The sequence below is a fragment of the Ictidomys tridecemlineatus genome, chromosome 3, assembly GCF_052094955.1.
Source record: "Ictidomys tridecemlineatus isolate mIctTri1 chromosome 3, mIctTri1.hap1, whole genome shotgun sequence".
NCBI lineage: Eukaryota > Metazoa > Chordata > Mammalia > Rodentia > Sciuridae > Ictidomys > Ictidomys tridecemlineatus.
Genome location: NC_135479.1, coordinates 69,219,574 through 69,291,662, shown reverse-complemented (window position 1 = coordinate 69,291,662; position 72,089 = coordinate 69,219,574). Strand labels below are relative to the sequence as shown.

The 72,089-nt window shown below is 43.5% G+C and overlaps 2 protein-coding genes and 1 pseudogene across 2 annotated transcripts; all 3 read left to right on the top strand.

Annotated features, from left to right (window-relative positions):
• The first annotated feature begins 33,477 nt into the window (after nucleotides 1-33,477).
• Nucleotides 33,478-34,192, top strand: LOC144375665 (phosphatidylinositol 4,5-bisphosphate 3-kinase catalytic subunit delta isoform-like). The gene is made up of 2 exons (XM_078041113.1): nucleotides 33,478-33,551; nucleotides 34,021-34,192. Exons 1-2 carry the CDS (start codon nucleotides 33,487-33,489, stop codon nucleotides 34,190-34,192), a joined length of 237 nt encoding a protein of 78 aa, XP_077897239.1. The 5' UTR covers nucleotides 33,478-33,486.
• Nucleotides 34,193-34,850: 658 nt separating this feature from the next.
• On the top strand, nucleotides 34,851-36,830 carry LOC144375664 (phosphatidylinositol 4,5-bisphosphate 3-kinase catalytic subunit delta isoform-like). The gene is made up of 4 exons (XM_078041112.1): nucleotides 34,851-34,858; nucleotides 34,981-35,175; nucleotides 35,444-35,576; nucleotides 36,399-36,830. The coding sequence occupies exons 1-4, from the start codon at nucleotides 34,851-34,853 to the stop codon at nucleotides 36,534-36,536; spliced, it is 474 nt and encodes a 157-aa protein (XP_077897238.1). The 3' UTR covers nucleotides 36,537-36,830.
• Nucleotides 36,831-58,479: 21,649 nt separating this feature from the next.
• Nucleotides 58,480-58,588, top strand: LOC144376574 (small nucleolar RNA U13; annotated as a pseudogene).
• The last annotated feature ends 13,501 nt before the right edge of the window (nucleotides 58,589-72,089 follow it).

Here is a 72,089-nt window from a genome sequence, read left to right as displayed (position 1 = left end):
TTTCAAATAACTTTTACAAACATATTAACCTAATTCAGTATTCCTTCACTCACTTTTATTTTTCTTTTAAATGTTTTTTTTTTGTGAACTATGGAAATATCAATTGACAAGAGATCTGAAAGATTACTTTTAGTACACCATTATCACTAAACCCCTGACTAAAAATGAAAAGAAGAAAAGAAAAACTGTTTTGGAAAAAAAGTGAGGTGGGGCAGATGCAGAAGAGCTTAAATTCCACTTAAAAGGTCTAGAATACCTGAAGTTTTTAATTTCTTCTTCTGCAGCTAAATGGGCTTTGCTCTGTCCTATTAAATCACTGTCTAAAAAGTGACCTAGAATTGTAAAGGTGATTGAACTCTAAAAAATTCTTAAGTTGTTGGAGGTAAATCACCTCAGTATTACCAGGCATTACACTTCTTAGAAAGAAAGGGTTTAGGGATGTTAGGAGGAAAGTCACTTGATTCAAGTCCCCCTGGGGTAGATTTTTAACCTACTGGGGTTGCCTGCCTTTTTTTTAACACTCTTTCTGTGCTGGGAAATTCTCCAACTTTTGATTCCAGGCCTTCCTGTGACAGAGTCAGACAACTTCTCCTACCTCCCACTTAAGTTGGAACCAGTGAGTGACACAGGATAGTCTAATAAGACACACTCACGCAACACCTCAGAACAAAGACAAGCTTCCAAAAAACTTTCTGGGTCAGCTGTGAGCTGCAGTGATAATGCCATTTGGTGACTCCACTGGGACCCATCTTCTGGTAGCATTTGCACATATCTCTGGGCCTTATGACCTTCAAAACTGATGTTCTGCTCCTCCTGAAGACTCTTGTGCTAGCAATAATATTTGATACATTTAATTACTGCTTAAAATATTTAGAATTAATTTCCCTTACTAGGAACTATAACTATAACTTTCATTTGTTCTGTTATATATAAAACACTTTTGTTGTGGATAAAGCATCTCTGAAAGTTATAGTCTCAATGAAATCCTAATCTCAAAATTGTATGTCTAAGACAGGAAGATTTTTCCCTGTATTCCTTGGTTAAATTTTGTACCATTTTACTGGAAGTTTAAAAGTAAGGGAGGGTGCTGTGGTTGTGACTCAGTGATAGAGCACTCTCCTAGCACACTTGAGGCCCTGGGTTCAATCCTCAGCACCATATAATTAATAAGTAAATAAATAAATAAACAAATAAATAAATGTATTTTAAAGAGTTTAGAAAAAGCAAGGGGGACTTTTTCTTTTGTTGTATTTGGAGAAACCCATTATTTGCCCAGAAGCAAGTGAATTAACACTCTCTAAAATTTCCAATAACTTTGTAAATTGAACATAAATTATTTTTATATCATATATTTACAATTTTCATTTGTACATTTTTAATCAGTATGATTTTGGTTCCAGTAATGTTAGAACTGTTATTTTTTAAATTACAAATTAAATACTAATTTTAAGGACACAGAGTTGACTTTTCAAATACTGACACTAAATTCTCACTTTACCTCAAAATTTTGGTAATATTAAGATACTAGGACAATGAACTTAAGGATCCCTGAATTCAATCTCTCCTACAAAAACAAATAAGGCAATACTTAGGACATTGTTTTTGAATATACTGAAAACAAGACTAGTTATTGAAAACATATTCTGTAACAGGCTACATTTGGCTGTGGCCTTGATCATTGTTACCCTACTTCAAAATTAGAAGTGAAAAGGAAAATCCCTAATTCCAAGTATTGAGAAAGCAGTCAAGGTATCACCTCTGCATCTCCCCAGCATCTCCTCAGTTCACATCAACATTCCATTATGTGGCTCTGTAGATAATTGGGAAACCTATATAGTCTTTCCTAACTTCTTTAGGAGATTGTGATTTTCCACCCTCCTTATCCAACAGATGTGACTTGTTCATCCATTGATAATTCTCTAAGATCCAACCCCCAAATTTCCAGGACAATTACCCTACATCTTACACTCATATCTTTTTCACATGGGGAAAAATGAAGTTGACCATGGAAAAACCTTAATATTTTTGCTGTAAAAGACCTGCATTTTAATTATGGCAATTTACATGAGTCTCATGTTTAATGGTGAACAATTTGAATTGAAATGTTTGCTAATGTGACATGACACTTTGGGAAGGAACAACCCTTCAAAGGCAACATGTGCCAGTGAGTTAATTCGCTGTGGTAGTAACTTACCAGAGACTGAGACATCACTTCCCTTTATGAATAATTTTACATAAAAACTTATGGGTGTCTGACATTTTATTTACATGTGCCATGGGGGAAAATACAAAACAAAACTAACATTATTTGGTTTGCTGTCAAATGTTGTCTCTATTTTTGTTGTCATCAGTGCTCTGATTCAATGCATTCTAATAAGTTTTTAAGAATGCATGAATTACAGTCAGAGAAAGGCTGGGATGACACACACTCATTATAGAATATAATGGAATGAAACATTATCTATTGTTTGGCATGCCAGAAACTCTTAATACCCTTTCTCTTTAAGAACTGAAACATTCTCAGTGCAACTGGGCATATACCACTTGGCATAATTTGAAGTGCTTCTTTAAGAGGCTTTAAATCTTAAGTCATGCTTGAGGTATTCTGAAAATTTGATCTCCTCCAGATTTTATCAGGCTACATTAGTATCTGGGCTTTGGAAAGTCTCTTCCCTCCATGGCTATTAGAGGTTCATAGTTCATTGGGTGTATCTTGAACCAAGCAAAGGTAAATGTGAAATACAGTGTTGTTTCTGTGAAGGCATGAAGGATGCATGCTCATCCTCTTGATCTTTGGCATGTTATATCCAGTCAATGATGAAAAAAATTTAAAAGTTATAGCACTAATTATATCAATTGTTTTAGGTGAAAAAATAATTTGAACTCTTATTTGTGCTTCAGTCATCCCTATACAATGGCAAATCAGTATATTCAAGTTGCCTGCTTATTGCTGGAAGTAGAGCTTGTATTTTAAGTGACCAGAACTAAGAAACTTCCCCCTGGATCCATAGCCAATTTATGCATGCTAAAGCCTTCAGCAAGAAATTTCCTAATGCCAAGAACAATCCTAGTATATTCTAACACTGGCTGATATTCCCAGCAGCTGCAAGTAAAATGTGTAGCCTTTAGGAGAGGATTCTGTACAGGATACCACAGTATCTAGAATGACTATGTAATGTGCTCATGAATACAGAAATAGTAAAATGCTGAAATCTAATCCAAGTCTGTCCAACCTTAGTCTGCCCTCTTAGCTTTGATGCTATATCAGTTCCCATTGCCATACCTATCTGGCCAAATTGCTACTATCTGATAGAAAATTTATATTTATAATACATTTTTTATGGTTTAGAAATGTCTAGTACACTTTGTCCTTCAAATTACCATCTGCTGAGGTTCCAGTTCATTGCCTTGTGTTCTCCCTGGGTCAGAGACAGGGTCAGCCACTCTAAAATTGAAACAAAGCCAGATGTTAGTTTAGGAGTAATGATAGATCTTAATAAATAATACACTGTTGCAATGGAGAAGAGTACAGTATGTACTGAACTAAACTTCCATTTATACACTGGTGACTCAATATTTTATTTTATTTTTGCTAATTTTTGTGTTTTGGTACCACGGATTGAACCCAGGGGTACTTAACCACTGAGCCATATCCCCAGACATGCTACCCCCATTTTTTGAGACAGTATTTATAAAACACATTTGTTGATAGTCATTTTTCCCCATAATTAAAGGTCTTTGGGTGTGGTTGGTATCAAAATAACATTGGTTTTCCAGGGCACGTGGGTATATGCCTGTAGTCTCAGCTCATTGAGAGTCTCAGGAAGGAGGATCACAAACTTGAGGCCAGTCTGGTCTCAAGTAATACCTGGTCTCAAAATACCGAAGTGAAGGGGTACCCTTCACCCTCAGTGGTAGAGTGCTTCTGTAACATTGGTCATGAGTCATTCTAAACTTAGTAATTTAAATCTTCTCATTTTTATTTATCTCAGTGTTTTTCCAGTGATTTCATCTTAGATATATTGATTACTTAGATACTCATTGTCCCTCTCAAAAGGTTTTTAAAATGTTTGGTTTTATCTATATTTTTTTGAAGTTCTATTTTATTAATGTCTGTTCTCACTTTATTATTTCCTTCCTTTGTTTTCCTTAGATTTCTGGTTTGCCTTTCCCTTTTTTGTAAGTTAGAAGGGTAGATTATTGGGTTGAGAGTGCTTTTCTTTTATAATGTAGGTTTCCATGTTCAACGAGGAAATTCAACTAAAAAATTGCAAAGAACTTGGAAATAAATGAAAGTGAAAATGAAAGGTCGCAGACTTATGGAGTAAAGCAGAAACAGTTCTTAGAGGAAAACTAGTAGCTTATATCAAAACTAGTAGCCATAAAAACCTACATTATCCCAAATCTGGGAATTCCAGCAACAGCTATCAAGGACACCCAATAGATGCCCACTAATTATATCTACCCATCATATTTGAATGCTAGCCTCCGTTTTCCTCTTAACATTCCTGTATTCCCCAAGGCAGAGAAATTCACACCCTCTGAGACAGGAGTCCACCATGTTTCTCCTTAGCTAGCAAAACAATAAAACTCTTTTCCCCATTTTTCTCAAACCCTGACATCTTTATTGGATAGGCAATGGGGACAAAGACCACCCTTTAGGTAGCAGAAAGGGTACTCCATAATGTTCCTTCTGCACCTTCTCATTTTATTATCCCTCAGAAGGGTCAATCAGTATTATCAGTGCTATCAACATCTGCTCCCTTTAATTACAACAAAATCAATGAAACAGGGCTGGTGTTGTGGCTCGGTGGTAAAGGGCTTACCCTGCATGCTTGAGGCACTGGGTTCGATCCTCAGCACCACATAAAAATAAATTAAAAAACAAATGAACACATTGTGTCTATCTACAACTAAAACATATATTTTTAAAAAATCAATGAAACGTGAAAACAAAGAGGGACATTTGGGAAATGTAAGGAATTGAAGAACAGGGCACAGAGACTTATTGCAAGAATCATCTTAACAATCAGCTTGAGCGATTGTTAAATGCCAACCATCTGGCGATAAAATCCTGGTGCCAGCCATTTTTCAGCGAAGGCGGGTCCCACTGCGCCTCACGGCCAGCTTTGGACTTTTCCGGGGTTGGAGCAGCTACACACGGGCGGGGTAAAGCAGCGCCCCAAGCCCAGTTTCTGACTTTTCCTGTGTCAGACCAGCTGCACCTCAGGAGGGTTAAGGCACCGCCCCGCCAAGGTTGGGACTTTTGGCGAGGTGGACCAAAGCAGAGCAGGCGGGGTAGGGCACCGCCACTGCCCAGGTTGGTAGTTTTCGGGGGGTAGACTGGCCGCACCAAGGAGGGGTAAGGCAGGGCTCCACGCCCAGGTTGGGACATTTCACGGGTTGGGTGAGAGGTACCGCCCCACGCCCATTTTCAGACTTTCCCCGCACCAGAGGTGGGGTAAGGCACCGCTCAACGCCCAGGTTAGGACTTTTCACAGGGTGGACCAGCCTCACGCAGGCGGGGGTAAAGCACCGCCCATCCACGCGGAGTTGCGTGTTGGACCAGCCGCAAGCAGGCGGGGTTAAGGCAGCGCCCCACGCCCACTTTCGGACTTTTGGCAGGGTGGACCAGCCGCAAGCAGTAGGGTAAGGCAGTGCTGGATGCCCAGTTTCGGACTTTTCGGTGGATTGGACGAACCACACCGCAGGCAGGGTAAGGCACTGCCTTTCTGTCCTGTGCACGGGGTTAGTGCTCTACCTCATTCCCTCCTGGCTCCGACCTGTATCCTGCACTCGCTGCACTCCTGTGCGCTTGAGCAGAAGGCAGGTCGCAGCTCTGTCCCATGAGGCGGTCCAAGCGCACTCTAGAGGTTTCCGTGACGGTGTGGGTGCTGTTGCTTGGCGGGTTCCGTGGACCCACGGGGTGGAGCAACTGAGGAGAACTGGAGGGTGCTGCAGGAAGGAGCGGGGATGGCAGAATTGTGAGTGTACGGTGTTTGTCTCTCGACGCCTGCCGGAGTCCCTATGAGCCCGCACACCCGACCTCCTCCCTTTCCCCAGGACGTTGCCTCCCTGTCACGGAGCTGCGCCCAACTCCTCCCGACACCCAGCTCCCCAGGGGGCTGCAGCCAGTTGGGTGCCTCCTCCTGTTTTCCCACCTGGGTATAGTAAGCTGCTTCTGCATTGTGTTCCCCCACTTCTTTGCTAGTGCTCTGGTGTGCCACAGGATCTGTGCTGTGTCTGATTCTCTCTCAACTTTTTGTCAGGGCTTTGAGATTGGGATTCGGGAATAATGGATGGGGTGGCGTCTGACTAGTTCCCATGGCGTTTGTTTGAGAATGATTCTTTACAGACATCCAGACTTACTTTCGTTAAGCTTTCCGCACAATCTCTAGCCTTTTGTTTTCCTTAGGAAACATCTGTTTGTGCTGCTGGATTTAGGATTTATTTTGTTGTTGTTGCACATGCTAAGTGGAAATAGGGTTATTTTAAAATATGTGTGCCCCCTCCTCACATTCTCTTTCTGCATCTCATTTTTCCATTGTGTATTCACAATGTAGAGGATCCTTGATTTTGTGACTCCTCGGACTTTGTAAGTGATATTGCATTGAAAGATAAAATGAATTATTACGGTGGTTATTACAAACTCCTAATAGAGCTGAGTTGCAGTAGTTCAAACAGACTCGTGTGTCTTGTGTGGTGTTTCGATTTAAAGTCCTTCTGCTGAAGTAGGAAATAGCTGACTCTGATTTAGATGCTAAATGGTTGTTGTGGTGGTAGTATCACTGATAGGAGTGGGATAACCAGTATTGGCCAATAGCACCATTATTCTCTATTGTGTGTGCATTGCACACTTTAAATACATTATCATAGTTAATTCGCTAATGATAGCATTATCCCATGAGACAGATGAGAAACAAATGCCTAAATACCTTAATTGACCCATGTGGCTATTGCTATACTAGCTTTCTTTGGGCTTCCAGAATAAGCATTGATTGTTAAAACACCTGTCATCTTTAACACTCAGGCAAATACTCATGGATCCTGGATGAAGTAAATTGGCAGTTAAGGAGGCAAGTGGGAGTGGACAATGCCAAAAAGACAACCCAGAAGACAGGTTCAGTACTTTTGAGTCATCAAAAATAAGAACAAAAATAAGATAGGGAAAAATATTTAGTATGCATATAATCTGCAACTTGGTGGAAGGAGTCTTCAGGCACTGTTGAAGCTGCGGAGGAGAGGAAGTATAACCATTGGCAGCATTTGTTTTTTCCACCAGTAGATTGTTTTAGATGGGGACCTGTAAAATAGCTAATATTATAAACAATATGTTATGCACTAGTGATTGTAAATTTATAAAATACACTCAAATATTCAGGATATTTTTAAACTCATTTGGTCAAATTGTCAGTATAACATCAGAAGAGGTATTAAGGAGAATATAACATACTACACTGATGATGAGCTAAATCCAAATTAAAGCATCAATCAGAAACCATAGGAGAGTGTTTTCCTTCATTGTCCTTGGCTAAGGATTCTAAAGGTTCAAGAATTCTTTTAAAAATACAAGGTACAATGGTTTGTAAAAAGCAAGAATTGCTGCACAGGGTGGCACACACCTGTAATCCCAGCTGCTCAAGAGGCTGAATTGAGAGGATCACAATTTAAATGGTAGCCTCTGCAACTTAGCAAGGCACTGTCTCAAAATTTATAAATGGGGGTGGGGGGGGGTTGGGGATGTGACCCAGTGGTTGAGCACTTTGGATTCAATCCCTGATACCAGAAAAAAAATGAAAAGAAAAGAAATAAAGAAAAATATTTACTAGCCTTAACAGTCTGCTTTTCATTACAAGTGAGTTATTTTCAGTTAATGTATTTCTGATCAGAAGTTGTTATAGAAATATTTTAATTGAAATAAAACTTATTGTTAAGGAGTTTGAGTTTTATGTATAGTACTAATTTGATTACTCTCCAGTGCCTGTTTTGGAATTTCTCCTAAATCAGGTCAAGAAAATGAAAATACAGAAAGTGTATTTTTTTTAGCATTTTTATGCTTCATTTGTTCTGATTCCATAAGCTGAGGCAAATTTCAGAAAGCAAAATTGTAGGGAAAAATTAGGACCTGAGAAGATTATGAATGCCATTAAAATGCTAGTGTGGTTGGACATAGAATTTGTAAACTCAGGGTCTTGGAAAATGGCTTGCCAAGAGTTTTTTTTTTTAACCTGCTTAATATTTATGTGAGGGTTAGGTTTTGAAATAATACTTTTAAATAAAAATGCAGGTCTCTAGCTTCTTTTAATATTAGTAGGCTTCCTTCTTGGGCCAGCCATCCCTGTGGCAGTTCTACAGCATAATAGTAATAGCTGCCTTAAGTTGGAACTTGGGTTTCCTCATTCACCGTAGACCAAGGTAATTTTTTTCCATTTTTATAACAACTTACATTTGATTCTGCTGTATATAATTCTTAAAATGATAAATTAAAAATTGAGGCTTCTTGTGGCCACATTATAGTAGAAAAATCCAGGGGATTTTAAGGTGCAATTATTATTCATGTGAAAATGCTCTTCTAACTTTAAAAATTTATTCTAAGTATTTCTGTTATGGAGGGTTATCATCCTTAATGAATAGTTCTTTTTGTTTCAAGATGCAGCATGAATCTTTATTGTGAAGATAAATAGCCATCTTTGGTGGGGAAAACTCACAGAATGATTAGTCATTTATAAGGGTATGTTATCTGAATATCCTTTTTCCACATTATGTGCTCCAAAACTTTCATTACATTTTGAAGACATAATGTTCTCCATCTAGTTAAATTAGCCACAGCTACTTAATTTCACTTCACTTACCATCTCTCTGATGGAAGCTCAGCATACAGTGACTGTCAAATCAGATTCCCTGGTTATGTATACAACTCATTCCTGGTTTCTGTTGTTTGTGTTGCTCTAAGGGACCTTGAGTACATCATCCTCTCCCTATTTCTCTTATCTATTTTTGTGCTCTGGCCTCCAGACTAGTATTTAATTTGTTTTTGAGAAGTCTGATAACACTCTGGTCATAGAAGATATTGGCCATGCCATCATTTGCAACTTACCAAGCTTCAGAATAAGGGCATAGTAGTAATAGCTACCTCAAGTTGGAACTTGGGTTTCCTCATTCACCATAGCCCAAGGTACTTTCTATTTTTCTTTCAAAGTCAAGTTTACATTTTTATTTTACTCTAAAATTGAATTTCATATCTAATACCTATGATTTAAGAATATGGGCTCTTAATAACAAAGCCCTAAGGTCATAAAGTCAGATACACTCTTGTGCTTGTTCCCTGCACAACTAGTGGGTCTTGTCCTTGAAGCTTCTCTCTCTACCAGCATCAATCTTATTCGTGGTGGTCACAATAAACCTGGGTACCTGATTGCACTGTCCCAAATGGTAACAATAGTAACCATTTATTGATCACTTAGCTATTGCAATTCCTGAAGTTTTGCATTTCTGGTTTAATCCTCACACAACCTTATGAGATATATAATATATCATATTGCAGATAAGAAAACAGGTTAATTCTCAGTCAATAGTGCTTGACACATGGTTAATAACAAGTGTAAGCTGGGATTGTCACCACCTTTATTATTAAAGATTCATAGTTTTCCCATTTTAGCAGCAACATAAACTGTCTTTTTCTTGTATGTCAGGTATTCTTTGATTTGAAACCGAAGAGCCTGTTTTTGTTTTCTGTTAACTCATCCCTAGTATTTTTAATAATTATCGATCAGTGTAATTGATCAAGTGCTTACATATATACACAAATGTCTTCAGTAATCAAAGTTGACAAATTTTAAATTGAGCTAATATACAGTAATGTGTTTTCTAAAGTTGTTTTAATTACATAATTTGAATATTCTTCATTTATAACAAAACTCAATTATTTTAGGCACAATTTCCACAATCTTAATATCATTGAAATAATTCAGAATCACCTTATATTAGTGACTGTCCCATTTAAAACCTGCTCTATGTCCTTTATCACTTGTAGGACTGAATGAATGGTTTATCATAACTGCTGTTCCTACTCTTAGTCAATAAGTATTTGAAGATTCTCAGTTATGGAGAAGGATGCATCATAGTGTAATCATATCAGTAGGCCTCTACCTAGGATTAGGTTTGAAGAGTTGAGGTAATCTCATTTAGCAAGTATTTTAGAGAGCTCATTTTGCTTTACTAGTACCCTAACTTCCTTTAGAGAGACAAATGACACATGAAGCAGTCATGGTTGTCAGAGATTTGCAGTTATTTGGAAAGTGATGCTCTTGTGAAAAGGTGTGATCATGTTCAGCATAGGAGATGATTGAGTTTAGAGTGCTGGTGAGTCCTTTGGGAAATAGGGTGAGGGGGGGAAACCTGCTGTTTACTGGAGCAATTCTTGGAGCCAAGCCTTGGGGAGGAAGTAGTGGGTGATAGGGTATTGTTAAGTCTGAATGAACAAAGGACTCTTTCATCTGCAATATCAGGTCTTTTAGTTTTATTGATATTCTAATCTGGAGTTGGAAAATCTCAAGTCTGCCTACTGGCTTTGCACCTTGATGTCATTATCTGGTAAGCTAAACATTAAGGAGTACTTCTTCTCATTTAAAATTTTGCCAACATGGTGGCAATTCTATTGGGTATGGGGGTGCATGCTTCTTATCACAGTGATTCAGGAAACTAAGACAGGAGAATCGATAGTTTGAGGCCAGCCTCTGCAATTTAGCAAGACCCTGTCTCAATGTAAAACAACAATAACAACAACAACAAAGGTTGGAGATGTAGCTAAGTGGTGGAGCACTCCTTGATTCAATCACCATTTCTGCAAAAAGAACAACATAAAAACAATTGGGAAGATCCTTGTTTATGTATGTATCTTGTTTTTATTGTCCACTTTTCTAATTTCATTTTGGCATTTTTAGTCACCCATCCTCCCTTTGTATCTATTTAAATTTCTTTTTTCTGTATCCTGTAAGTGTTTCTCTCCCTCTCTTTTCACTCATTCCTTTTTCCACATTCCCTTTAGTTGGCTATAATCATTATTCCTATTTCTTTTTCACTTGTCAATACCTGTGAAGTGATGTGGAATACACTGCCCTTTTTCTCATGGCATTTACTTTGCCTTTTTCTCTTAATTTCTGCTTGTTGCATTTTTACCTTTCCCTTAAAGAACAGGTTAAGCTCCATCTTCTCCTTCAAACTTTGTGGCTTTGGTGGGATCTTCCTTGTGGCCATTTCTCTGGATGGAAAAGGATCCCCTAATACTGTGGTAGGTAGGTAGTAGGGAACTATTGAGATTTTGCACTTGAAGATGCACAATACTGGAGAACATTTAGGACAGTTGGAGAGAATCCCATACATTGAGAATGGGAAGCTGAAGGTGGTAGAAGGAAGAGTGCAAAGTTGACTCTACATAGAATCATTGAAGTCCCTGGAAGGAAAGCACTGCCCGGATGCTGCCTGTAATTTAAAACAGGATAGCAGAGTATGATGGAAAGTACCATGGGGGTGGAATTTAAACTTATAATTTAAAAATAACTATTTTTTTATGCTTCAGGCACTATTTTAGTAAATTTTCTTATGGAAAATTTATATATATAAAATTTTTATTATGTATTTTATTATATAGTTTATAATTTATAAAATATATAATAAAAATATATATTTTAAAAATATTATATTTTTTTATATATTTTAATTTATATATATATATTATCCATAAGGTTTGAACCTAAAAGAGGGGCTTGGCAGATCACCAGCCTTCACACACTTTGCAAATGGCACCTTCTGTCCACTGGTTTTAAGGCACCAAGATCAGGATCATTGTGCATTGAGTCCCAAGTCCTGCTCCTGCTATGGGTATTGGGATTTAAATAAAGAACTCCAAAGGCCTGGCCTTGAGCAACTGGGGTCTTGGAAGACTGAGTTACTTTGTTTGGTCAGCACTTTGCTTAGTTGAGGGTGTGAGCATTTGCTGGTGACACCAGAAGTGGGTGGGCTCTGGTCCCACACCTGCCCCAGGGCACTGCTCTGGGCCACATATCCTGGGCCTTGTCCTTCCTCCAAAGCCCTCTTATTGCTTGCACCTCTGCCCTGCAGGCCTGCCCCAGGCCCTATGGTTTCCATCCCAATACTATTGTTGGCAACCTCTGGTCTCTCCAGGATCCAACTACTGTGTGTAAACATATCCAAGGTGACCAAACCCAGCCTCAGGCTCCGACACTTGGTAGAAATCACAACTGTGAGGATCTCTGTGGGTTCCCAGCACCCTCTTCCACATAATGCCCACTGTTGGGCTTTTTCAGCCCAGGGTGTGTGGAACAGGAGAATGTGGACATCTGCTGTATGGAGGCTAGGGGAGGTTGAGGCATCCCCTAGAGTGGACACGACCCCACTGAGGATACCAACAGGTGCAGGAGGTCACAACTGGAGGCAGGAGGTTGCAACCACACTGTGATTCTCTGGACAAGTGCAATGTTCTCCTCTCCTACTCTGATCACATCCTTTTTGCCTACGAGGTGATGGAATCCCCAGAGTTTTGACCACTGCCCTCGAAGGGATAAGCCAGGTCCTCAGCAGTCTCCAGACAAGGATGCCTTGTTTGGGACAAGAGGGACCAAGCAGTTCTGCATGGGTCGTCCCCTCCTCTACCTCAATTCTGGACCTAGCCTTTTCTGCTCAGTACCTCACTAGCATTTCCTACTAAACTTTGCCCTTGAACCTGGCGGGGTTAGAGGAGGGCAGACCTGTTCCAGAGACTGGGGCCAGCTCCCTGCCAGGAGATGTCTTTCCCCTGACCACCCTCGTATGATTTCTTTCCTGGATCCTCATTTCCTGATCTGAATTATTGAGGATGAATTCTTTTCTTGCCTTCTTTGTCTCTTCCTTTTCTTGGTTCCATCACATATTTTGCCATGTCCTTCCTGTTCTAAAAGCACATTCCTGTGATCCCTCTCATGTCCCTGTGACCATTCTTATGTGTTTTGGTGCCATGGCCAATGTGCTATTCTTGCAGGTTCTGACCAGAGGCAGTGTGGAATAGAAAATAAAATACTTACACATGCAGATTTTGAAGATTAATTGCTAGGATCAGTTGGAGTGCTTCTCTCTGATGGAGAAGCAGATTTAAAGAGTTACCCAGCAGTCTTTATTTATATATGTCTAATTTTCAAGTTAAAGACTACACAAGCCTTATTCTTTGTACTCAGACAGTAAATGGGCTAGAAACATTTATGTTGCTTTTCCACAGTTGCAATCCACAGTTGCAATGTGCAATGTTAAGGGCTTTGTGCAGTGCTCAAGAAAGTCCATTGTTTAAAATGACAGTTAAACAAGCAACCTCAGAAATGGAATTTTGTGGTTGTCTAGCAGGAAAGTTCCTCTATGCCTAGGAGCTATGTGCCTGAGTTTAAGGTTGAGGCCGATAAGACTTTTGCACAGAGCCTCCTCATACAGGGCATTGCCACAGCAGCTAAGCATCCTGTGCCATTGCACAGGAACATTCTCAGGCACCAGGCATGCAACAGCCATGAGGTCATTAGAGACCCCAAACTCAAACACTGCTCTCCATTCAGTGTCACTGCTCTCCACATTTGGATATCTCCAACATTTCTCTCTCTTTGTTGATCAGCAGTGGCAGTTATTTGTTCCTTATCCCTTAGTATTGGCCTCCAATTCCTCCCCAGAAATGTCTTGGGAAGTCCTGGCTGTCCTCCCTCAATACTGAGGGAAGGGATAATCCACACTCACTTTCCTCTGCTCTTGCAGCAGGGTCCTTAGAGCATCCTTCCAGGAACTGGGCTGGCAGCCCACAAGGCTCTAGCTTGGCCCCTGGGAAATGTGCTGGTTAGCACATGCCTCTTCCATCAGGTTTCTAAGGTTCTGCTTGCATCTCATACAGAAGCCATATTTTAGGTTTCTTGCTCTTAAGAAGCCCTCCCCAGCACACCTGCTGGATCCAGGCTGACTGTGCAGTTAACTATGCCCAGGGCCAGGGTTGGGAGAAAGGACAGATTCTTCTTCTGGAAATCACCCAGTTGGGTTGGAGCTCTGGTGTTTTGTCAGGTCTTTTCTTTCTTCCTCTGTTTCTTTCCACTCTTTGTGATCAGAGTATTTCCAGAAGTTCCCAAGGTGGAGGAAGTAACACCACAAATACAGTGAGCAGGTGACCCCTCCCTCACATCCTTTCATTTCATCTCCAGCCCCACAGGAATGAATTTTCCTTTAGATTGGGCTTTGAAAACAGATCCACATCATCAGTCAAATTCTCAACTTTCTCAATCTACTTTCTGCAGGTATCAACTGGAATTAGAACCCAGGCATGGCTCTGATCAATTAGTTTTCTCTCAAAAAAATAAATAAAATTAACAAACAACTCTAAAAAAAATCATCTGAGTCATCTGTATGTACAGCCCTGTTTCAGCGTCTGGAAATACTCCTGTGGTATGCTTTAGTACACCAAAGTTAGCAGTGGATGGCACTGGCAAAGGCCATGAGAAGGGCCAGTAATTCAAAATGGGAGTGGCATGCAAGCAGGGAAACAGGGTGAAGAAGTTGCAGTTAGGCTAAAGTCCTGTAAGAGCTTGCACTGGAGGTTTCTGAGATTCTGTTTTACATGTGTTTTTTTTTTCTTTTTCCCCCAACAAATAAGCATCTCAGAGTCAGGCAAGAGTGGGATGATGCTCATTGCCACCAAAGCACATTTGAGCTGCCAGGCAGCAGGGACTTTGCTAGTGGTCTTTCATGACTCATTCTGGATAGGTAATTTGGGGAAGAAAGCAGTGTTTGGGGGAAGGGAGGAGAAATATGTTTTTGCAGTTAAAAATTTGGAGAAGATCCAACCTCCCTGACACTCTAGCCAAAGAAGGTCTTCTTCATAGGAATAGCAGTCCCAAAAAAAGAAAATGACTCAAGCTTCAGCAAACAAGAGAGAAAGTGGACTAGACTTCAGGCAAATTCAGAGAAGAATGCAGCTGCCTGGTGTGGCCTCTCTTATTTGTAATGAGGAGCCCCAGAGCCAGTTAGTGAGCTGCAGCCTTTGGCATGTGACTCATGCCAGGCATCCTCCTGTGATTCCGATTAATTGGGAGGCTGAGGCAGGAGGATGACTTAAGCTGAAGAGTTTAAGACCAGCATGAGCAATGTAGTGAGACCCTTTCTCGAAAAACAAAATGAAATAAAATGTCTCCAGAAGTTAGAAGTAACCTCACCAGAAGGAAAAATGCTGCATACTGATCAAAGAACAGATTTACCATGGACTTTTTCAAAAGCAAAAGAAACATTAAAAGCTATACGAAAATGGATAGATGTTTCAAATTCCAAGGAAAATGAATTTCAAACTCAGAATTCTTTCATAATTTAAGTAAAATAGTACATTAGATACAACTTTAGATGTGAATTTTCTTTGCTTTCTTTCTTTCTTCCTTTGTGTGTGTGTGTGTGTGTGTGTGTGTGTGTGTGTGTGTGTGTGAGAGAGAGAGAGAGAGAGAGAGAGAGAGAGAGAGAGAGAGAGAGAGAGAGAGAGAAATTGATTCTGTGGATTGAATCAGGTTGTTTTACCTCTTAGCCACATCCCCCAGCCTTTTTTTATTTTATTTTTGAGACAGGGTCTCACTGAATTGCCCAGGCTCACCTCAAACTTGCATTCCACCCGTCTCAGCCTCCTGATTTGCTGGATTACAAGTGTGAACCACTGTGCCCAGTTAGATGTGCATTTTCAAAAACTCCAACGCTCTTTGCATCTCTTTGCAAGGCAGCCTCAGGGGGATGTTCTCTACTAACATCAGAGAGTAAATGAGGAAAGAAGTGGATGCAGTTTCTCTCATTCTCATTAGGCCCAGCTATTAAATGGCTTTCCATGCATAGTTCACCTATTAGTATGTTGAATAGTCTTGGGAGAAGGCAGAAACAGTAACACTATAGTAGGTTGTATTTATAACTAGATACATGGACCCAAATACTTATAAAGCAAAGAGGTTTATTGAGTTCACAGTTTTAGAACTTGAAAATTCAAGATGGGACAGCCCCATCAGTTTAACCTCTGGTGAGGGACTAATGGCAGATGGCATCACAGAAGAAGTGCATGTAAGAGGGAGAGGGCACATCAGAAAGCTGCAGGCCACTATGAGGGGGAGGCGCTGTGCTTGTATATTGTAACAACGCTTTCCTGAGAACTCACTCCAGGAGAACAGCATTTCCTTCAAGGCAGCACCACCATGACTTAAGGTCCTCACACCAGGACTCACCTCCTTTTTGTGTGGGGTATTGGAGGTTGAACTCGGGAGCACTCTAGCACTGAGCTAAATCTCCAGCCCTTTATATTTTGAGAGAGGGTCTCACTAAGTTGCCGAGGCTGGCCTCAAAATGTGACCCTCCTGCCTCTGCTTCCAGAGTAGCTGGAATTAGAGGCATGTGACATTGCTCTCAGTTTAGGCCACACCACTTAATATCACCACAGAGTACCAGGATTTCAGCACATAAGTTTGGGATAGACTGTATCCATAGCAAATACCTCCCCACCATGGGAACTGCAAAATTTTGGCCTCTCTTATAGCCAGGACTTGTAGCCTGACCCAATTGATGAGATGTGCCTGTGTCACATTAAGACAGTGAACAGGGCTGAGGAGGGTGATCTATCCTTGGCTCTGGAGTGGCAGCATTGGCACACTGCAAGGCTGAGATTCTGGCACAGAAGTGCCAGGGGTACAAACTGGAATCCAGAATCTATATGAAATAGCAGCAGTTTTGCCTTGCACAGTGGTGTCCACTCAGTGCACCTCAGTCATATGTCTTCTTGTTGCACTTTGTGTTTTTCCTGGACTTGGCAATTCTCCCAACTTTTTATTTACTTTGTATTCATTTTACTAATTATGATTTTTTCCTCATACTCTTTTATTTTGTGCAGGGGAAGGGGTCACTCAACCACATACCTACCACTTTTTGTATTTTATATAGAGACTGGACTCTCTGAGTTATTTGGCATCTCACCGAAGTTGAGGCTGGCTTTGAGCCTCCTGAGCCTCTAGGATTACAGGCTGGCACCACTTTGCCCAGGTCTTCCACATACTCTTCAACAGGATCATAATTTTTTTTAATAATGCAGCAGATATTTCTTCATCTTTGAACTCCTTCCCTGCTTTATAAGTGAAAGTCCACTTTTGTTTTTATTCTTCCAGTGTTGGGGATTGAACTCAGGGACACTGTACCACTGAGCTCCATCTTAGCACTTATTACTTCTGTAATTTTGAGACAGGATCCCCCTGTATTGCTAAGGCTATATTCAAACTTGTGATCCTCCTTCCTTAGCTTCCCCAGTAGCTGAGATTTCAGGTGTCTACCATTGTATCCAACTGTTACCACTTGATTCTTGGTTGCAAATAAAGCTGCTAACTTGGGGCTGGGAAGTAGCTCAGCCTCACATGCATGAGACCACAAAACACAAGGCCTTGTGTTTAAGAATAATAGTACATCTAGCCTAGATATATCTTTTAGGGGGGCCCTGGACTATTTATTTCTCCTGGCTTGTACTTCAGGTCAAGAAGTTGGTAAGGACAGCAGAAGTACAGCCTGCTGGGACATCTGCTCCTCTGCTTGTTGAAGTAGAGGATTCAGGTGTATTGGGCTTGTGGGGCAGAGTTCTTTCTTCCGCTGGTTAATCTCTCCCCTGTCTGCTTTTGCTTGGGGTTTTGCTGTCTTCTCCTGCTTCCATCCTGAACCCCCTTTCTTCCACTTCTCTTACTGCAGCCAAAGCCATCTTCCTTGTAGAGGAACAAACAGGCCAAGTCTGACCCTGCCTAAAATCCTCCCATGGGCTCCTGTTACAGTTATAGCAAAGCCTAGAATCCTGGCTGTGGCACCAGGGCCCTGCAGGATCACACGCTTGCTTCATCTCCCCATTCCCAGTCACTTGTCTTGGGGCCTTTGCACTTCCATCCTGCTGCCTGGAACCCTATGGTTACTCCCATGTATTGGGTCTTTGTTAGCTTGTCTCTCATCAGGGCCTCACCTATTCAGTGTAACCTCCCCTGATGACCGTCTCCTGCCCACCCTCTCTCTTTTCCACATTGTAGGCATTTTCTTCTTTGAAATCATCTTGTTTATTCATTTCCTTCCTTTTAAAATTTGTCTGTTTCTGTTAGATTACAACTTCTCTAGGAGAAGGGGTGGTGCCTGTGCAGCGCCTAGTGGGAAACTAGAAGGTGCTCACAGAAATGCCTGCTGAAGGACTGGGCCAAGGAGGGGGCCTCCTCCATCCCGCTACTCCTAGGGTCTCCAGGAGTCTGTGTGGTTGAAGGGTCTTTGTGCTTTTTCTGGTAGACAGAGCCAGATGGCAGTTTCTGGGACCTTCCTGGCGAGTGTCTAGGAGTTCTGCTGGGAACTGGGCCCCCGGGCACAGTACCTTCTGATCCTGAAGTGCCCACTCGTCCACAGAGGTTGGACCATGGGAAAAGTGTCAATTTCAGTTAGGAAGGGCATTCATATATTGAACCCAGGTCAAGGAGCTGAGCCCAGACACTGCTGGCTCAGCATGGTGCAACAGGCTGGCCTCTGCGATCATCGGTCATGTACCTCACAAGTACCTCTGCAGGATTTTCTCTTTCTCCCTGGTTGAGGAGGCTGTTGGTCTTGTATCTGCCCAGCTTGGGTTTGGGGTAGACACTTGGACTGTGTGCATTTCGGCCTTCTTGAGGTTTCTGTGACTGAGGACCCTTTTCTCAGGTTAGTTGGGTTGTGAATTCTGGTTCTGGTATCCAGAAGGGAGATGATATCTTGTCATTGGGTTCAGACTCATATGATGGTTCCTGTGCTTGAGCAGCTCATGGATACTCCATAGGTGACGTGTAGGGAACATGGCACACATCGCCTGGGGTTCCCTCAGGGAGATGTTTGTCACACAAATGGGCAGGACACATCTTAACTTCTTTCTCTCAGTGCCTGTCCACTATGCCTAGAGTGACTCATGTTTCCCCTGGAAATCCATTGCCCAGGACATGTAACAGAAGGTCCCAAAGCCTGTCTTTATATCAGCAGAGGCTGGGCGGCACTGCCTGGTCAGTTAGTCGTGTTTGAAATGGCCAGGGAAAAGCAGTAGAGTCTACTAGACTGGGAAGATTTTGGCCCAGGGCCCTGGCAGAGGTGTAGGATAAAGAAAGGGAATCCTTCAGGTATCCTGGGCTCAACCAGGCCACCAGCCAGTGGGGCTATCAGCCTAGAGGGGCAGTCAATGGTTGCAGCTTCAGCTGGAGGAAGGATCTTCAGTTGTGGGTTATGTCCCTACTTGCCCTCCCTCAGAAGGCACAGAAGCATTCCTGCTCCTGGCATGAGGCCCGTGGGCCACAGTGTGTTCCTTAAGATGTTTGTGGAGATTACTTTGCTGCCTCTGCAGGGCCCAGATCATACCCCCACATGTTCCTTAGCATTGGGCTAGAGAAAAAACAGCCCACAGGGACACTCCAGGACACTGGAAGGGATGACAGGGTTTCCTGAGATGGAGACCCACAAGAATCTCTGCTGTCCTTCAGCTGCCTTTTTGGACCTAGTGGCCAAGAGGTGAGAGGAACTGAGTCTGTGCTGTGCTACTTCCCTGATGCTCTCTGAATGTCAGGCTTGGACAGAACAGTCAGCTTGGGAAGGCAGAGGCCTGGGAGGGAGGGATTGCTAAAGTTTCATCCTGGAATGATGTCACCCTTGCTCCTGGGGTGCCCCAGCCTTCTTTGACCCTCTATCTAGGCCATATCACCCGCTCCCATGAGGCTCCATTTGTCACATGCTGGCCCCAGATTAAATCTCTGCAACCCCACAGATGGCTCCCATGGATTCTGGACAGGGTCACTGGGCCTCTGACAGGGGCACACCTTTCTTTACTGGTGTCAAGCAGCAGTTCAGATTTCATCTGTCTGAAATGGAACACCTGTTGCCTCATCACCAGGGCTCTGTATCACCCTCTGCTTCATTGGGCATCCAATGACCACCAGCCCTGCAGACTCTCAGGCCCAAACCTGTGGCTATCCATGACTCCTCTCCACCTGAACCCTTTCCTCTTGGGAGCATGTTAGATTCTGCTTGATATTGAGTGCTAGGTCAAGAAAACTCACTGATGCTCACCCACTACCTCCTTGACTTGATTCTCCTCAGTCCCTCCATAGCACTGCCAGTGGCTTTGTCTTGGATGAAAGTCACATCCCATCATTGATTTTCCAAAAAACCCTCCTAGGTCACCCATCGCACTAAGAGCAGAAACCCAGGTGCTGCCCTGTTTTCCAGGATGTGTAGGATTCGGACCCTCATGACCTTGACCCCCATCCCCACCCCGTCTCCCCTCCACTCTCTGGCTCTCACTCCAGCTCCTCTCCATGGGGGTCTTTCCTAGCCTACTACATGTGGTGCCCCTTTCCACCAGCTACTCTCCATAACAGCGTCATGTGGCACTGTCCTCCCCTATATTTGGGCCATGTGTTGGCACTCTGCTTCCCTGCCAATGTACTTGTGGACCAGTGACTCCCTGTGGAGTGTGAGCTCTGTCAGGGCCATCACCACCCTATTCCCAGCTCCTCCTGCAATGCCTAGTACTTAATCAAGCTTCATACTTACTAGTGGAATTAAGGAATTATCAAAGACTGAGTGATACATATAAAATAAAAAATCCAGTAATGCATGAATGCAAGTTATGAGATGAAACTTAAAGATAGCCATGAGTTCTTGAATTCATAAATCAGGCAATTGATCCTGGACAGGCATACAGTATGTGGCTTACTTTGAAAAATGCCAGGAGGGCTGGCGGCAAGCTCAGCGATGCGGCCAGCAAGAAAGTTTTCTGGAGACTAGGGAGGGGTTGTGGCACACTTTTAGACTCTGCAGGAGCTTGGTACCTGAAACATTCTTCTATGATTTGTCCCTACAGGCCTCTCTCCAGCCACACATTGCCACTACCTTTCCCTGTTCTCATTTTGAAACTGTTTCCAGACACTTTGGGCAAAGTTTGGAATTCTGAGCTAACCAGATGCTCTAGATGGGGTCTTCCATCAGTGACAGTGGTCAGGCGGACTGCCTGTTTGCCTCTAAATGGCAGTACAGAGGACACAGGTTGGCTCACAGAGACAGGGCACCTTCCAAGCAAAGGACTTTCTAGACACTAGAAACTTCCAAAAAGGAAATGTGACTGCACTCATGGAAAGATACAGCAAGTGGCAGAAAACCCAACTGAAACTTCTCTGGAGAGAAGAGAGAGTGAGACAGGAAATGAAAAGGACAAGCTACAGACATGGCCAGGTCCAGGGACTCAGTGACATCCTTGTGCCCATGCTTGTGTTCTCCATTTCCATTTGGAGTTCTGCTTTCCTATGTTGGTCTCTTCTCAGTTTCTGCCCCTAAGGGCAGTGGACAGTTCCTAGAAGCTTCATGTCAATAGTATATCTTTTTTGCTACTCCAGAAGGAAGTCTGGACATTGAAACCTAGTCAATGGACTTGATATTCACATGCCCTTCCTGGGATTATTGGAGCCAGGGAGGCGACATCCAGGGATGGGTTGGGCCTGAGTTCCATTTCTGTGTCCCATCTGACCCACAGTTGAGGGGAAACTCTTACTTCTGTTTGGCTGGGCCTGTGTCTCATGCCATCTTAGTGGCTAGGAGTGAAGTAAGCCCATCTGAACCATGTGGACCAAGGGTGTGAGGCACTTGTGAAAAGTCTCCAGATAGAAAACCAAAATGCTTTCAACACCCAGAAGCCCCTCAGGCCCTCAGGCTGGGGTAACTCTGCTGCCAAGATAGATGAGTGGTTCTCCCTTGTCATTCTCCATGTGGTTGAAATCATGAGCACCTGGTTTTGGTTCCAGGATCCTTTTGTTCACCCTCTGTCTATGAGATTCATTTATATTGTGGCATTGTGTGTGCCTTTGCAGAATATTCATCCTCCCTGTGATATAACATTATACTTGGAAAGAATAACCGCAGTTTATTTCCCCACACTACTGCTGATGTGAGTTTGTCAGCCTGTCCCAAGCAGTGATGTCACAGTCACTCTCATGTGTCTCTGGGCCCATCTGTTGAGGAGTGGATGTGTTGGTGCAGGGCACAGGTGTGTTCACCTTTTATAGATTCTGCCAGTTTTCCAAGGTTATATCAGTTTGCATTCTTGGACAGTTCTGAAGTCCCTGAATTTGCTGACATCTGTGAGAGAGAGAGTGATGGGTCTGGGTTTTGTCCAGAGCAGAGGGTTGAGGCTTTTTGGCTGATGAACTCTGAGTCCTGGGAACAGAGAAAGGGAAGGAGATCTGGCTTTCTCCTGTCCTGTCTCCTGTTCACACAATATCCTGCACAAGCCTTCATGGGTCTTCCACTTTTTCACTTTCTGTGGAATTTTTTCCCTGCCACCTAGCTGGGGAAGTATGGTTGAAGACTTCATTTCCAGGGTGGTGAGGGCAGGGGAGCAGGAGTGCATTTTCTCAGAACCCAGGCCTTTTGTTCAGAGCTCCTGGTAGGTCTTCCCTTGTGTGATCATCTTGGCCTCACCAGATTAGGTGACCCAGTGTGTCCCACTGACTTCCCCACTTGGCCAAAGAACATATGGCATCATAGACAGATTCTCCAGGATTCCTGATAGTCCCCCAGGTTTTGAATAATAAAGGAATCTTTGGCTTGGCCATTCTAAGAAAGAGGAACCTCAAATAGGATGTGGTTTCACTATCCAAGGAATTGTCTGCCAGCAGCAGTGCCCTGGGATGACAAGGTAATGTATGAATCACACTGCTCCAAGCCACTTGCGCATCCCACCAGGGATGCCTGGCCCCAGCTGGCACTGCCACCAGAGAATATCACTCTTAAATTAAACATGTCTGTAGCTGGGTACCACTACACATGCTTGTCATCCCCACTACTCAGGAGGCTGAGGCAGGAGGATCGCAAGATTGCATTCAACCTGGGCTACATAGTGAAGCACTCTCTCAAAACAAATAAAAACTGAATGTCCTTTCAACTACTTTCAAAAGTCACTTAAATACAGGAGCTGTGATGTTACAATAGGTAGGGAAGTTGCATGGGATTGCTTTCCTTTTATTTTGTAGTGCTGGGGATGGAACCCAGGGTCTTGTGCATGCTAATTATCTCTAATACTGAGTGACCTCCTCCAAAAACATTGATATATTTTATTGCATTAATAATAAAAACTTTTATTTACCAAAAAGAGATCATATACCAAGAGAAAAGATGACTCAGAGTAGGAAGAAAATATTTCCACTTCATTTAATCCACAAGGAAATAGAATGTAGAATATATAGATTCTATAAAGTAATAAGAATAAGATAAATAACCCCATAGGACACATGCCAAGGTTACAAGTAGGATTTCTGCAAAAGCTAAACATTTTGTGAATTATCAGCGAAAAGCAATTTAAGCAAAGTAAGCCAATTTCATACCCATCAGATTGGCAAAAATGAGTAAGTTTGACAACAGCAAATGCTGAGGGTAATTTGGAGATCAAGCACGAGCTCAGGATAGGCAGCACTACATTGGGGAAAACATGGGGGTACTTGAGCAAGTGAATGATGGATTTATACCTATCATAGGTTTCACTACATGGAACTCTTGGTCACTTGAAATGTAGATAGTGCACAATTGAGGAATGAACTTCAAAACTTTCTGTTTGTTTGGGAGGCAGCTCAGTAGTAGAGCAATTGTTTCACATGCACAAGGCCCTGGGTGCCATCCTCAGAATTGCACCTCATCCCACGCCCAAAATAACCCACAGTTTATTTAATTTACATTAATTGAAATTTAGAAATTGATACCTGGTCTTTATCAGAAAAGCTTTATTTGTTTGGGACAACTTGGGTTGGTGAATATTTTTAACCTATAAATAGTGTGAAAATTGAGTAGACAAAATAATTCTTGTGGTATTTGTTTGGGTTGGGCTGGGGATAGAACCCAGGGCCTTGAACATGTTAGGTAAGTGCTCTGACACTGAGCTAAACCATCATCCAAGGCCAGTTATTTCTGATTAAAATCTGAAAGCGAAATGGCAGAAAACAAAAAGAAAAAGAAAAGCTGGCAATGAAATAAGCATAAACTATACGAAAGATTTCAAAGGATCAATACTAAAAATAGTTGGAATATCTCTAGTATTTTTTCCCTGTGTTGATTTCATGCCAACATGATGATAATTTGGATACATTGGATTAAATAAAATGCATTCTGAACCTTAATTTTACCTGTCTTTTCCCTTTTAATGTGTATATTTTTCCTTGACACAAAACATGAGGTTCACATACTGCTCTTGGACCAGCCTCCTCTCTGCTCCCAGGTGCAGGCTAGGAACCCAGTATTAGGAATATACATTGTAGCATCTTTTGTAACAACTAAGGAAAATAGAAACAAACCTTCCCAGTTTATCACCATGATCAGGGCAAATACAAGGTGCTTTCTTTATACAGTGAAACAACTTGCAGGAGTTAAAATGAATGTACTATTGCTACACGTATTCATCCATGTGGATGGATCTAAGGAACATAAATTGAGTAGCCAAAGCAGGTTGCAGAAGATTCACTAGTTTAGGAAGGTTTAAGGCATTCAAAAATATTAGGACTTTTTTGTGGATACAAATTAGTAGTAAAAACACTGATGGAGGCTATAGATAAACAGATTCCAGATGGTGGTGACCTGGAGGGGGAAGCTGGGAGTGAGGGAAGTAAGGGGCTGATCTGGTTCTGGAGTGTATGGAAGACAAAATTTCTCTGTAATGATTTGTTATGTATGTGGTGGGGGCAGGTTTGGGGCTCAGTTCAATCAATATATCTCACCAAATCTTACACACACACACACACACACAAACACACACACACACACACACACACACACACACACACACAAGCACACATTCTGGGGTGCACACCTGTTACTCCAATTGCTTGGGAAGCTGAGACAGGAGGATTTCAAGTTCAAAGAGAGCTTCAGAAACTTATCAAGGCCCTAAATACCTCATGGAGACCTTGTGTCTAAATAAAATACAAATATAGGCTGGGGATGGGGCTCGGTAGTTACATTCCCTTGGGTTCTATCCCTGTGGAGGAAAAAATCAATAAAAAGGATGGGGGATGTAGTTCAGTGTTAGAGTGTCCCTGGCTTAAATTCCCAGTGTAAAAAATAAAAAATACAAATTTTGTCCAGTCATAGCCTTTGGCCTTTCTTGAATCCTGAGTTGTACACCCAGCCACACTGCCATTTGTCCTTGCCAGGTGGTGGCCATGATAGTGTTTCCCTGATGCATAATTTCCAGAGGAAAATTATTTGGTCTATGACTCTGGGCCCGCTGTGAGGGAGGCAGATGTGTCCACCAGAGTGAGAGGCAGCCGAGTGCAGACAGTTATCTGGGGCAGTAGGAGCAGCAGCTACCTGGGCAGTGGGGGCCCTGTGGGAGGAGAACACCATGTGCCCACCTGGGAGCCCTCAGCCCTGAGCCTCAAATTGCCTGAGGCCCTCATGCACTACTCTCAAGGACTCTCTGCCTTTGCTTCCTTTACATGTCACGTGGCCACAGAGAAATAACAAAGCAGAATGCCCCTGGGGATTGACTGTCTCATGGAATTCTGGACTGAGGAGGAAAGGAATCAGAGTGTGGTGGTTGACTTCCTTCTACCCACAGGGATCTACCTGAGCTTCCCTGTGTCCTGCAATGCCAACCTCAGCACCATCAAGCAGGTACTGCCTGGTCTCCTGTCAGCCCTGGGAGCTCAGAAAGACAGAGACATTGTTCCTCACACTTGAAAACCTCAGATATAAATTTTGAAAAATATACAATATCAAGAACTTGTATAAAATGGGTGGTTAAACTCCACTTACTATCCAAATTCAGCTTACCCCATGGCAATGTGTTCCCATCCCTAGTTACCAGAGGGCCAGCTACTAGCCTCAGTTGCCCTTAAGCCTCCAGTGCTGGAATGGAACTTTGAAAGTTTGACTCACATTATGCTGTCTGTCACTTTAGTGACCACAGTCTGCTCCCAGCCACATAAGGACCTTGCAGGAATTTGTCTTTAAAACTGTTGCCAACATAGTGCCCATCGTCCTTGGAAAGGGTCCTCAGGTTCATTGAATAAATTTCAGGATGAATTACTGAGTCAAAGCAATGAACATCTGCTTTGGTAGAAGCTGTCCTGTGACTTTCAATGGGGTTGTGCCACTTAAAAACTCGGGTTTAATGGGTCATGCCTTGGACTGCCTGAGGGCAAGAATTTATTTCACAATTTTAAAAGCTATTATTGAGAACAAGAAAAAAATAATAGAAGCAATGGACCACACTTGAGGAATTTTTTTAATATCCTGGAAATTTTCTCTCTGCCTTAAATTTTTCTACTTCAAAAGTAGCTGTGTGTGTCCCCAAATGTTCTGGTGGCTGAGTCAGGAGGATTGTAAGTTCAAAGCCAGCCTCAACAACGTAGTGAGATTCGAAGCAATTAAGTGAGAACCTGTCACTAAATAAAATATGAAAAAGGGCTGAGGGTATGGCTCTGTAGTTCAGTGTCCCTGAGTTCAATAATAATATTGGCCCATAAAATTTTGGAAAATAAGAATGAGAAGGAAGAGACCTGCCTGTGATCCTGCCATAGAAGACAGCCACAGGCACTACCTTAGCCATTTCCTGTTTTCTAACCACATTCTAACTAAATTCTGATTATGAACTTTCATGACTTGTTTTTCTGAGTGACCACAGTAACATCTTGTTCATATTCTAGTTCCTGTAAACATCATCATATGGTTCACTTGATGTGCTTACAGAACTTCAAACAGTGTGCCTAAAGTTGAAACACTACAGTAGCAGACTTGTCCCTGGGGTCCCATCTCTCACTTCATTGTGGTTTTGGTTTCTTCATATTTTTATTGATATGAAGCTTTGTGGGCTATGTGTTATGTGTCACAGTGGTTCAGCTCTGCCATGGCTCAAGGTCACCATTGCCTTGGTGGGGTGAAAGCAGCCCTAGATAATGTGTCTAAGGCTGGCATGGCTGCTCAGTCCCCAATCTCCACACATCAAGTCCTTCACAGAGCACAGGGACAGGAAGCTTGCTGACTAGCTGGTTGGTCCCAAGGGCCAAAGGGTTCCTAGGAAGCAATGTTGGGGTCTCCCTTTGCCCTCTATGTGGCTCATGCAGAGTGGGATGCCCAGACTAGAGGCCTCTGCCTGCCTTCCAGCAGCTGTCATGGCCAGCAAGGCTGACCACAACCATTCCTCCCAGATGCTATGGCACGAAGCCCAGAATGAGCCTCTCTTCCACATGCTCAGTGACCCCAAGGCCTACGTGTTCACCTGTGTCAACCAGACCGCAGAGCAGCAGGAGCTAGAGGATGAGCAGCAGCGGCTGTGTGATGTCCGGCCCTTCCTGCCCATGCTGCGCCTGGTGACCCGCGAGGGTGACCGCATGGAGAAGCTCATCAACTCACAGATCAGCCTCCTCATCGGCAAAGGTAGGCACACCTGGGTGGCTGGTGCCACATGCACCTGCACTGAGCCTGCTCCTGCCCTACAGGCCTCCACGAGTTCGACTGCCTGCAAGACCCAGAAGTGAATGACTTCCGCACTAAGATGCGCCAGTTCAGCGAGGAGGCGGCTGCCCGCCGGCAGCAGCGGGGCTGGGAGGCCTGGCTGCAATACAGTTTTCCCCTTCAGCTGGAGCCCTCCACCAGGAGCTGGGGGGACAGCAACACCTCTCAAATCTCCAACCCAGACCTGCTGGTCAATGTCAAATTTGAGGGCAGCAGGGTGAGCCCATATCCCATGTCCTAGGGAGGCTGCCCCAGCTGTGGCACATGGGCTGCTGTGCCCATGGGAACCTTCCACTGATAAGACACTCCAGTGTCCCAGGCCCCCAAATTTCCCTTCACTCACTGGCATCACACGGCATTTTCCAGGTATGCAGGCATCCCACCAGGTAAGCTCACCAAGGCAGAATTGGTCCCTTAATTCACTGGACAAGTATTTCCTGGGTATCTGCTGTTACTTTCACCAGTGAATGACCCAGGCCCTGCCCTTGTAGAGCTCACACTTGGGGATACCCAATAAAGGCAGGCATGTGGCCTTGCCCCTTTTCCCCAGAAGCCTATGGGCCTGAGAGCAGCATGCCAACCCTCCCTCCTCCCCACAGGAGAGCTTCACCATCCAGGTGTCCACCAAGGATGTGCCCCTAGCGCTGATGGCCTGTGCCCTCCAGAAGAAGGCCAAGATGTACCAGAACCTCACAATGGAGCAGCCTGAGGACTATGTGCTGCAGGTGAATGGGCGGCATGAGTACCTCTATGGCAGCTACCTGCTCTGTCAGTTCAAGGTGAGGCCTGCAAAGAGCCCTCTGCACTCTGAGATCCCTATCATGCTAGAAGGGGCCAGCATAGGAGAGAGCCAGACTGTGGGTCTCTCTTGGTTCCAGGGAATGGATATACCACCCATTGACAGTTCAATCTTACACTCTCATCTCAGTACATATGCAGCTGCCTGCACAGTGGACAGACGCCCCACCTGACCATGGTGCACTCCTCTTCCATCCTTGCCATGAGGGATGAGCAGAGCAAACCGACCCCTCAGGTCCAGAAACCACACACCAAACCGCCCCCCATTCCCATGAAAAAGGTGAGATGATGTCCTCCCTTTTCTTACCGTCTTTCTCTTCCTACCTTCTTTTGGCCAATCCTAGAGCCTCTTGGGCAGCACCAGGGCTAGGTGTTGATCCAGGGGACTTTGGATGGTGCAGTCCTTTTGGAGAATCGGGGCCTTGAGCTGACACCCAGGGTAGGGTCCTGTCTGAGCTACTGCTATCCCAGATTGCCTACTTCTCTGCAGATCTCAGGGGGGCTGGAGCCCCTGAGCCCCTGTGTGGCAGATTGGTAAAGGATGGTGTTGGTGACAGGTTTCTGAACCTTGCCATAAATTTGGGACCCTCTCCCACTCTCCCCAGCCTTTCAGTAGCCAGGGGAATGAGCTGGGATTTAAGCCCCTCTCCTCTCCTCTCTAGCCTTCCTCTGTGTCCCTGTGGTCACTGGGGCAGCCTTTCTGCATTGAGCTCATCCAGGGCAGCAGAATCAATGCTGATGAGCAGATGAAGGTAGGGGCTCGGGTACCAGGTGAGTGGACAGGTGTTTTTTTTGTGTGTGTGTGTGTGTGTGTTTTTTTTCACAAACAGGGTGTGCTGTAGCCTGGAGGGGCAGCAGAGAAAGAAGAGTGGGAGGGTGTCACACAAAAGTCCCCTGGGCACATTACTCGTTATCTCTGCCTGGATTGGCTGTGAACCACATCCAAACAATAAGAGGGGAGGGGAGCAGGCCAGCACGCCAGGGAGGCCAATTAATGGAAACCTGGGCCAAGCAACTTGTGGGTATTTGACTTTGGTGGAGCTTGTAGAATCAGACACAGCCCATTGAAGTAGGAGGCCCAGTCAGAGATGTGTAAGGCACCATAGAAGCTGGCTGCAGTTGGGCTGAGGTGCTTCCAGGGGTTACAAACCCAGGGGTGCCCAGAGTCTGGGGGACACTGCACATGGTTCCCCCTGGAAGCTGAGCCCCGATGGGCTTGGGGAACAGTGCCCTGTTGTCTCTTCAAAAAGCACTTTCATGGCTCCTCTGCACTTAGAACCACCTGCAGAGGTGGATTTATTGTCCCACTTCTGGGAGGTGATGCCTGTCTGGGTCCACAGAGCGTAGCATGTCTTGTCTGGGTCTCTTTTTTTGGCATTACTTTACAATCTGGGAAGGGGGTTGTGTCTGCAGGAGTCACGGAGGATTGGGTGGGAGCTGCTCTGGGATGGGCTGGCAGGTTGGAACTGGAACAGGTACACTGGAGACTGGAGCCACATGGGGCTCAGGAGATGCTAGGCATAAAGGTAGCCAGAGCTGTTAGAAGCAGAAGGGACCCTGGAACTTCTGAACCCTGATGAGGAAACTGAAGTTCTGAGTTGACCCACAGAGTCAAGTGTACTGAGACTGGCTTGCCCCAGCGCATCCTGGGGTACCAATGCTGCAAGACACCTGTACCACTGAGCTGCCAGCCTACACTCTGCTGGACCACTCTCAATGCAAGAAGTAGATTTGGACCCCTGTGTAAATGGGGACCTTCAAGGAGAGGATTGGAACTTTAGATGGGATGGGGCCTTCACTCCCTCATCCATGCCCTGTACCCCTTCCCCAGCTGGTGGTGCAGGCTGGGCTCTTCCATGGCAATGAGATGCTGTGCAAGACGATGTCCAGCTTGGAGGTGAGCGTGTGCTCAGAGCCCATGTGGAAGCAGCATCTGGAGTTTGACATCCATATCTGTGACCTGCCGCGCATGGCCCGGCTCTGCTTTGCACTCTATGCGGTGATGGAGAAGGCCAAGAAGGTGCACTCTAGCAAGAAAAAACCCAAGAAGGAGGTGGGTTGGGCTGACTGGGAGAGGCCCAGGCCTCAGACACCCAGTGAAACCCCTTACTGGGGCCTCTTGCCATCCTGCTCCCACAGGCAGCCACCCTGAGAACAGGTTCCTGGCTGCCCCAGTCTCTCTGCCTGCCCTAGTCTGGCTCCTTAGTCTGGCTTCCTGTGCTGCCTGAGTAACAGCTCATGAGTTGCCTGACTTGAAATATCTAGCCCAGACTGTGGTCCTTAGGGATCCTGGAGGCAGCTCCCTTGGTGGAAGGACAGTGTTCTCAGGGGGACAGAAATGATGAGTGAGTGGCTGCCTGGGGAAAGTGTGGCTGGGCCCCAAGTCACTAGACCCAGGATGTGACTTGCCCCTTGTCCTGGGCCAGCTATGGGACTGGTGAGCTTACTCAAGTGTCTCTGGGTGCGGGGTGTGAAGATGCAGGCAGCCAGGAAGGGATCTTTCTGGCTTAATTACTGAAACTCTGATAGGAAAGAGATAGCGGGTCCTTCCCCTCCTCCTGGGTCTAACTTGGAGACCTTCCATGCAGTCTGGATCTTCTCTCCTGGTTGGCCTGGAGACTGGTTCCATTCTGCATATGAACAAGAAGAGGCTCATTCTGATCTGTAGTATCCTTCTCCAGGACTGCCCAATCGCCTGGGCCAACCTCATGCTGTTTGACTACAAGGACCAGCTCAAGACTGGGGAGCTCTGCCTCTATATGTGGCCCTCTGTCCCAGGTGGACCCAGGCCCAGCAGGGAGAGGCTCTTGGAGGGTAAGGCATCCAGAACTGGTTCCCCTACAACTACATCTCTCCCTGCCTTCAGATGAGAAAGGAGACCTGCTGAACCCCATGGGTACCGTGCATAGCAATCCCAACACAGAGAGTGCTGTCACCCTGGTCATCTACCTGCCCGAGGTGGCCCCTCATCCTGTGTACTACCCTGCCCTGGAGAAGGTCAGTGAGGTCCTTCTTGGAAGCTGAGCGCTAACCAGGAGCTTTCCTGGAGCTCCTCAGACGGGGTCCCTGGCCACCCCAGGCTTTGCCCATTGCTGGGGGCTGGGTCATCATGCTGATTTGAGGCCTTCCAGTAGCTATGTGGCCCACCAGGGGATGTTGGTGATGTCTGATGACATTTTGCTGTCACAGCCGATGGGAGAGCACTACTGGCCTGAGGCAGGCTGAGCCTGGAGATGCTACTGAATGCCCTGCAGTATGCAGGAGGGCTCCCACCAGCAAGAGTGGTTGGCAGTAGTGCTGAGGTGCAGACGCCCTGCCAGTGCTGGCCCAGGCCTGGGGAGCTCACAGCAGGTATACTTGTTGCAGATTCTAGAGCTGGGACGTCACAGGGAGCATGGGCCTACCACAAAGGAGGAGGTGAGCTGGGGTGCTGGTGGGGCATGGAGCCAGGTGCTAGGCTGGAGGCCTCAGTCTGCCTGCGCCCCTTAGAAGCTGCAGCTGCAGGGAATCCTGGAGCAGCGGGGGTCGGGAGAGCTGTATGAACATGAGAAGGACCTGGTGTGGAAGATGCGGCATGAAGTGAAGGAGCACTTCCCAGAGGCTCTGGCCCACCTGCTGCTCGTGACCAAGTGGAACAAGCACAAGGATGTGGCCCAGGTGGGTGGAGAGGGGCACCAGGGGCACAGCTGGAGTAGAGAGATAGCAGTGGGCCGCCCACCACCTGACTGCAAAGCGTCCTCCAGATGCTCTACCTGCTGTGCTCCTGGCCCGAGCTTCCTGTCCTGAATGCCCTGGAGCTGCTGGACTTCAGCTTCCCCGACTGCCACGTGGGCTCCTTTGCCATCAGGTCCCTGCAGAAACTGACGTGAGTCCCAGCTGGGCACTGAGGCCCACAGGCTGCCAGCTCCTCACTAAGACAGCTTGCCCTGGCAACCTGGAAGTGGGTGCTGGGTGGAGATGAGCTTAGGCTGGCCTCATCCTCTTTCCAGTCACCTGCCAGCTAGAGACCTCTGTCCTGAGTTTCAGAACCCCAGACTCAAATAGCCTTCCTCCCCTACAGGGACGACGAGCTTCTCCAGTGCTTGCTGCAGCTGGTGCAGGTCCTCAAGTACAAGTCCTACCTGGACTGTGAACTGACCCAATTCTTGTTGGACCGGGCTCTGGCCAACCGAAAGATTGGCCACTTCCTATTCTGGCATCTTCGGTAGCTGGATGCACCCCTGCTGATTCCTTGGGAACCTAGAAAAGCCATGGGGGATGAGGGTCTCCTGGCCTGCTGACCTCATGTTTACTGGGCTGGGGAGGGGCTATGTGCCACTCCTGGCCATTCTCAGCCCCATCTTCTCCCTCCAGGTCTGAGATGCATGTGCCATCCGTGGCCTTGCGTTTTGGCCTCATCATGGAGGCCTACTTCAGGGGCAGCACCCACCACATGAAGGTACTGATGAAGCAGGTGAGGCTCAGAGTGCCTGTGCCAGAGGCGGGTTCCCCTTCCAGGCCCCTTCACAGTCATACTCCTGGTTCTGGCTCAGGCTCATGTGCACTGCTGCTACTCCATTCTGCCCACCAGGCAGAAGCACTGAGCAAGCTGAAGGCCCTGAGCGACTTTGTGAAGGTGAGCTCCCAGAAGACCACCAAGCCCCAAACTAAGGAGCTGATGCACTTGTACATGCGCCAGGATACTTATCTAGAAGCCCTTTCACACTTGCAGTCCCCATTGGACCCCAGCACGATGCTGGCAGAAGTCTGGTGAGCCCCAGGTCTAGCCCCACCTGGAGCCAGGCCCTAAGCCCCCTTCCCCGCCCTAAGCCCCCAACTGCCCAGGCCAACACTGCCCTCTGCCTGCAGTGTGGAAAGGTGCACCTTCATGGACTCCAAGATGAAACCCCTGTGGATCATGTACAGCAGTGAGGAGGCAGGCAGTGGTGACAGCGTTGGCATTATCTTTAAGAACGGGGATGGTGAGCAAGGCTGGGCAGGGGGCATGCTGAGGCCTTGGCCTTCTCACCTAGGCCCATACTGTTCTGTGGTAGGGCCCCAGGGGGTTCCCTGAGAAGACAGAGCTCAGATACTCTGAGCCTTGCATGGGTTTATAACCCACTAGAAACTCCTGCCCTTCCAGACCTCCGCCAGGACATGCTGACTCTGCAGATGATCCAGCTCATGGACGCCCTGTGGAAGCAGGAGGGCCTGGACCTAAGGTGGGGCCTGTATCCATCACCTGTTTGTTTGGGTCTGTAACAGGCCTCAGAGCCTGCTCCTGGAGGAGTTCCTGGTCTAAACTGACACCTCCATGTTGGCTGTGAGAGCGGCTATTCTCACAAGAGGGGTAGGGCAGCTGGAGGGGTTTGGGTAAGGCCATTCCTGGTGCTCAGCTCCTATTTCCTGGCTTCCTACCCCTTGGGGAGCAGTGCCACCTTCTTCCAAGCCCACTGACTCATTCTCTTCAGAGCAAACATGAGCCCAGCCAAGGTGTGCTCTGCAACTTGGGTGCCAGTTCTGTGTCTCTGAGGCACCTTCCTCAGAGCCCCACACCCCGTCTGGCATCCTTAGGAATTTAAGCAGTGTTCCCCATAGTTTTGTTGGGTGCCTCAATTTCCTGGGGGTTCCAGTAGCCCCAGAGAATGTCCTTAACCATAGTGTCTGCCTGTGCCTCTTCTCATGTGCTAGGATGACCCCCTATGGCTGCCTTCCCACTGGTGACTGCACGGGCCTCATTGAGGCAGTGCAGCACTCGGACACCATTGCCAACATCCAGCTGAAACAGAGCAACCTGGCTGCCATGGCTGCCTTCAACAAGGATGCCCTGCTCAACTGGCTCAAGTCCAAGAACCCTGGGTAGGCTTTCTTATTCCTGGGAGAGGCTTGATAGAGTGAAAGGTGAGGAAAGGCCTGTGACAGTTTCCATGGCTGCTTGGCTCAGCTGAGCACTGGCCCACATCTGATTTGGGGCAGGACAGAGAAGGTCACTGTTCCCAGGTGTCCATTTTTCATGGCTGTGTTATGCTACTCAACTCGTTAGGCATTAAAGCCACCACTGTGTTTAGTCACAAATATGTAGCTTGAGTGGGTTTTGCTGTGGTTTGAAATAGCTGGTGCCAAGGCTAGCATCTCTGATATTGCCTGAGCCCAGAGCATCTACCAAGGGCCCAGTCACACACCTAGGCACTTGGCTGTCAGTTGTGCCTCTTTATGCAGCCTCTCTTCATCTAACACATAGTCCTTGTCTTCTCTGAATGGTATTGTGTGGAAGAAGGGGGCAATTTCAAGCTGGGCATGGTGACCTATGCTTCAGAATAATGCCCTCCTTGTTGATTAACACAAGGCCAGATTCAAGAGGAGGGAAAATATAAGGAGCCCTGGTTTTCAATCTTCCCCACTCAGAGAAGCCCTGGATCGAGCAATTGAGGAGTTCACCCTCTCTTGTGCTGGCTACTGTGTGGCCACATATGTGCTGGGCATCGGTGACCGGCACAGTGACAACATCATGATCCGTGAGAATGGGCAGGTAAGGGGCACTGTGTTCAGCTGCCCGGTGAGCTTTTCCTACATGCCTGGCCCAGGGGCCTCTCTGCCCTGCCCACAGCTCCCAGAAGAGTGCCCCAAGTCCTGCTGACTTCCTTTAAACAGAACCTCTCTTTGTGATGCCTGTTCAGTAGCTGCCCTTCATTCCACTCAGCTATTTCATATTGACTTTGGCCACTTTCTGGGGAATTTCAAGACCAAGTTTGGAATCAACCGTGAGCGAGTCCCATTCATCCTCACCCATGACTTTGTCCATGTGATTCAGCAGGGAAAGACTAGTAATAATGAGAAGTTTGAAAGGTGAGGGTGCCCAGGGCCCCAGTGAGGGGACAGTATCCAGCCAGGGGCAGGGATGGGGACATAGCCCTCAGGCTAACTCCTGCCTCCATCCTGTTGTAGGAGGCAGGCCCAGGCAGGGGCATTGGTTAGAGGATCTGGGTACACCCATAATACGACCAGGGGCAGACACTCAGGGGCAAGTGCTGGCTGGATGCAGAACCCCTGCTTGTTTGGGGCTGGGGGTGGCAGGGAGGACCCAGGGCTTTACGTATTTCCTCTACCTCTGCAGATTTCGAGGCTACTGTGAACAGGCCTACAGCATTCTGCGGCACCATGGGCTCCTCTTCCTCCAACTCTTTGCTCTGATGCAGGCAGCAGGCCTGCCTGAGCTCAGCTCCTCCAAAGACATCCAGTATTTGAAGGTATGCCAGCACAGGGCCACACCAGACTAGAGGCCAGGGTCCACCACAAACTTCCCAAAGCCTGCCTGAACCTCTACAGCTGCGGAGGAGCCTGCCTTCCATATGTATAGTATAAAAAATGAGCTTGGCAGAGCTCATCCTGGTCAGAGTGCATCTTGCCCGAACAGCTCGGGGACCTAGGAGATTCACCTCACAGATGGGGGCCCTCATCCCTTCCCAGGCCCAGCATTGCAGTATGGTGAGAAGTGGCCAGAATGTTGCACTCCCTGGGCCTACTCCCGCCCAATTGAAGGTGAACTGTGCTCTTGTTTGGCCATCCCATGTGTCCTCAGTGTCTTTCATGAATGAGATAAAGTCTCTTGTAGGTTTGCAAGACACTTTCCATTCCTCTCTTTTCAGTTGGTGAGAGGCTGAGTAGGAGGGGTGTATTCCCTAAAGCTTCTCCTGCCCTTCTCTCAGCTAAGATGAGGCCGCCTGACCCTCTGCTTGCAGTTCTTTTTTTTTTTTTAAGAGAGAGTGAGAAAAGAGAGAGAGAGAGAGAGAGAGAGAGAGAGAGAATTTTTTTTTTAATATTTATTTTTTAGTTCTCGGCGGACACAACATCTTTGTTGGTATGTGGTGCTGAGGATCGAACCTGGGCCGCATGCATGCCAGGAGAGCGCACTACTGCTTGAGCCACATCCCCAGCCCCTGCTTGCAGTTCTTTTAGGAAGGAATTTCAACAACCCGAGGGGGCAGGAGTACAGAGAAGCAGAAGGGATTGCAGATGAAGCAGGGTCAGGACCCCTGAATGTTGATGCAGTTGTGATGATTCTCTCCCAGGACACCCTGGCGCTGGGGAAGACAGAGGAGGAGGGGCTGAAGCACTTCAGGGTGAAGTTCAATGAAGCCCTGAGGGAGAGCTGGAAGACCAAAGTGAACTGGCTGGCACACAACCTGACCAAAGACAACCGGCAATAGTGGCCACCTCTGAGCCGCCACAGGCTGGCAAACCTGTTCTGAGGACAGCTACCCTGGGTTGTCCTAGATGGGGCCTCACACCTGAACTGCACCTCATGGGAAAGAACAACACAATTGCCTTTTATTTACACTAGTTATTTAGAGACACAGGAAATGTTTCAAGATGATGGGGGAATGTGATGGACATTATTATCCAAAGTAGATGTACAAAGACACAAATTGGTGTAAATATACTTTGTATACAACAAGAGATATGAAAAATTGTGTTTTATTTGTGTAATTAGAATTGTAATATATTCTGCTGTCATATTAAAAAAAAAAACTATTATAAAGACCAAACTGCCAGGGCTGGGGTTGTAAGCTCAGTAGTAGAGTGCTTACCTTGCACGTGTGAGGCGCGGTTTCAATCTTCAGCACTACATAAAACTAAATTAAAAATAAAGGTATTTGTCCATCTACAAGTGAAAAATAACAAAAAGAACAAAACACCATAAATGCAAATGCACCCAAGTGCAGAGGAGGGGTGCTACACTATGTCCAAGCACTGTGAGTTGGGCACCTTGAGGTTGTACCTTGCTCTTGTCTTAGGATGGGCATTCCAGGTCTTCCAGCTGGTGGATCTTGCCCAGCAAAGACTGACCTCCTCTTGGGGAAGCCTTGTTCCCAGGCTCCCCACCTAGCAGTTACTTTGCCTCCTGTCCATTTAGGACACCTCAATCCCCAGATCACCTTCTGCCACCTGGGTGGCCCACCCTGCGTGTTCTCCATTGACCAAGTCCTGGGAAGCTCCCAAAGAAGCCAGGGCACCCCATAGCCACAGGGATGCTTGCTCTTCACTGCTAAGATGATTGTCAAGTAGAGGATGCCCTCACCTCTTTCACCTTCAGGTAAGAAAATAATACCACTCTATTTACTGAACCACTACAGCTGCAGAGGAGCCTGCCTCCCCTATGTGTAGTATAAAAATTGAGCTTGGCAGAGCTCCTCAAGGTCAGGGTGAAAGGTCAGAGAGTGTCTGTGTGGTGATGTGTGAATAGGCTCCCTGCTCTGGAAGGTTTGAGGGAGGGATGGGGCTTGATGTCCCCCAGGGCTCACCTTTGAGGAACCATCTGGGAATAATCTTGGGCCACGTGAGGTGGGGTCTTTCTCTCTGAGGGCACTTACTCTGAGATAGTCCAAGTTTAGCCTCAGTAATCCCAAAGGGCTACGCAAGAGAAACTGTCCCTACTGCAGGATCCTGTGCCTCTTTCAGCTTTCTGAAGCCCGCTGTAGTGAAGCATCCAGGACTTGGGCTTTTAGAATCCCACAGTGGGATGGGGCCAGATCCCAGTCATAGAGCATGTGCTGAGTATGCATGAGGACCTGGGTTTGATCTCTAGCAGTGTAAACAAAAAAAAATATGAAGAAGCTCCTGATAATCTTGATGCACATTTAGCTCACTCAGGACCTTCTGGGCTCACTGCTGATCTCTCAGGTGTCTCCCAAGACTCAGCAGAGCCAGCAGACTCTGGCCCTTAGCAGCAGAGGTGCACAGCTTAAAAGGAATTCCAGATGCCAGCTCTCTGCATTTTCAATAGCTGTTGGGCCACCAGAGCACCTGTCTCATCTGCAGTAGCCAGAGATGACACTTTTGTTCCCAAATAAATGCTAAATTTAATCAGGCCACCTGCCTCCTTTACAGTATGAAAAACCACACACATGTCTATGTATTATGCTTCAAGGCATGGGCTACAGACCTTTCACAACCTCAGCGATTTCTGGGTGTATGGTCTGTTGCCCAGTGAGAACAGCTTCTATTTTCAATTATTTCATGTTGCAAGTTAAATATCACTGATGTGGGTTGAGTCTCCAGTTTTTTGTCACAAGACAGAAAGGCAAGTGGAAAGAAATTAAAGCCTTTCTATGGTCTTATGTTCTTGGCTCAAAAGGGAAACAAAGTTTAAACAAGGCAGTAAACAGGCATCACTCCAGCTGGAGTTAGAAACAGAACATTACTGTAGTGTACACACTTTCCCACCTAGCATCAATGCCTGCATTTGGGAAGGAACACCAAGGCACTACAGAACATATGAGGACATTCCCCTCTGTTAGCTTTTACCACTGTCTAGACAGCATCTACACAGACTGCATGTGGGTGGGCAGCCACACAACAGCACAGCCATCCTTAAGACTGGCAGTAAGGACACAGGGGCAGTGTGCTGGATGACCCCCAGGTTTACATGAAGAGCAAAGTTCTTTGTGGCTCTATCCCCAACTTCTTTCTCTCCTTGACCTTCCCATGGATCAGAGCAGCAGAACTCCTGGCTACTGGAGTGAGGATCTGACCCCAATGCAATGGCATTCTGTAGAAGCAACCCACAGGGGCTGGGGTGGGGTAGATGCAGACTGTTTTGGAACATTGTAGCACTCTGACTTCCTCCATTATGAGTGCAGATCCCTCAAGAAACCACTGCTATCCCCAAAACCAAGTGGTCAAGTGATCTGCATCACAGCTTTCAGTTTCAATGAAGTGTAGAGAACTTCACCAGCAGAAAAATGTACACTTATGAAGCCTCAGTACAGGAACACAAAGCCTGGGTGACAGAAGGAAGCTTCTGTTCCTGAGAGGAGTGCATGGGAAGCCAGGAACCCCACAACTCCCATCCCCAACATAATGCTAGAAGTCTGCAGAACCCCAAAGATGAAGACACATTTCCAGACTTCAAACACAAACCACTACTCTGGTCCCAAACAACACATCAAATCCTACATAGCCTTATGCCTAGACCAGAGTGAGTAGGCCTCCCCTCCTAGTTTCCCGAGGGAGAGGGAACAGAAGCAGGGTCACTACACTTTGCATCCTAGTCCTGAGTACGCTAGCACAAAGGACACACAGAATTACAATGTATTTACAAAGCATTAAAAAGTCAGTTGATCATCTACATATTAACCCCATTCTACCACTTGTAAAAGCACTAGTTTGGAAAAAATAAATAAAGACTTTCAAAAATAAAAAGAAAAAAATGATTACCAATTTTTACTCTCTGTCAGTTCAGCTTGTCTAGTCACTGCAACTTTTCTGGAGGTGCAAGAGGTGGGCAACTCATTGGATGGCAGGATCCTGGACTGCTGCAGCCCCTGAGCTGGCAGGACATGGCAGGGAGGAAGAGTCAGCTCCTGGCTTTTGGGAAAAAGTGATTCAGCAGGGCTGGGCATATGGTGTGAGCCTACAGTCCCACACACTTGGCATGGGAGGATAATTAGCAATGGGGGTTTTCAGACCTGCTGGCTGAAGAGATTTTTTACATGGAGGACAGCTGGCTGGGAGACGGGTAGCATTCTGAGGTGGGGATGCAAGAGTCCAGGTTGCATTCAGTAGCTGAGTGTGGAGCTTTCCCACTTCAGCTGCTGATGCTGGTTGCAGTTCTGGCTCTCCACAGGGCCACACTCCTTCTCCTCACAGCTCTCCCACTGGTCGATAATGATGTCTTCCTCCTCCTCCTCTCCAGCCTCACACTGCTCTTCCTCTTTCTCCTCCTCCTCCTCACCACTGTGCTAGTACTGGTAGGTCTGCGAGTTCAGGTCATGGCCAAGTCACCAAGTGTCCACCTTCCAGGAGCAGCAGCAGAAGGGTGATGTCCCCCAGTGAGGGAGACTCTCCAGGGACAGGGGCCTAGGCCTCCCTGGAAGTGGCCTGTCCATGGAGTCCAGGCATGCAGAGAGCTCCTGGATGGGGATGCTCAGTTCCCTCCTTGGAGCACTGTCTCTGCATAGAGTGGGAGGAGCACCAGCCTGAAGCCAGCTCATCTCTGCACTTACACTTACTAGGTTGTATGAACTTCAGTAAGGCATCACTGAGCCTCAGATTACGCCCCTGGATTTGAGGATCCTAGCTCACCAAGTTGTGTGGTTATAAGTTGGAGGCACATGGACATGGAAGAGCCTGGCCTACAGTACTCTGCAGCCTGGGGACTTGTCTGCTCCTACCTCCTTTTGGAGTTCATGGTGATGGTCAAGGCAGAGTCATTGCCATCTACCTCATTCTCCTTCCCTGTGTCCTGGTCCCATGAGGTTCACTGATGTGCAACCCAGATTTGAAACACCCTCAGGATGATCATAAAGACCATGAAGTAGATGCAAACAACAATCACCATGGTAGCAGGATTCAGGATGACTGTCAAGGGAGAATAAAGGACAAACAGGGCTGCAGGGAGGTCACCCAGATTGAGGCTTCCCACCTGTCATTGGCTATCCTAGGTTGGCACACTCCACCTGACCCTCAGAGACTAGAAAGCACCAGGAAGAGCTTTGTGTGGTCACAAATTTCTTGGTCCCTGTATCTGTGGGCAGACAATCATTTCCTTGTGTGTGATGGGGAGTGGGAACAGTGCTGCCATGCTCCCAGCCAGGTGGGACAGGGATATCTGCCTAAGCTCTGTGTGATGCTTAGTGTTTGCACCTAAGTGCCTCCTAAGTTCTTCCTGTAAATGATTGAGGACTGAGTAGGTTGTGGCATGACAGGTAAACAAAATGCATTTCTTAAGGAGAACAAACTGTGGTTTGGCAGCCACGTGGCTGGCATGTTCCACAGGATTGGCAGCATGGATCATGTTCACCTGCAGTGTACAGGAAGAAAGGGTCACTAGGGATGAGCATCCTGACTGTTTCCAAGAGGAGAAATGGGGCAGCAGCAGCTGTGAACAATGCTAGTCTGAGTAGCCCCTGGACCCTGCTGTAAGAAAATGGTGCATGTGTCAGTGATCAGAAAAAAAACAAACAAACAAAAACAAATCAAAACAAAAAAACATTTGTAAGAAGTAAGAAACCACTGTAAATCTGATGTTGTTCCATGTCCAAGAAACAGCACTTTTTAATTTTTTTATTTTTTTTTATTTTTGAGAGAGAGAGAGAGAGAGAGAGAGAGAGAGAGAGAGAGAGAGAGAGAGAGAGAGAGAGAGAGAGAGATTTTTTAATATTTATTTTTTAGTTTTCGGTGGACACAACATCTTTGTTTGTATGTGGTTGCTGAGGATCGAACCCAGGCCGCACGCATGCCAGGCGAGCGTGCTACTACTTGAGCCACATCCCCAGCCCAGCACTTTTCTAATAACAACAAACAAACAAAAACAAAACAAAACAAAACAAAAACCACTTGTAAGCACTTAGAAACCACTGTAAATCTGATGTTGTTCCATGTCCAAGAAACAGCACTTTTCTAATAATTCCTTTGTAGTTAACTTTATCAAATAATCCATCCATGAGAGCAGAGTGGCAAAGCAACTTCTGGTCCTAGTCACTTGGGAAGTGGATGGTTTAGACATTTCTCCTGCCTTACCCCCAAACCTAGAAACTGGAAAGATGACACAATTTAAAATCTTTTATTTTCTTTCATGGTAAAGATGGTCAGTTGCTAATAACAACCCTGGATCCAATTCCCCAGATCACAGAGCCCTTGAGCAAGGACAAAGCCACAGAAGACGCTGATGAAGGCTTCAGAACAGGGTGGTCTTCTCCCTGCTGTGGTCTGACAGTGACCACTGCCAGCTAGGGCAGTGTTAGCCCTGTGTGCGGTGGGTCCCTGAATCAGTCCAAGGACCCTACTTCACTGCCAACAGATCCAGTGACCTGACACCACTACAAGGATCCTTTAGTTAACCAGCTCCTGTTCTTTATAGAAGAGTGTCCTTGTGTCTCATGTGTGAAAACTTCAGCAACAACCTTGTCCCTTCCTGTGGTATTCCCTGATACTTGCTCTCTATCACCTCCCTCCAGGGTTCCTCAGGCTCTCACTCAGAATGCAGCAGATGGTGGAATGGAGCAGCAGCCCAACCTGTCAGTACAGACTGCACAGGTCTATCCACATCAGGCCAGGGTGAAGAAGGCCACCACTCCTGGGGGAAGCCCCATTTGCCATGATGAGTGTGCTAAAGTATGTCTACAAACATCAGGGCCAAGAGACAGGGCCCTCTGTCACCACCACAGCTGGCTCTTCTGGGTAGGAGCCCTATGCACACTTCTCCTTAAGTTCATTGCTGAGGTAGCAGCCATTTAGCTCAGAGAAGATGAGAATGAACTACCAAATAGTCAGTTGAACCACCAGTTGGTCAATGAACTACCAGGTATGCCAGTTCCAGTAGCACAAGAGTTACAAAACCTTTTGGTAGCTGTCCATGGTGCCACACCTGCAGGTTTAAGAAGATACTAGGCGGCTCAAGTTAGGAAGCTGGGTGGGGCCAGAGCCAAGGCCCCAGTGGCTAAAGGTAGGCACCTGGGTTGCTGAGCCAGCAGGCCAAATGCATGTGGTTTTCCAATTGAGGAAACAAACGGTATGCTTAGCGTTTTAGGGGCATATGCTAGTCCTTTGTAAGTTAGTGCCACATGTCCACTACTTGTTCAGAAGGGGGACACTGTGCAACAATGCTGGCTCTCCACAAGATTGCAGATGTTGGGAGCCACGTGGCCTCCAGCTGGCTCTGGCCTCTCACCTGTGAAAACAATGCACAGGTCAGAGGGGTTCACTTCAATGCCCTTCTGCTGCAGGTGAGCTTTGTCCACCTCCAGGTTCTGCTGGTTCCTCTCACTCCTCCATATGCAACCGCCTCAGATAGCAGGGACTCTTGAACTTCAGAAATGGCCCAACCAGATGTCACTGAGCCTGTGGGACCCACCAAAGCTGGACATAGCTAATGGACACCCAACTCAGGATCAAGCTCACAAACCCCTATTCAGGAAAGCAAGAGAGTTAAGGGAGAGTAAAATTCAAGAATTGAGGGCTACTTAGGGTGTGGCTCAGTGGTAGAACATGTCCTTAGCACACACACACAGCCGTGGGTTTGATCCCACTGTGAAATAAACAAAGCAAACAAACAAATGAGAGCACTGCACAAATCCTGGGCAACAACAGCAGGAACACTGTCCTCCTATGGAATGAGCGGAAAGACATATCTCAGAGCCACAGATCAGTCAGGGAAAGGTGGAAAGACCCTGAATTGGTTTCCAAAGAGCATGATGACACCAGGCAAGTAAGAAGCCCTCTCAGGAACAGGATCTCCAAAAACCTCAGAGCAAAAGAAGGTGAGTACATCAGCTGCAGTAAGGAGTGTCCAGGAAGGTAAGGAGGCCTCCCCAAGCAGAGTGGCTGTTACCCTGGGGTCTTCAGATTCATCCCCCAGGAGCTACACTTCTCATGTGATTGTGCTGATGATTCCAAGCTCAGGGAACAGGAAAACCCCTAAGAGCTCTGAAATTTAGAAACAGTTCAGACAAAGCAGCGGACTCCACTCTGGTTGATCCTGGGCTTTTTCAGCTACAAAATCATGATGTAGCTTTGGACTGGGGAGGACTGCAATGCAGGGCACCTTATTAAAACACCTGCCACCAAGAATGAGGCTATCAGGGCTCTGAAAAACACCTGGGAACCCACAGGTGCAAATGATGGTGGAGGGGGACCACGCAGGTTCTCACTACCTTGGGACAGAAGACTGTGGCCCCTCCACGAAACACAGCCATCAGCACAGCTCCCACCCCCACCATGTGGACTGTGGTGCTGGACAACTTGGAAGAATATCATAATTATCATGCGAAGTTACAGAAGTTACACACAATGTCTTCATGCTGTAGGCTTTCATTTAGGTAAAGCACTAGAAAATACAAAATAATGTATGGCAACTGAGAAGAGACCAGTGGTTGCTTTGGGGTGGGTGGCTGGGGAGTGGGGACTTAGCCAGGCATTAGGAAAGGGCTAGAGAAATGTTTGGGATAATAAGAGTGGGATTCACTATGATTGTGGCAAAATAAATCATGGGTATATACATATATCAAATTTACCAAACTGCACACTCCTAAATATGTGAAGTCTATTATACATCAATGATATTTCAACAAACACATCTTTAGAAAATACAGGGGGAAGAAAAGTTTCCTGCCCTCTGGAACCTGTGTCTGTCCAGCAGAGTGAATTCCACACATCCTTGGACTCCCCAGCCCACATAGGGCCAAAAGCCTCACCTGTAGAGGTCCCCTCAGGGGCCACTGCCAACAATGGGGAGAAGCTCCAGATCTGCCCCAGAGTCTGCCTCAGGAGTTCAGAAGAAGGCTGAGGAGGGGCCGCCCTCTCAGCTCTGGGCTGTTCCCACCTGCCCAGCCTGAGTGCCCTGACTCCTGCTACCAAGCATGAAGGGTGCCACTTCCCAGCAAGGAGCCTCAGCCTGAAGATCTGCCTGCAGGAGGAATAAGGGAAAGCCAGGTGGGCCTCGCAGGCTCCAACCAGCAGCAACCCAGCACCTTCCGTCCCTCCTGTGGGAGCTGAAGAACATGGGCCAGGAAGGCTCCCAGCGCCCTGTAGCCTCTTTTGTACTGTGGCTACTATGGCTCCCCTGACACTTGCTGCTGCCACCTCCAGCCTGACATCCTCAGGCCCAGGGACAGCACAATGCCTGAGAGGACAGCCCATCTTGGTTGACTGCCTTCCAGGCCCTAATTCCTCTGCAACACCCTGGGACCTGGGTGTCTAGGTGAAGGGGGAAGCTTCCCCCGCACCCAGGGGAGAGGGCACTCTCCCCTCTGGGGGAGGCCCTTGCGACCTGGGTGTCGGGGTGGCGGCGAGAAATCCACCACCCCTCGCACCCAGGGGAGAGGGTACTCCCCCCTCCAGAGGGAGGCCCCTCGGACCTGGGTGTTGGGGTGGGTGGGAGCTCCACCACCCCCGCACCCAAGGGAGAGGGCACTCCCACTTTCCGGGGAGAGGCCCCTGGAATCTGGGTGTCGGGGTGAGGAGCGGGAAGCTACCCCCTGCACCCAGGGAAGAAGGCACTACCACCTCCAGGGGGGAGGCCCCTCAGATCTGGGTGTGGGGATGGGTGGGGAGCTCCACCCCCCACCTCATACCCAAGGGAGAAGGCACTCCCACTTCCACGGGGAGGCCCCTGGCACCTGGATTTCGGGGAGGGGGGAGCACCCTCCTCATCCTCCCCACACCCAGCAGAGAGGGCAATCCCCCCTACAGGGGGAGGCCCCTCTAATCTGGGTGTCAGGGGGGTGGAAGCTCTCCCCTTCACACCCAGAGGAGAGGGCACTACTCCCTCCAAGGGGGAGGCCCCTCTTAACTGGGTTTATGGAGGGAGCTCACACCTGCACCCTGGGGAGAGGGCACTCTTGACTCCAAGGTGGAGGCCCCTCTAACCTGGGTGTGTGTGTGGGGGGAGCTCCCCCACATGCACCCAGAGAGGGCACTCCCCCCTTCATGGGTCACCCTCTAACCTGGGTGACAGGGGGGAAGAGCTCCCTGGCTCTGCACCCAGGGGAGAGGGTACTCCCCCTTCCAGGGGGGAGACCCTTCTAACCTGGGTGTGGTGGGGGAGCTCGCCCTCTCCACACCCAGGGGAGAGGGTGCTCCGCGGTGCAGGCAGGAGGCCCTTCTAACCTGGCTGTCAGGGGTAGCTCCCCAGCGCACCCAGGGCAGAGGGGCCCTCCCCAATCCAGGGGGGAGGCCCCACTTAACTAGGTGTCCAGGGAGCTCCCCAGCACACACAGGGCAGAGGGGCACTCCCTTCTCCAGGGGGGAGGCCCCTCTAAGCTGGGGGTCCAGGGGAGCTTCCCAGTGCACACAGGACAGAGGGGCACTCCCCCCTCTAACCCTAACCCTAACCCTCCTGGGGGAGGCCCCTGGAAACTGGATGTTAGAGTGGGGAGGTGAGCTCCCCCTCACCACACACCCAGGGCAGAGGGCACTCACCCCTCTACAGAGGAGGCCCCACCAACCTGGATGCCAGGGTGGGGGAGGGGAACTACCGCCCTCCCACCCTGCACCTAGGGGAGAGGGCACTCCCCCCTCTAGGGGGGGACCCTCCAACCTGGGTGAGTGGGGGGGTGGGAGCTCCAACTCTGCCCCCAGGGGAGAGGGCATTCCCCCCTCAGGGGGATGCCCCACTTACCTGGGTGTGTGTGTGGGGAGCTCCTCCTCAGCACCCTGACAAGAGGGCTCTCTGGACTCCAGGGGGGAGGCCCCTCTAACCTGGGTGTGTGGGGGGAGCTCCCCCCTCTGCACCCAGGGGAGAGGGCACTACCCCCCTCCAGAGGTGAGGCCCCTCTAACCTGGGTGTGGGGGAGGGAGATCCACCCCTCTGCACCCAGAGGAGAGGGCACTCCCCCCTGGGGGGGGAGGGAGGCCCCCTCCATCCTGGGTGTTGGGGTGGGGGTGGAGCTCCCGCCCCTCACCCCTCACCTAGGGGAGAGGGCACTCCCTAGTCTGGGGAGAAGGGCACTCAGACCTGAGTGTTGCCAGGGTGGAAGCTCCACCTCCACACGCAGGTAGAGGGCATTCTCCCCTCTGGGAAGGATGCAGGACTAACCTGGGTGTGTGTGGGGGAACTCCCCCTCCGCACCCAGGGGAGAGGGCTCTCCCAAATCCAGGGGAAGGCCCCACTTACCTGGGTGTTGGGAGGGTGCTCCCCCCCACTGCACACCCAGGGGAGAGGGCACTCCCCACTCCAGGGGCTAGGCCCCTCTAACCTGGGTGTCCAGGGGATCTCCCCAGCGCACCCAGCATATAGAGCATTGCTCCCTCCAGGGATGTGGCCTCTCTAACCTGGGTGTCAGGAAGAGCTCTACAGCATACCCAGGTTGAGAGGCACACCTACCTCCAGTGGAGAGGCCCCTCTAACCTGGGTGCCAGGGGGAGTTCCCCAGCGCACCCAGGGCAGAGGGGCACTCCAAACTCTAACCCTAACCTTTACCCTCGGGGAAGAGGCCCCTAGAAGCTGGGTGTGAGAGTTCCGGAGGTGAGCTCCCCACACCACCCGGCACCCAGGGGAGAGGGCTCTGCCCCCTCCAGAGAGGAGGCCCCTCCAACCTGGCTGTCCAATGGGGGGAAGCTCCCCCTCCACCCCTCACCCAGGACAGAGGGCACTCCCCCCTCCGCGGGGGAGGTTTCACCAACCTGGGTGTCTGGGTGGGACAGTGGGAGGGAGCTCCCGCCCCCACTCCGCAGCTAGGGGAGAAGGCACCCCCCCTGGGGGAGGAGGCCCCTCCGACCTTGGTGTGAGGGGGGTGAGAGCTCCACCTCAGCACCCAGGAGAGGGGGCATTCTCTGTTGGGGGGAGGCCCCTCTAACCTAGGTTTTCTGGGGGAGCTCCGCCCACACCCAGGGGAGAGGGCACTCCCCCCTCCGGGGGGGGGATTCCCCACTAACCTGGGTGTGTGTGGGGGGGAGCTCCCCTCCACATCCAGGGAAGAGGGCTCTCCGGACTCAAGGGGGGAGGCCCCTCTAACCTGAGTGTGTGGGGGTGAGCTTCCCCCCCTCTGCACCCAGGGGAGAGGGCTCTCCCCGCTCCAGGGGGAAGGCCGCTCTAACCTTGGTGTTGGGGGGGTGATCTCATCCCTCTGCAAAAAGGGGAGAGGGCACTCCCCCCTCCAGGGTAAAGGGCCCTCTAACCTGAATGTGTGTGGGAGGGAGATCCCCTCTCTGCACCCAGGATATATGGCACTGCCCCCTCCAGGGCAGCGGCCTCTCTAACCTGGGTGTCAGGGGGAGCTCCCCAGAGCACCCAGGGCATTTCCAAACTCATGAGAGTAGCATTACCTTGATATTAAAGAGGCAATAGCAAAATGGAAATTATAGAGCTCTCTCTCCTTATCAAATGAGACTTATTCCAGATAAACAACATGGCCTAATATTTGGAAATCATTCAATGTAATATAATTCAATGTTTTATATATTTATATATATTTTAGTTTCAAATAAAAGAGAAAATATTTTTTTTAAATTTTTTTATTATTAGTTGTTCAAAACATTACAAAGCTCTTGACATATCATATTTCATACGTTTGATTCAAGCATCAACAAATTTCTACAGACCATGATTTCTACAAACATAACTGAATCAGGTGGACATATACAATTAAAATATATCAATTTTTAAGAATTTTTTTGTAGGTGGACACAGTGCCTTTATTTTATTTATTTACTTATGTGATGCTAAGCATCAAACCCAGTGCCTCACACGGGCAGGTGAGCACTGTACCACTGAGCCACAACCTCAGCCCTTAAATAGATCAATTTTAGGCAAGGAAATAGAAGATGCCATCAAAAGCCTATCAACCAAGAAAAGCCCAAAAGCAGATAGATTCTCAGCTGAATTCCACCAGACCTTGCAAGAAGAACTAATACCAGTATTCCTCAAATTATTCTATGAAATAGAAAAGGAGGGAACCCTTCTGAACTCATTCTATGAGGCTGTTATCACTCTGACACCAACTGCAGACAAAGACACATCAAGGAAAAAAAACTTAAGACCAATACCCCTGATGATCATAGACACAAAAATTCTCAATAAATTCCTGACAAATTTTATACAAAAAAACACACTAAAATACAGTGCACCATGACCACGTGTGGTTCATCCCAGGGATGAAAGTTTGGTTCAACATATGGAAATCAATAAATCTAATACATCACATCAATAGACTTAAAGACAAGAATCATACAATTTTCTCTATAGATGCTGAAAAATAAAGAATCATTTCATGTTCAAAATAATAGAAGAACTAGGAATAGTAGGATCATACTTCAACATTGTAAAAGCTGTCTACACTAAGCCCAATGCCAGCATCACTCTAAATGGAGAAAAATTGGAAGCATTCCTCTAAAAACTGGAACTAGTCAGGAATGCTCTCTTTCACCACTTCTATTCAACATAATCATTGAAATTGTAGCCAGAGAAATCAGGTAAGCAAAAGAAATTAAATGGACACACATAGGAAAAGAAGAATTCAAACTATCACTATTTGCTGATGACATTTATAAGACCCAAAAAAAATCCATCAGAAAACTTCTATAATTAATAAATGAATTCAGCAAAGTATCAGGATACAAAATCAACACCCATAAATCAAATGCATTCCTATATATCAGCAATGAATCCACTGAAAAAGAAATTATGTAAATGATTCCATTCACAATAGCCTCAAAAATTAAATATCTGGAAAAAATCTATCAAAAAAGGTAAAAAAGCTCTACAATAAAAAGTAGAGAACCTAAATAAAGATATTGAGGAAAACTTCTGAAGATGGAAAGATGTTCATCAATAGGCAGAATTAATATTGTTTAAATGGCCATACTACCAAAAACATCATACAGAAATAATGCAATTTCTATTAAAATCCTTACAAAAGTCTGTGAAAAAATAGAAAAGGCAATTATGATATATTTTTTTGGTAAAATAAGAGACCCAGAATAGTGAAAGCAATCTTTAGCGAGAAAACTGAAACAGGAGGTATCATAATACCAGAACTTAAACTATAATACAGAGCTATAGTAACAAAAATGGCATGGTATTGGCACCAAAATAGACATGTAGATCAATGGTATAAAATAGAGGACACAGAGACAAACCCACATAATTTAAATATGGTTATCTCATACTAGACAAAACATTCACTGGAAAAAAAAGATAGCCTATTCTTTCAACAGATGGTGCTGGCAAAACTGGAAATCCACATGTAGCCAAATGAAATTAAACCTCCATCTCTCACCCTGCACAAAAATCAAATCAAAGAGGATCAAAGTTTTAGGCACTAGAACAGAGACCCTGCACCTAATAGAAAAAAAATAAGCCCAAATCTTCACCACTTCAGCCTAGGATCTGACTTCCTTAACAAGACTCATAAAGTGCAAGAAGTAAAATCAAGAATAAATAATGGTATGGGTTCCAATTAAAAAGCTTCTTCTCAGCAAAGGAAACAGTAAAGTGAGGAGAGCACCTGAAGACTGGGAGAAAATCTTTACCACATGCACCTCTGATAAAGCCCTCATCTCTAAGATATATTAAGAACTCAATAAACTTAGAACCATAAAAACAGATAAACCAACGAATAAATGGGCTAAGGAACTGAACAGATACTTTATGGAAAAAGAAAGACAATTGATCAACAAATACATGAAAAAGTGTTCCAACACCTCTAGCAATTAGAGAAATACAAATGAAAACTACTCTAAGATTTCCTCTCACTCCTGTCAGAATTGCAATCATCAAGAATACAGGCAACAATTAATGTTTTTAAGGATGTGGTGAAAAAGCCACACTCATACATTGCTAGTGAAACTGAAAATTGGTGCAACCACTATGTAAAGCAGTATAGAGAGTCCTCGGAAAACTGGGAATGGAACCAGCATTTGACTCAGCCATCCAACTCCTTGGTTTATATCCAAAGAACTTAAAACTTAAAATCAGCATTCTATAGTTCCTGAATAGATGAATGGATAAATAAAATGTTATATATATATATATATATATATATATATATATATATATATATATATGTGTGTGTGTGTGTGTGTGTGTGTGTGTGTGTGTGTGTGTGTGTGTGTTTCAATGGAATATTACTTAGCTTTAAAGAAAAGTGAGATTATGGCATTTAGTAGTAATGAGTGGAGTTGGAGAATATCATGCTAAGCGAAATAAGACAAACCCACATAACAAAAGGCTGAATGTTTTCTCTAATATGTGAATGTTATTTCACAATAAAGTGGTGGCACTAGGGAAGAATTATATTACCTTAGATTAGATAGAGAAAAGTGATGGGAGGGGAGGGAAGGGGAGGGCATGTGAGGCTAGGAAAGAGAGTAGAATGAAAGAGACATTATTACTGTAGGTATATACGTGATTACATGACCAATATAACTCTGCAACATGTACGCTCAGAAAAATGAGAAATTATATCACATCTCTGTATGACATAGCAAAGTACATAACTACATTCTAATGTCATATATAATTAAAATAAATAAAAACTCATTAAAATTGAAATGTATAAATGTAAGTCAAATAGTAAAAAAACTCAAATGAAAAATGATAATGCATCAAAAATCAAATGAATGGACTCATAAGAGTTTACAGTAACAGAAGACAGAATAGCTTGAATGATAAAATGTATATAAATAGCGAAGTATAATTCACAGAATGGAAAAAAATAAGTATAAACTGATAAGTAAACTGCTATAGGAGAGTTCTTCCTTACAGAATTCACATTAATGAATGAAATAATGCAATTCGTTAAAAAAATCACCATTACAATACTGTAATAATTGTTGCAGAAAATGACCACAATGGGTGCTAAAAATAGTGGACAAAAGGTTAAAGAAAATATATTTGCATGGACTAAAATGAACATCAACCAAGACAATTATTAATTAAAAAAGAAAATTATTAACTTTAAAGTGGAGAATAAACCAGGCAATGTGGTGCACACTTATAACTTGAGAGTTTGAACCAGGAGGATCACAAGTATGAGACTGGCTTCAGTAAATTAGTTAGAATCTCAGCAAGTAAGCAAGACCCAGCCTCAAATTGTTAACATGACTGAGGATGTAGCTCAGTGGTAAAGTGTTCCTGATTTCAATCTCAGTACCCAAAAGAAGTCATAAGTATATGACTTATCAACATTATATATCCTCTGATATAATTCATTGAGAAGGACACCATAATCACTATTATGTTATTTTCAGCAGAAACAAATATACTCAAAGTAGTCACAAAAATACCATAGAAATAAAAAATGAGTGACACAGTCCAAAATATATGAGCAGGACTTTTTAACATAGCAAGGTCATAAAAGAAAAGGAAAGGAGCCTTGGTTGTGGCTCAGTTGTAGAATGCTTGACTAGTATGCATGAGGCACTGGGTTTGATCCCTGGCACCACATAAAAAATATAAACAAACAAAATAAGAATATTGTGTCCATCTACAACTAAAGAATCTTTAAAAAAAGGAAAGAATTTTAGTCCTTCAACTAAAAGACTTTCATTGTTTCAAATTTTCACAGATTGGAGGAGGTTACAGACACATGACTATTAAATGTAATGTGAAATTTTGAAACATAAATTGGACATTAGATAAAAAACAAGTGCAATAAAACAAATGATTAATTTAAAATGATTGTAAAAATATTAATTTCTTGATTTTTACAATTATTTGTTAATATTAGGGCAAGTTCGGTGCAGGATATATGAGAACCTTCTACTGGTTTTACAGTTTTGCTGTAAATCTAAAATTCACTCAAAATGAAAAATAAATTAAATATATTAATGATACATTAGAATTCCTTTTGACATGATTACAAATGCATGGGGTATGATTTGCTCCAGTTCCATACTAAATTCTTACCCTCATCCTCTCCTCCTGCTCCTTTTCCTTTAATGATTTTTCTGCTAGTTATTTACATGTATTTTTCTTAATTACTTTCTTGTGGATACACATATGGATATATATACACACATATGGAGATATATATATATATATATATATATATATATATATATATATATATATTTATATAGTTAGATGCTTTAAAAACAAATGACAACTTAAAATTAGTCAAACATTTTCAAATTCATTTTCTCCAATGAAAATCAGAGCAGATTCAGTTTGTGATAAATGTCTAATTACATCTACTTTCTATCTTATTTTTAAGCCTATAAAATAATCTTAAGAAATGTAGCATTAAGTAAATCACAGGGAAAATAGAACTTATAAAAAAGTATAAAGAATTTTTGTTTAAGGTTTTTTTACACCATAACTTTAATTAATTAATTAATTTATATATGGCACTGAGTATTGAACCCAGGGCCTCATGTATACTAGGCAAACATTCTATCACTGAGCCATAACTCCAACCCATATTAGGAATTTTCTGATATGGAAAAGCACTCAAAAATTATTAATCATAACACATACTAAAATCAAAAGAAATAATTCAGATTCTCTTACCAATTTCAGCAGGTCTGATTTTGTTCCCTCAAAGGCTAAGTTTTCTGAGTCTTGACAGGTTTCTTATGTCCTTTTCCATATTAGTTATATGATTAAACCAAAGGTAGAGAGTGGTGAGAGAATCTAACCTATACACCACTGAAGGAATTTCTCTCAGTTTATTATGCTGTAAATCAAGCAACTGCAGATTCTTCTTGTTATCAAGAGAGTCAGGCAGACTGGTAAGTTAATTTTTACTTAGAGACAGTATCATGAGATTTACTAGACAGCCCACTGCTGCTGGGAGGGACTGAAGTTTGTTACTGTATATGTAAAGTTCTGTTAATTGAGTCAAGTGTTTGATTGATGCTGGCAATATGTGCATAGACCTCTTGGATAAGTCCAAACACACTGAATTCTCTTCCAGGCATATATTGCTCTTTAGTCACTTCTGCATTACTGGATTTTTTTCCTAGTCCCATGTGCAGGACTTGGCCACTTGATCCTATTGTCAAGTGAAAAAGCCATCCCTAGTTGGACAACACTGGAGACTTTTTGTCTGTCTTTGTCATCTTTCCCTTTGGTTTTAGATTCGTTTTCATTGCTTTCTGTCCCCAAATCTCCAAAAGCCTTTGCCACCGTTTTTCTTTCCTTGACTGATGGTACTTTGGGCTCTTTCTTTTTAGAGTGTTTTATTTCCCTAGACTGCTAACTCATGGTGACTTAAACTTGGAAAAAAACCACAAACTTTTACAATATTTGCTAGCAATCAAATTCAAAGATGAACAGACACCTTACACAACACCTGTCTGTCACATGTTGGATCTAAAAGTGCTATTACCATTTCTGACAACCCATTCCAATTGGCAAAATGGTGCTGGTCAATCAATGATTTATTAGAGTTTTTGAAATATAATAGAGAATACTGAATTACCTTCTGTTAAAATTTACATTAAATAAATAGCCGAAGAAAAACAATCTTAAAATTAAGGTTGCTGTAGAGAGCAGTTACAGAGAATAGGAGAGCTGTGTCTGAGATTGGGGTCTCTGATGACCTCATGGATGTGGATACCTGTTACCTAGGAATGTTTCTGTGCAAAGGTGCCAGAGTCCCAGCCTAAATCTTGATCTCAGATACACAGCTACTGGGAACAGAGGAACTCTCTTGCTAGAAAACCACAATTGTTCACCAGTCTGCTGCACCTGAACCTGTGCACCTAACAGTAACTTCAGCCAATGGACTTTCTTGAGAACCACACAATGCTCCTAACATTGCACACTGAAATTGTGGAATGCAACTGTGAATAGTTGCATGATGTTGCTAGCCATATAAAGATATGAGTGCAAAGAAAGATGCTGATGAGGCATATATAAATAAAGATTGCTGGAAGATTTCTTTAGACCTGCTTCTCCATCAGAGAGCAGCATTCCACCTGACCCCAGCTTTATCTTAAAAAACATTTGTCTCTGTGTGAGATTTTATCTTTCTTATCCTCCTTTGCCCCTTGCAAAAACCTGCTACTTTGGACACAATGGTCACGGAATTTTGCCACCATCCTATTACTTGATACACTATATACCGGAACCCTTTATTATGTAAAACCCATTGAAAATTAATAAATCAGGCCCTCCCTTCGACAAATTTGTAATCTAATAGAGGATTTGTAAATTAATATGCATATTAATTTTATATGGATATATATATAAAAATAGCACTATGAGATTTATATACATACACACATACACACACATTATATATATATATATATATATATATATATATATATATATATATATATATAAAACATTCATATGACAATGAAGCATAGAAGTATTTTTAGGTAACTAGTTTTTTTATCTTGTAAAAGAAAAAAAACATTTAAAAATTTTAAAATGAACAGCATATATCCACAGCCTATATTCCTAACCAGCACCCTAAAATTGCTCTATCTGCAACTAACTATAGCTTTAGAAAACAGGAAGGAGAGGGTAATTATAATACAAAGTACTTGTATAAAGATGTGAATTTGGTGTTAACATACCTTATATACAAACAGAGATATGATAAATGGTGGTATAAAGGTGAATTACGAATTGCATGCAAAAATTAAGGGAAAATAGGAGGGGTTCCAAAGTTGATAAAAGAATGGAGCAGCAGTGTGACAAGAGAACAAAAGGAATAAAATGATATGAATGGAAAAAAGTAAATAGTTCAGGTAAAAGAGTATTAAAGTATACACTTTAATAAACACTCTAATTGATTCTCATACAGGTATATTGGAGGGCTCACTCCTGACCAACCATGACAGAGCAAGATCCAACAATGTCTGTATTCTAGGAAACTGGAGAAAGACCAATAACAGGAAAATTACAAAAAGTTCACTGGAGAAGAAAAGGTAAGTAAAACCTTTGTGAAGGGCATCAGTCCTCCCTAAGCATTTTTAAATTTAAAATAAATTATTCTTATTTTTAACTCTTGTTAATTCTAACTGATAAAACCACTTGGTTGGCATGCATCATTCCTGTTTGATCACAGGAATGGGGAAAAATATTGTAGGCTATGTCCCCTCTCCCACACAAGACTGCAAGTTAGACTGTCAGAACAATCATGACAACTAACTAGGTAACATAGTATATTAATTCCTCTTAGGGTGAAACAAGCTATAAAGATTTTGATACAATCATTATCAGTGAAAACAGCTGAGAGGATCTTAGGCTAAATGGTGCTTTATTAATGGGGTAGAGTTCAAACAAGGAGAAATAGGTGGTACACCATGAAGGGGAACACTAAGGGACTACAGACCATATGAGGTCTAGGAAGGAACACCAAGGCACTACAGACCATATGAGGACATCTGTGGATATATGCTGTTCATTTTAAATTTTTTTAATGTTTTTTTCTTTTACAAGATAAAAAAACTAGTTATCTAAAAATACTTCTGTGCTTCATTGTCATAGTATTGTTTATATATATATGTGTGTGTGTGTGTGTGTGTGTGTGTGTGTATGTGTGTGTGTATATATCATAGTGCTGTTTATATATATATATATCCATATAAAATTAATATGCATATTAATTTACAAATCCTCTATTAGATTACAAATTTCTTGAAGGGAAGGCCTGTTCTATTAATTTTTAATGGATTTTACATAATAGAGGGTTTAGTAAATAGTGTAACCCTCTCTGTGTTACCTTCTACCACTGTCTAGACAGCATCTACACAGACTGCATGTGGATGGGCAGCCACACAACAGCACAGCCATCCTTAATACTAGCAGTGAGGTCACAGGGGCAGTGTGCAGGATGACTCCCAGGTTTACAGTCTAGTATCTGACATGTACATTAAGAGCTAAGTTCTGTGTGGCTTTAGCCTCAACTTCTTTCTCTCTTCGATCAGAGCAGCAGGACTCCTGGCTACTGGAGTGAGGATCTGACCTCAATGCAGGAGCATTATGCAGGAGCAACCCACAGGGGCTGGGGTGGGGTAGATGCAGACTGTTTTGGAACATTCTAGCACTCTGTCTTTCTCCATTATGAGTCCAGATCCCTTAGAAAACCACTGTTATCTCCGAAACAAAGTGGCCAAGTGATCTGCACCACAGCTGTCAGTTTCCATGATCCACAGAGAATGTCCCCAGCAGGATCATATACATTTATGAAGCCTCAGTACAGGAACATAAGACCTGGGTGATATCAAAGGAAGCTGCTGGTCCTGAGAGGCCAGGGACCCCAAAGCTTCCATCCCAAACACAATGCTTGAAGTGGGAAGAATCCCAAAGACAAGACCCATTTCCAGACTTCAAACACAAAACACTGTTCTGGTCCCAAAAAGAAGACCAAATGCTACATGGCCTCATGCCTGGACTAGAGTGGGAAGGCCTCCCCTCCTGGTTTCCCAAGGGGGAGGTAACAGGAGCATTGTCCCTGAACTTCACATCCTAGTCCTGAGTACACTAGCACAAAGGACACGAACAATTCCAATGTATTTAACAAGTAGTAAAAAGTCAATTGATTATCTACATATTAACCCCCTTCTACCAGTTGTAAAAGCACTAGTTTGGAAAAAAAAATGAAGACCTTCAAGAAAGAAAAATTGATTACCAAGTTTTATTCTTTGTCACCTAGTCTAGTCATTCCAACTTTTCTGGAGGGGCAAGAGGTGGGGAACTCACTGGATGGCAGGAGTCTGGAGTGCTGCAGCCCCTGTGCTGGCAGGAGGTGGCAGGGAGGAAGAGCCAGCTCCTGGCTTTGGGGTAAAGAGACCCAGCAGGGGTGGGCAAATGGTGGGCGCCTACAGTCCCACACACTGGGCATGGGAGGATAATTAGCAATGGGAGTCCACAGACCTGCTGGCTGAAGATATTTTCTACATGGAGGACCTACTAGCTGGGAGACGGGTAGCAGACATTCTGAGGTGGGGATGCAAGAGTCCAGATTGCACTAAGTAGCTGAGTGTGGAGTTTTCCCACTTCAGCTGCTGATGCTGGTTGGAGTTCTGGCTGTCCCCAGGGCCACCCTCCTTCTCCTCACAGCTCTCCCACTGGTCAATAGTGATGTCGTCGTCCTCCTCCTCCTCTTGAAACTCACGCTGCTCTTCCTCTTTATGTATCTACTTTATGATGTAAATATTTTTAAGCAAAATTCACAGAAGGAATCTATGGCCTCAAAAGGTTAAGAAACTTGATAGAGCACAAATACTACATGGCAGAAATACTAAATCTGGCACTGACAAAGACTGAGCAGAGATATTTAGTTTGATTCTGAGTACTGAAAGGAGAATAGCAATAAGGATGGTCAGAATCAAGAAGGACATAGATAAGTTTATATAACTTCCTATTTTATGCTTAACTGCATACTTCAAGTGAACTTCTCAAGTACATTTAGTTTGAGATATATGTTAGAACTTCATACATGTCCATTGATAAATGAAATTCATAACTGAATTATAACAGAATGAAAGGTTCAGGAAAAAATGGAAAAAAATAGCAAAAATAAGTATTCAGACCATTCTTTTAGATATTTTCCTGACATCAAATTTCTTTGTATATCATGAAGTTTTGATATGATTATGATAAAGTTATGATATGATTCAATCTGTTACACTAACCAAGATATAATTGATTGCAATGATTTTATGACCTATATAAAAATGAATTAAATTTTAATCATTTATTTCATCATGACAACAATCTTTATTGTAACTTATAAAAATAGAATAAAGATACTTTTGGTTCATAAGTGTGATGATTATTGAGTGTTCATGTGGCTGGTGTGGGTGATGTGCCTTGCTCTACACCTTGTCACTACCTTTGCACATTACTTATCTGTTGTCAAAAAAGGCTAAGGAAGGTATTTTATTAGGTACATTTAAACTCCTTCCTTCTCTCTTGATTTCTTATTTCTTTTTAATAAATGATATAATTCCACCTTACTCTGATCTCTCCTCCTGGGGCCGTTAAGACACCCTAGAAATTTTCTAAAAAGAACAAAAAGAATTATCTTTCTTATTACCTTCCAATACATATCACATATTGTCTTGTTTAATTTTCAATTTAACATACTGTCTTGTTCAATTTTCAATTTTTTAATCTTTTTATTTTACAATTCCATACCAACTAAAGGATAAAGTCTAACTCTAAATAATGACAGATCTGAAATTTCTTGATCTCTTTACCCTCTACACATAATTCCAGTATATAATATTTTCACTTCCCTGAACACAGTTGCTTCAAAATATGTTCAGCCCTCATCTCCTGGATGAAAATTTACAGAAAAGCCCTGAAAAACTACCCTAAATTGTTTAATTATTGTATTTTGCACATAAAAGTGTACACAAGATTTTTCATTATGTGGATTCACCATTTTCAGAATGTTAATAGTATTTGTATGAGTGTCAATGTTAATTTTTTTTACAAGCATAAATACCAAAAGAAATTGATAAAAAATTCTTTAAAATTATTAAGGTACCAACTAATTATAACAAAACTAATGTTTCATTTATACTATTTTTATTAAACAGATGGAAGTCTGATGGCTTTGACAAATAGATAACATAGAAATCAAGGTTCAGTGATGGAAGGAGAGAAAGAGAGAAACACACAGGCAACTTCACATAAAAAGTAGCTTTGAGGGGTGGGATTTGCTCGCCTAGCGTGGGTGGGACCTGGGTTTGATCCTCATCACCACATAAAAATAAAGGCATTGTGTTCTGTCAATGTACACCTAAAAAGTATATATTAAAAAGAGTAGCCATGAGTACTAAAAAGTTAATTTTTTAACCAATAAATCTCTAAAACAACATGGATTTGAAAGTTTTTATAATTCTTACCCATTTTTTTTAATTCTAAGTCAAGAACTTTCACACAAAAAGAATTCTTAGCTAGAACAACAACAACAAATAAAAAACTTTAAAAAATGTTTAGGAAAACTGAGAGCTACCAAAGGTTTACATTGCACCAGAGCCAGTAGAAATGTGCTGAGGACAGCAAATATTTTAGTATATGAGAAGATAAATCTATACACAACATATAGAATGAACTTCAGTTTCACATAATTCACATATTGTTATTTTTTTGTTGTGAAGCTTTTAAGAAATACAAATATCTTAAAAGAAACAACTGAACCTTGCCAATATAGTAAGAATTCTTGCCAAAAATGAAAACGTATGTAGTTCTAACTCTTTAAATATATTCTTTCCAAAAAGAAAAGATGTATACTAAATAAGATTTATTTAAGATTTCTAAAGTCAAATAGCAAAACTGCAATTGAATAAGTGATATTCTAAAATTGTTGGCTCTTGAAATATGCATCTTTTTAACAAATTGAATTAGGAATGATGAGATTTTAGAAGAATCTTATCATTTTTAAGGAAGCTAGCTACTTTAATTTACCGTTTAACTCAAAAACTTTGCAACTCAGAGATGTCACATGACTCAATTATATGCATGTTTAAGAACTGTATCAATTCAACACACACTTATTCAAATGCACATTTTACTGAGTACTATACCAATATCAATGGAGGTCATAAAAGCATTAGAATACTGTCCCTATCATGGAGGATTTTATAGTCTAGTTGGAAATTCAAGACCCTAGAAATAACAGCAAACAAAAGGAAGTGCATAAAAATGTAGCTTAAAAGAGAGTCACAATATTGGTGGGTGCTTAAAAAACATTTTTGGCTATGAATTAGCTTGATTATGGCTTCATTGTTGCATTAGCATTCTTCAAATATAATATCTTGCATAAAAGGAGCATAATTTCATTTGGAAAAGCAACAACAATAACAAAATAATAGAAAATAACTTTATTCCCAGAGAGTGTTATTAAGGTCAAAACACTGAATAAATAAATCTATACAAAGTATTCTTTTATGTAAATGTTAAAATTAATTAAAACAAAATAGTCATGTTTAGTAAGGGGAAAGACAGCAATAAGTTGTAAAAACACTAAAACTAACATAAATAGAGAAAATCATCAAAGAGCAGCATTTGTTTTCATAAAAAAACAGTTTCTTCAATTAATAATTATTTTGAGTTTTGGTGACTGGGAAAAAGTTCCGAATAACAGAGCTAAGGAGGCAGTTTTTGAAAGCGTCATCATTAGAGAGAAATGAGGAAATCACAATATGCGACTTGGTCATGTACTGCTCTTTCGTTAGAAAGGCCTGGGGACTCATTCAACCTGAAGGCAATGGAGGAGCCTCTGCCCTGCTAAATGAAACTCTCACAGCATTCAGATCTCACAGATCTTCTCTTTTCATTTTCATCCATTTTGCATCTTCTTTTTCTTTCTAATCTAATTTCTATTAGAATTTTAGCTTTTCCAATAAATTGTTTTACTCTTTCCATCTTACATATATGGTTTGGTTTCTTCACTGGAATTTTGGTTTTGCTTTTATTCTAAGATGCATTTCACTCAAATTTATTTCTTAGCTCTAAATAGTACTCTCAGATTTTAAGCCCTGTTGAGCTAATTTTCTCTTTTTTTCTTTTGATTTCTATATCTCCTATCAAATATATTTCCTCTGAATTTAAGGTCAGAAAAGTTAGGTGGTAGCCTCCATTCTGCTTAGTCTGAAATATTGACATTTCCTCTTGCAAGCTTGTGTTTTGCTGGTGATCAATATAAAAGAAAAAAAAGCAGAAATAATAAATTGATAACTCATTGCTATAAAATTTAAGTTAAGTCTTAAAACCAGTTCCAAAATAAAAATATAGTGACATAAATATGTGCAAAAGATTTTATTTTATTATCATATTTTAACTGACTCATGTTTTCATCTAAAATATTTTGAGGGGTCTCCAAAAAATCAATCAAAGTACACATTTATATTAACATCAAAAAACTCTTTCTCTCTATTTAATAAGATGTCATCCACTAAAACTCATTTCTACCTCTAGTGTGGTGCCTTAAGGCCATCATATTCGATAATCCTAAGAATAAATTTGGGATGCTTTCTTGGGAACTTTTAAATACTAGAGATATATAGAAATAATTTTTGCTTTGAGCAAAGAAGCCTGTTCCTTATTTTACTATTTAGAGAGTACAATTAGTCTACATTGCTTTTTTCCTAGGATACTATAATTTTGGCAACTCTTCAATTCATTGTTCTTACCCAAGGTACATGTGGGCCATAGACTTTGAAATAGAAACACATGCTCCATTTGGAGGACAAAGGTTTGTCCTAGTCTAGCCTCAGTGAAACTTACAAATGTGGGGGCTGCATCAAGAAAATTGGACAAAAAACTTGAAAGAAAATAAAAACCATTCTCAGCTCACTAATGGAATGAAGAAATATATTTTTGTGTTTTATTTTTAAAATGGGGGACTATCTCATAATCTCTGAAAACCAGCACAATGTCAGAAAAAAATTATTGCTTAATAAAACCACAGCAACAATCACAGCTTACCAACAATAACTCTGAGGTTTATTTTTGCCCTTCTCTAATCCAAAGAGTCTCTCTTATTTTGGGAGCATAGTGCTGTCTCTGGCTAATACAAATTTCCCTAGCCAGTGCCTCTTATGGACAGGTAATCTAAGAATCGCAGAAGGCATGAATACTGTCATGCTAGATTATTTGTATGGTTTCCCATTACACAGGAAAGTACCTCTTATCTTCTCTGGGACTCATTTTTTCTCCCCTTAAATTACAATAATAATTAAACTTACTTTCTAGGGTTTCTTGGGGAATTAAAATAACTAATAGAAAGAGTGATTCATGCACTTGTTAAATTAGTTTTCTTACTTCCCTCTATTCTCTCTGCATTAGTCAAGGTTCATTAGAAAAACAGATTCAATAGATTGTTTGCGCGTGTGTGTGTGTGTGTGTGTGTGTGTGTGAGAGAGAGAGAGAGAGAGAGAGAGAGAGAGAGAGAGAAAGAAAAAGGAGGAGGAGGAGGAGGAGGAGGAGGAGGAGGAGGAGGAGGAGGAGGAGGAGGAGGGGAGGGGTATCGGGAGGAGAGGGGATACAGCTTTAGTTTTAGGCATTTGCTGAGATTGATAATTCTAAAATCTGCAGAGCACTCCTGTGGGCTAGAAAAGAGATGATGATGTAGTTTCAGTCTAAAGGAAGTCTGGCAGCAGAATTATGCTTCTTTAGAAGAACTTAGACTTTTCTCAAAAAGCGTTCAGATGATTGGATCAAATTATGACAGGTATTTTGTCTTACTGAAAATCTATTTAAATATCAGCCACATCTAAAGAAATCTTCATAGCAACATCTGTAAGGGAATTTCATCAAAATTTTGAGACTTATTCAAGCCAAGTTGACACATAATGTTAAGCATCACACTTCAATGTAGCAAGCAGTAACCACATTTCAAGGCAAATGCAATCCATATATTCTATACTCTTGTATAGCAGAAAGTCTATTCCATTTTCTCAAAAGTAGGTGGGAAAATTCAAATCATAGGATAATGAAACCACCTTATCTTAATGTAACTAAATTTAATTAAAAATTTTATTGAATATTTAGGTAGATATTTTTCTCTTAAAATTAATTGGTGTATCCCTTTATCGCCAGAAAATAGGAGGAAGTAAACAGTAGTATGGGAAGCGTGTGTTACAATAGTTTTCCGGATTTCTGTAATAAGCTTTCTTTATCTTAACAGAACCAGATAAAGTTTGGGAAGTCAGGAAATGTCTCACTCAGAAGATCCTATTTAAGATTGGGGATCACATAGGGCTATATGTTCATTACACTTTGGAGGTGGGTTGACAGAAACTAATATCCTAGTAAAGGAAAAGCTTATACATAGACTCTGAGGCAATTGTAAACCAATAGGAGATGGTGATAAAGAGAAAAAAAAGAGCCTTTCCACCACTCCAACATAAAGAAAATGGAGTCAGAGCAGTGGAAGGTCCTCTGGGAAAAGCTACGAAAATCTGGATTTTCGTGAGGTTTCCTTCTTTGAGGAACCAAATGTCTTTTAGGACCTGTCTGCTTTGAGTACCACTTCAGTGACTTCAGATCATTACCCCTGCCCCAGGGTTTACAATTGTTACCTGCAGATATCATTACTAGAATTAGAATGTTGAACGTTCTTTTTTTTTAAGAGAGAGAGAGAGAGAGAGAGAGAATTGAGAGAATTTTTAATATTTATTTTGAGATTTCAGTGGACATAACATCTTTATTTTATTTTTATGTGGTGCTGAGGATCGAACCCAGTGCCCTGTGCATGCCAGGGGAGTGCACTACCACTTGAGCCACATCGCCAGCCCACCAATATTCTTTTTTACCTTTTTTAATATAAAATGTTTAAATAATTGAAAAAGTAGGAGTAATATGACTACAAATACCTGTGTTCCTGCTTCTTGGCATTTAGGATCTCAACATTTAGGACAACATTGCTTCTAAGCCCTTTCTTTAGGCAGAACAAGGAACTAGATTTGAAAAGTCATGAATTCTTAGAATGTCAATTCAAATTTAATTTTTTATATTTTTATTTTGTTTCTAACAATGAAATCTGGGTTTCTAATAACAATAACATGTAACATGATATATTCCAACAGGTTTGACTTTGATTCTGTTTCTTTAAATTCATTCTCTGTTCCATTATAGATAATAGTTTATATTTATTTTTTTATCATTACTTCTTTTTTAATATGAGTATAATATACATGTATTCCTACTTACTTTTCCTTTTTAAAAAAAATGTTAAAAGATAGCTGTGACCTCTGCTTGTAAATATAATTATGGATATTTTCAAAATATGGAGATAACAGGCATCTCTGCACATCATTGAAAATGACTTACTTATTGTTGCTTATACAATTTGGGATTTACCTTTGGTCTAACAATTTAAGACAAAATCACTTGTTAAGAATTTGTTTGCTCACTTATATTAAAAGTAGTTACCATGATTGTAAGGTTTATAATTTTAAGGTTCTACTTTTAAATTATGCATTGTTTATCTGTCTTTTAAAAATTTTACACATTGTAAATCCAGGTTGCTTCTGGATTATTATTAAAGGAAGTGAATTGGACCATCCATAACGAAATACTGCAGTGAAAGACTTTTATAACAGCATGTGTCTAGATACAGAAACAAAGCCATGCATACTGGAAGAGGGGCAGTTATATTCTATATGTGCTTTATTCACTGTATCTTGGAACACTACTCACAATGTAGAATACTTTGTCACCTAAGCTGATGAAGGCTTTATGGGTAATACCAGTTGTTTATAATTATCACTGGTGTTAGGATTTTCAGCACAAAGTAGAAGATAGCCATACAAAGACTGGTTGTGTAAGATCAATGTGGAGAAATTAGAAATGGCACAACATCCAAATCCAGGCATTAGAGTCATAGACTTGGGTATTGGAATGAGAAAATTATTTTAAATCCTCAGCCAGTGTAGACCCTTCAGCAGAGGGCTTGGAGTTCTCAGTCTAGTGCTGATACCTCCCTTTTGGTTGCTTTAGACTTAGGCCCAATGCATGCTTCTGTATTTTGCTTACACCATGTTATGGCCTGCCTCTTTTTGACTTCTTGCAATATCAGTGCCCATCGTCCACTGTGTGATGCCACAACCAGCATGGCCAAACTAGTAGGTTCCAGTGAGAGACAAAAAGGGATGAGAAAAATAAACACACACACACACACACACACACACGATTTTTTAGGCTTTGGATTATCTGTTGAGTATGATGATCCTGTGTTTCAGTAAGGATGTCGATGAATGTCACTTAAGTATTTATTCATTCAGCCACCCAATAAGTAGTTTTTGAAGACTTATTATGTGCCAGGCACTGTGATGTGTCCTGGAAATATGGCAGTAAGCAAAACAAATAAAAATACACATCTTCATAGAGCCAAAATCCATTTGTGACAGGAAGTAAACAAACTTAGAGGGTGGAAAAAACCATGAACGTGAATGGAGAGGATAACAGTGTGGTTGCAGTTTTATATCAGTCTCACACATGACATGACTGACAATCATTTGTAAGCTTTCTGATTTCAGAAGTTAAAGCAATGCATTTTTAAATTTTTACTTTCTAAAAATTTTAAAAGATTAATAATAATATGTATAATAATAATAATAATAATAATAATAATAATGATACACTTTGATAGTTTGCACTTTTTTGGGGGGCCATTAATGGTTACTTGAACATAAGCACCTGCAATACCAATTCTGTAATGGATATGGTTACTGAGTGACTAATGGGTAGGTGGCACATACAGCATGGGTATCCTATACAAAGAAATACTTCATGTTCTGGGCTTGATGGAACAAGATGGAAGGAGATGGTGAGATTTCCTCAAAACACTCAGAATGGATCATAACGTAAAACTTGTGAATTGTTTATTTCTGGAATTTCGTATTAATATGTTCAAGTTTTATTTAACCAGTGAGAACTGAAACTGTGGATGAGGGGACTACTGTAGTAAGAAAACCAGTGGAACAGAATCTGGGATACCTGTATTCCTCCTCAAATTCTTTAATTAGAGACTGGGTTTAGCTTATCAGGTCCAGATGGTAACATCTCTCCTCTTCTGTAAGGTAAAATGTAGGCTGAGATGGTTTCCAGAGGGAACTTTTGGTTCAATTATGTGACTAGAGATTCTTGACATCAAACATAAAAACCAAATCTTCCTTTTCTTTTGTAGGTTTGTGTGGTATATTCCCAGGAGCCAAAGTGGTGGTGCAGGGAAGCTTCTCTCTTCTCCACCTTCCTTCCTGCAAAGGGCATATAGGTTTGGGTACTTTGCTTTGCATCTCCTGGAGCCTTCACCAGCTGTTCTCTGTTGCATTCTTTCAGTTTGCTCCTGTGATGGAGCAAGTCCATTAGGGAAGGGTGGCTGCAAGAAAGACAGTAACAGGAAGTAGAGAGGAACACTTAGCTCCCCAGAAGAGTAGGTTGCTGGTCTGGCCTCAGGTTGCAGAGATCAGATGGTGTGCTCAAGTGTGTGTTCCTTATTCTCCTGCTTATCAAAGTGGCTTAAAGTGGAGAGAGAGATCATAATGAGCTGGTAACTGGGTGGTGACTGGATAGTCTTCACTGACTCTGGGGCCACATGTCACATTTACTAGAAAACATGAGCAACACGTCAGTCTCAGTGTTTTGTGATAATGTTTGTAGTTTCCTTCTCAGAGTAAGAGATTTTCATTTTAATAAATAACTATGAGTACTCTTCTACTGAAGGAGGAGCAATACCAAGTAAACTTCAGTTGCAATAGGAGGGTTCTCCTGAATAGAAAGAACAATGTGACAGCAGGAATTTCCAGATATTGGGGATTTATAGGTAATTAAGGAAAAAGTAGATCCTTCTCCTGTTTGTGATTTTGCATGTTTATAACCACAATTGTTATTAAAATAACTTGTTTTGAGCTCTTGGGGACTTTTCTTTTTGTATTTGGTGTTTTGATCTAGGTTTATTGAGACAGGAGAATAAGATGATGAAATTGGGCAACCACCTTTTCCTAAACTTTATGAGACAAAAGACGGTGTACATACAGGCATGATGAGGATCCAGGGAAGAGACTAGTTCACATTGAAATAATCTGGTAAAGTGGGCTGTCATTTGCCTTAATCTGAAGAAAAACATTGTACTTTTTGGTACTGGTTTTGTTTTGTAGTATTGACCCCATACATGCTATCCTCAGCCCATGCATGCACTCTATCACTGAGCTGCATACCCACCCCCAGCCTGATATTGAACTTATTATCCAATCTCAGTATTTTATTCCTTCGTGCAAAATTGGCAAATACTAATTATTGCAAAATCCATCTATTTACAGAAACTTTCATATAATTCTGGTTTTATACCAATGTTGATATTTAAATATCATAAATAGAATTTCTTCACAGATTTATTCATTATGTCTCAACCACCAAATTCTCATTGAAACATTTTTTTTTCTTAAATTTTTGGGCTTCTTTGTTGAAATTTTCATACCAACATATGCTCAGCATCAATTTATGTACTATATGTATATTCGTGCTTTTTACATAAAAATAAAGATTTTTTGTCATTCTTCAAGAAAGAGCTCTTGCCTTGCCTGTAGCACTGCCATTAGAAACAATTTTTGTATGTGTTTTGTTTTACATTAAGCATAATAATTATATAGGTATATTTTAAATGAGTATATTATGAACAATTTTTATTTGTAATGGAACTATCTCTGTTTCACTTTTAAGAATCCAGGTTGATGTAGAATATTTTATGCAGCTTCCCTATAGAGAAAAATAATTCAGACAGTATTGAACAAAACTATTCTGTGAAGACAATGCTGAAGTTGTGTAAGTACAGCTTCTTCAGTAGTTTGAATCATTAAAAAGTCTTAAATTAAGTGTTTATTTGAAATGTATTCCTTGGCAGCAATGCTAAGAAATTCAGAGGTCTCTGTTCTGCAAAAAGTAGCTTCTGAGTCACTGCCAAATCTGGCTGTGCAGCGGAGTCCCCTGGGCAGCCCCATCTCCAGAGGCTTAAGTTGGGGTCAGGGAATGAAGAGAGGGCCTATGCTGCTTGACCTTTCTAGTATTTTTTAACTTATAAAAAGTAAGAAGTTATCTATAAAGAAAATATACAACAGAATCAGGGCCATGAAAGGTTTATTAACCAGGCATGGTGCTGCATGCCTGTTGTTCCAACTGCTTGGGAGGCTGAGGTAAAAGGATCAGTTGAGCCCAGGAGTTCAAGGCCAGCCAGGGCAACATAGATCTTTTCTCAATTAAGCAAAAACCAAATATTTATGGAATTCCTCCCCAGACCTGTGTCCTTCCTCCTATGAGGACTTGTGGTCTATTAAGCATCTCAGTAAAAAGATTTATATTTTTCTTCTAGATCAAAAAAATTTTTTAATGTATTATAAATTTGCTGTAGCTATTATGAAGGCAATATTTTTACTTGTATGTTTTTTCCTAACTGGTTATGATTAATACATACATAAAAATACATTTTCTATATTTTTTTTTCTTATTCAGCTACTTATTAGTGCTTCTGTTTATCACTTGCTTGCTGACTGGAAATTTCCAGTCCTGCCTGAAGCTCACAGGTCCCACATGTTAATGTTTTAATTTCTCTGATTGTCTAGCTTACATGATTATCACCAAGTGACTAAGTTGTAGGTTTTATGCTTATATTCTTCTTGGATGGACCAGGAAGCTGCTGTCCTCCTACAGAGGTTGAGTCTCTATGATGGGTGACAGTCCCTGGCAAGGTAAATAAAACTCTCTTTTGATTTCAAATTCAAACTTACAGTGTTTCCTGGAGTGCCTCTCCATAACACATCCATTCCAGCAAATGCCATAATTTCATTCTTCTTTATGCCTGAGCAATAAGGAATATATATTTTATTACAATGTATTTTTTCCATATTAATTTATAAAGCTTCATATGTGTTCTTTTAAAATCCCAACATGATTTCTTTAAAAATTGAGCACTTTGTGTAAAAACTATAAAGTTCATTTAGATGAATAAAATTCTAAAAATATCTAAGAAGGAAGAATAACAGAAGTTCAGAGTAGACTAGAAGTTACCAAAAGCTGCAGAAAGAAGGCGGGGGAGAGATGGGAAATGTTGGCAAAAAATAAAATAGTAAACATCCCAAAGTCATTTTTAAATGAAGAAACTTCACCAAGTGAAGCAAAGCAATTTATTGAATAAACATTTTTTAAAAAAGAACAATTCACAATCCAGCAGCAGAAAAGTAAAAGAATAGGGCCACAGGATCAGGAGGCATTTACAAACAGAAAAGAGATGTGAGGTACAAAAACAACTCAACTGGTTACAAAGTCAGCTTTTCAGGTAGCAAATGGTGTTTGTCTCATTTGGTCAGTTCAGACCTCCCTACTGTGATTGGCTGGGACTCTCTGTTAAAAAAAAACAAACAATACTCTTAGTTTTATTTCAATCCTCTAAATACTAAAATAGATTGCAAATGAAGGTTCATTTCACAGTAGCTTTGTGGGTAGGAGAGCAAGAGAAGGAGGATGTGTACACAGAAGACATGAAGCCACACTATCCCTCCAAGAATCTTGATTCCACATGGAATTGTAACCAACAATCCAGGATTTTTGTTTAAGGAAATTAGACCCAGAGGGGCTTCTGAATTAATCTGACCTATCCCCAACTAACTGCCAGTCTTGATGGCAAAATGTTGCAAAAATGTTGCAAAAATGTCCACGGGTATGCAGAAAACCAACCTCTAGGGAAAGATGAATTGGGTGTACCTGACTTCATCACACACCCACGCCCCAGCCAAACCATGCAGATTTCTAAACTGTTACATAGTGTTTATGTTGTACCGGGTACTCTATGTTAACATTCAGATGGTTTAGAAAACGCAGAGACACTTCACCCCGCCCCTCGAGGCTCAGGGGGCCTTCAGCATCACCCCCTCCTTCTCAGGGGGAAGGGGTTATTTCCGTGGCAGGCCTGAAGGGCTCCTTACGTGCATAAGGCAGCTGGCCAGGGGGTCGTGGTGCTGAGGATTTCCGTGGCTAGTGAGCATACAAGCATGCCAGGTCTCCTCTCCCAGCCTCTGCAACTGACTCTGTGCTCAGGTCTATCACCACAGGCAGCATGGACAGCAGCCAATTAGTGTACTCTGGCTGGCTGAGGAAATCGCTCCCAGAGAAGAAGCTGCAACTCTGTGTGAGTACAGGCAGGTACAGGGGTGCTGGCGAATGGGCGGACAGTAGGTGGGGCCAGGCACCTTCTCTACAGGCTCCTCCCAGCCAGTCTCCCTGGAAACGCAGCCACTTTCAAAGTTCACATTGAGGGTTTTGGAGGCGAAGTGTGGATTTCCAGGGCGGGGTGTCATAGTTACCACGGAAGATCAGGCTGAAGTTTCAGCCGGGAGCAGGGTTCAGCCCTCTTGCCCATGCCCTTGTGGTCACCTCCAGTGGTTCACAGCTGCTGTTGGCCCTGAGCTTGGACCATTCAACTTTGTTATTTAAGTATTTTTCATCCTGTGAGCAGGGCCTTCTAATTTTATCCTGAAGCCTAAGCTCTTTAAAAGGGCTAATTGTTTTATACCGAGGTAATTTCAGATGCATACTGAGACAGAATTGGTGGGGAAACCCCTTGCCCTTTACCCAGCCTTCCCGGGTGAACTCATCTTGAAACCCTGTGTTGTGGCCTCATCAGGTGCTGGCAGCAACACAGTCAGGGTGCAGAAGGGCTCTGGTGTTGAGCAGCTGGCCAGTCTCCCTTTCTTTTCACCTCTGTCTCTCCCAGTCCTGGCACATCCTTCACCCCTGACAGCCTTGGAGTTGTCTTCTGTGTCTGTGACCTGGTCATCTGACCAGTGTTGCTTCAGTGGACTCAGGTGGTATGTTTCCTTTCAGAGAGTTTCAGCATGAGACTCTGGTGACCCCTCCAAGCTGTTGTATGTCAGCAGTGTATTTTCTCTTTGTTAAGTGGTATCCTGGTCCATGGATGTACCAATCTCATGCCTTGACCATTGACCCACTCATCTTAGTTCAGGAATCCTTATGGCAAAGTACATTGAACACATTCCCTGTGACTGTATTCTCTTTGAGCATAATGCCCTCGAGTCTTGCCTTTTTCTTTTAGGATTGTTTGTTTTTGTTCTATGTTGAGTTTTGAGAATACCTTATACATTCAAAACAGAAGAACTTTGCTCAAAGTGGAGATTATATGGGCATTGATAATTGAACCCTAGGGCACATTACAAATGATTTACATCCCCAGTATTTTTTATTTTTATTTTTAAGATAAGGTCTCAGGAATTTGTGGAGGCTGGCCTTGAATTGAGTCTTAGGCCATCCTCCCACATTTTTGGAATGGCAGGCATGGCCACCACATGCAGTTTGCATGTTCATTCAGTCTTTAACTTATATTTTTATCCACTGAATCAGGGCTTTCACTGAACAGAAGTTTATTAATTTATTCATCTTCCCTTTTCTAGGTTTCATTCCATTGTCAAATGTGGGAATGTTTTGCTTAACTATAGGTTCTAAAGATTTCCCCGTTTACTTTAGTTTTGTTTTCATAAATGTCATGGTTTGGGTCTAGAATGTCCCCCAAAGCTCAAGTGGCAGTGCTGAAGTTTTAAGAGGTGAAAAGTCTGGATTACAAGGGCCTTGACTTCCATCAGTGGGTTAAACATTCTAATAGATTAATAATTTGAATGGAGCAGTTTGGTTTATAGCTCATAGTAGAACACCTGCACAGTATGTGTGAAATCTTGGTTTCCATCTCCAGTACCAACAATAAAACAAATTAATGACTTGAGTGGAAGTATTGGGAGGTGTTGAAAAAGAGAAGCACATCAGGTTGTCTGTAGAAAGTGGGTCCCAGGGTGTGGCCTGGAGGATTGTAAGGTCCCTTACTGTCTATCTATCTTTACTATGC

Coding starts and splice junctions, on each gene's coding strand:
- LOC144375664 (XM_078041112.1), top strand. Junction 35,176..35,443: donor AATAATGAGAAGTTTGAAAG/GTGAGGGTGCCC, acceptor CTACCTCTGCAG/ATTTCGAGGCTACTGTGAAC. Junction 35,577..36,398: donor AAGACATCCAGTATTTGAAG/GTATGCCAGCAC, acceptor ATTCTCTCCCAG/GACACCCTGGCGCTGGGGAA.
- LOC144375665 (XM_078041113.1), top strand. CDS start 33,487: ATGCTGACTCTGCAGATGATCCAGCTCATGGACGCCCTGTGGAAGCAG. Junction 33,552..34,020: donor CAGGAGGGCCTGGACCTAAG/GTGGGGCCTGTA, acceptor CTCATGTGCTAG/GATGACCCCCTATGGCTGCC.